General features: G+C 37.2%; 1 protein-coding gene and 1 long non-coding RNA gene across 2 annotated transcripts; both read right to left on the bottom strand.

The window, feature by feature from the left end:
* Nucleotides 1-52,082: 52,082 nt before the first annotated feature.
* nup35 (nucleoporin 35) lies at nucleotides 52,083-59,094 on the bottom strand. Its single transcript, XM_055216078.2, has 9 exons — nucleotides 58,938-59,094; nucleotides 55,410-55,571; nucleotides 55,178-55,305; nucleotides 53,750-53,804; nucleotides 53,532-53,667; nucleotides 53,357-53,426; nucleotides 53,154-53,282; nucleotides 52,905-53,060; nucleotides 52,083-52,775 (listed from the first exon to the last, which is right to left on the bottom strand). Exons 1-9 carry the CDS (start codon nucleotides 58,948-58,950, stop codon nucleotides 52,698-52,700), a joined length of 927 nt encoding a protein of 308 aa, XP_055072053.1. The 5' UTR covers nucleotides 58,951-59,094; the 3' UTR covers nucleotides 52,083-52,697.
* An 8,849-nt stretch (nucleotides 59,095-67,943) lies between these two features.
* LOC141350194 (uncharacterized) lies at nucleotides 67,944-69,285 on the bottom strand. The gene is made up of 2 exons (XR_012358180.1): nucleotides 69,033-69,285; nucleotides 67,944-68,569 (listed from the first exon to the last, which is right to left on the bottom strand). It is a non-coding gene; the product is annotated as an uncharacterized lncRNA (long non-coding RNA).
* Between the last annotated feature and the right edge of the window lie 2,804 nt (nucleotides 69,286-72,089).

The following is a 72,089-nucleotide window of genomic DNA, read 5'->3' as shown; positions in this document are numbered from 1 at the left end:
GTTAGTCAGAATGTAAGTTAACTCTTGTTAGCATTGCATTGTGAGCGAATCTTTCAAATATGCAAGGAGGATCAAATTTCTGGCTGACGTCAGAGGCATTCAAGCCCATCACAACGTACAGATTAGCTGGCCAATGAGAGACACAGCGATTTTCAAATCAATGCGTTTTGTACAAAATCTGTGCGTTTCAGGAAGAGAGTGAAATCTGAAGCTACAAAAATGTATGGTATGTGAAAAATAATGTGTTTTTTAAACCATAACCCACGCAGGCACATTGTAAATAGGTGCTCTTTAACATATTTCTCTCCTGTTAAACTCAAAAGACCAGATACTTTAGTTATGAGAGAAGACATTTTAAGAAAAGGTTAATATTGCATGAAATCATGTTGTAATAGCTGTAGTCTTGTCGTAAAATGGATAAGTAAACTAAACAGGATAAAATGGTTGTGTTAAATACTGTTAACCTGAAGTATATTATTTTGTAACCTTATATATGCATTTGTTTGCAGATACATCAAGCTATCACATGTCTTAACAAAACAAGGAAAAAACTGTGCATTGTCAGATACAAGCTAATCATAATTTCAGGAAATCTCTCTGTTACACCTTTTGCGCATCATTGCACATTTGTGACTATGAAGATATGGTTTCACACAACAACAGTCACAATTATTTTGTATTGAAAAATGCATCATCACGACAGTAATTATTGGGAAGAGGAGGCATAGCAAGGCTCTCAGAGGCACTCAGAGAGCACATTTATATGGAGATAAAGCATCACCCATGACATTCCTGAAAACAAACTTTCGCATTACTGCTATACAGACTCCAACCATCACCTTGAACTGTGATCAACAGTGAGTGGCAACACTGTCTCAGGCGCAGCACCTGTAATTTCATGTCCATATTAAGAGTCTGCCTCCAGATGATGTGAAAACACGCCAGTGGACATTTTAAACCATAACCGAATAACAATCTGCTTTTTAGGGTTTGATATTTTTCATTTTCTATACGGATGCAATTTAAAAGCAGGTTTAAAAACATGCACTGCAAGACACTGTCAGACCTATACTTAAAATAAACATTCAATCAAAAAGAGACTAGAGTTTACATCCTTTTACAGAGGAAGCCATGGAATATGTTTTCTGCAACATGTATTAAATTTGCACCAGTGCATTAAAGAAAAGAAACCTGGCCTATATGTTACCCTCCCTACATTACAAATGGACCTAGCGCATCAAAAAAGCAAAATCATATTAATGTAGGGTAAGCATTGTCTGGCCTTGGCAAAATTACGTTTCCGAGGGCTCAATCTGGTTAGTGGAAAATGAAAAAATTCTCAGCATTGCCATTGCTCATCGTCTTATAGTCAACGAAGACAATTCCTGCCTGTGACCTTTAGCGGTGCATATGGCATATGCATGCATGCACAAATCTTTCTTCTTATGAAAAAACCTTCAGCTTATTATTTAAAAGCAAACATAACAAAATCAAATTGATTGTGTGTTTTTACATAAGGTGCTGTGGGGTACATTAAGTATTAATGTTGAACAGACTTCCCCACAACCCCCGTGGGTGACATCGGCTTAATGTGTTATGCGCTGCTTCACTGTTTGAGAAGCACTCATATGTTGCATGCAGATACCAAGGATTAATTTTTTCTAGTAAAACGTAATGCTAAAATTGTATCTCAAAATGCATTCGTTCACTGTGTGCTACCTTGAGTGGGTGTGCAGGGAGCAGAGGGAGGACATGCTGCAAATAACTTTGGTAAGCTGCACCTCCCATACCTGGACTGGCGCTATCCATTGTTATGTCTGTATATATACATTGATAGCTGCCCCCAGGGTTGGAGGAGTGGGCAGCTGCTGAGTCCTGTCCACCAACAGCATGTCAAACCTCCATCTGATACCTTCCCACTGAGTAATTGAAATGCTCAGCCACCAGCACTCTTATTGGATTCTTCTCTGTCAAACATCTCACTCACTTTTCTGCAAGAAAGCCAGTGCCAAGGTCTGTTTTCTTGATTTGTTTTCTTGCTGCTCTCCTTCACCTTCTTTTGCTTTCAGAGCCTTCAGGTTGGACATGATGAGCTCGGTGTATGTGTGTGTGAATGCATATACAGTATGCATTGGTTCAGTACAGATTTCCCAATACGCATTCCCGCTCCATGCCTTGTTAGAATAGTGCTGTCTGGAGTCCTCAAGCCTTTTGCTGCTTTGACAGTCTTTTGATTTATTGGACTGTCTGTTGCTTGGGTTTTATCACTGCCTTTTGGTTGACATTAGCAAGCAGGCTTGTTTCAGGAAAGTGCCCGATCTGATCTTCAGGTTTGACTTTCTTTATATCTTTCTGCACTGGAGGTGGTTGGTTGAAACGCAGAAATATTGGAAAGACAGTCAAACATTTTTCAGTCTGTTGGAGTAGTTACGCTACAAGACCAGAAGTATATGGACATGCAAACATCAAACTCACATGAAGGTTTATTTTAACACACCGGTGAAAAAAGGGGAGTTGGTAGGTTTTTAGTTGCTGAAGACATTCCATAGATGTTGGAAAATGACAGTGGGGATTTGCTTTCACTTAGACACAAAGGGCCTTATTTATCATTTTTGAAACGAGAACAAGAATTTATGAAAGGGTTCACTTATGATTCATGAAACATATACACTGTTGTACACATGATTGTACATTGGAAAAAATCGTCATTTACTGTAAATATCATGCCAATTTAAATATGTACAATTTAGAAGTCTTGCCCCTAAAGTTGTCTAAAACGTAAAGACACGTAACCTGACACATATCTTTTGCTATTTGGCAAATTGAACAGTGGAATAAAAAGTCTGAAAATATGTTAAAAAAAGGAAATTGATCTTGACAAGAACTTGAACATATTAAATATATGCATTTAATTTAAAATATTTGTAATGCCCACATGAAAAGTACTGTAGTATAGAAGTCATATCAAGTAAACTGCAGTACAATTCTTAGATATAAGTGTTTTTTAACATATATAAAGAAAAACAGGCTGAAACAGATAGGGTGGCCATTTGTGCCAGTTCCGCCGGACACGTCCCGAACATGTTTTCGGGTTCGTTCTCCAGAAGTCGCGTTGCTCGACCGCATACGTCATCGAGGTTCTCACATTTCAGCTAAAATACATTCGAAAATTAAGATTTATTTCTTTTAATCGTTGTAGTTTCATTCTTACCTTGAAATGTAACGGTTGCTTTTCTGAAATTAAACCCGAAATATTAAACCTTGATGACGTATGCTGTCGACCAGCGCGACTTCCGGAGGGCGAACCCGAGGGCATGTTGGGGACATGTCCGGTGGAACTGGCACGAATGGCCACCCTCGAAACAGATCATCTTCTCTCTCTCTCTGTCTCTCTCTCTCTCTCTCTCTCTCTCTCTCTCTCTCTCTCTCTCTCTCTCTCTCTCTGACTTTGGTGCTGTACCATGGGTGAAGCATAGTGATATTACACAGTGCCTGAAAATAGTCCCCAGCTATTGAAAGTTATCAAGGGGACTATTTTCGGGTGCTGCGTTATATCATTGGGCCTGATGCACCCATGGTACGGCAGCAAATTACTTGATTATTACGCCGGAATGAGAGTAATGTTCCTAGTCATATCGGCCTAGAAAATTGCAACTTTTAATTTTCCGTCGGTCTTTGTACTAGGGATGGGTGATATCTTGTCGTTTGCGATATACCACCAAAATTTATCCTCGCGATGAAAATCTGTCGCCTCACGATAACAACGATAAATCTATTTGATGGGGTAGTTTGTGCGCGCCTAATTCACTGTTCAGGTGCGGAGTGAAAACAAACATGGAGGAAGGCGGACGTGAGGCTGAGGAGGTGCTTCTTGTTATTACAATGAATTTACCAGAATGAATTTACGGGTCAATTCAAAAATGTGCTGTTCACACATGCAGTGACGTTCCGTCTTTATACCAGTAAGACATCATTCACACACATCAAAATACCAGTAAACTCAGAGAAAAAGCGGAAGTTACCTGTGTCGCATGGCCGGTGAGCTCAGTGTTGTATTTGTACACATTGGCGGGTTATGACTTAATGTCCACGGTCCATATTTTGTCTGTGGCAAATGATGACGGTCGCAAAGTTGCTCGTGACCAAACAACATTGTGTTAGGCGGCGTCAAACGGAACCTGCGTGTGCACATAAGGGCTTCACAGAGGAGCGAGATAAAGTTAGTTTTAGGTTTGATATTCGCTGCATATCCGCTTCGGCTGCTTTAGGGGCCGTCTGCAAATCACAGAAGGTGTGCTAAGGACGTCGGCAATTTGGCAAATAGATGGTAAGCTGTTTGAAACAACTTTGGTGAAGAAATGTTAACTTCAGGTGTGCTCGACTTTTAAGCAGCTCATGTGTGGAAACGTCTATAAACAGTGCGGGGTAAATGCGTCATCTCTAAAAAAAAACTTTCTGATTGGGCCGAAGCTGGCAGCGCTGTCTGACATCATCTGTTCTAAATGCCGGTAATCCTATATTTTTCGTTCACAAATAGCACTTACTGGTAAATTACTGGTAATCTTACAACCTGTCTTACTGGTAAATTGGGAGTACTGACTTACCGGAAAGGTTCTGTTCACACATGACCTGTTAACTGCAAATTACCAGTAAATTACCAGTAAAGACTGTATGTGGGACTATTGACTGTTTCACACTTTTTATTTGCAGTTGTACTCTGTTGAATTTTGAAACACATCTAAAGACATTGTTACTTTTCCTGTTTGCACTATTTTTGCACCATGAGAGTATAAATAAATACAGAATCTGTGTTTACATTTTAAACTTGTAATTGATTTGAATTATTATTGTGTAATCGTTGTTGTGTGATGTTTTTCAGCACAGTCACTGTAACACAACTTAAACATAACCTAATCTGGTATTTTACAGAAGTAAATAATTTACCGTCATTTTTATCGTCACCGCAACAAACAACTGAAATTACCGTGATAATTTTTTTTAGGCCATATCGCCCATCCCTACTTAGTACACGGTGTAACTACAGAAGAGTCAAGTTTTAAATACGAAAAATATCCAAACTCTTTGGTTATTTTTGGGGGCGATGCTAATGGTCTAATCAGATTCAATGGATTGTGCTAAGCTATGCTAGTAGATCGGCTGAATGGATTCCAAAACGGTTAAACTCAATTGTTTAAATCTAGGGGAGCTGGAAAATAAGGCTATTAAAAAAAAACGTGGAGTGTCCCTTTAAGGCTATAATGGCTATTAAAGCTGTTAAATATGCTGTCAATTGAGGTAAATGAGGCCTGGTATCATGTCTTTGTCAAGCTGTTGTAGTGCACACACAGTCCAGAGACATGATAGTACAGAGCGCTTCATCCGCGAATTCACAGTGAAAACAAAACTTATCAGGCCCATTTAGAGTCTACACAGAAGGACGTATTAAAGCACTGTGTAGTAGGGTGGCCATTCGTGCCAGCTCCGCCGGACACATCCCGAACATGTTTTCGGGTTCGTTCTCCGGAAGTCTCGTTGCTCGACCGCATACGTCATCGAGGTTCTCACATTTCAGATTTATTTCTTTTAAGACACAATCATTGTAGTTTCATTCTTACCTTGAAATGTAACGGTTGCTTTTCTGAAATTAAACCCAAAATATTAAACCTTGATGACGTATGCGGTCAACCAACCAACCATGCGACTTCCAGAGAAAGAACCCGAAAACATGTTCGGGACGTGTATACGGCGGAGCTGGCACGAATGGCCACCCTACTGTGTAGGAGATCAAACATTGCAACATTATAAACAACAGAAACTGCTGCCATTGTGCCAACATAAATTAAGCATCACTTTAAATATTGTTAATTGTAAATCATAACTGTAGCTCTCAGGTCAAATGCAGCTTTTGGTACCTATTGGTTATTTTTTAAAAGGGGGAGGGGCAACGCAATATTGCCGGCACTGACTTCCTGTTTACATGACATCAACACACTGAATAACAGTGTGTGTTCCAAGCGAGGGGCAACCTTCCGATATCTCTGATGAAGCAAATACAGAAGTGATTTAAACTGTAATTCATCAACTGGCCACTAGAGGCTGGAGTGAATTCCCATAGACCTCCATATTAAAATGACCAACTTTACAGTAGAAAATAATGTGTTTACAGCCTGGTACAAAATGTGTTTTTGGTCTATTTAGCTGATTTTGCCTTTCATGACATCTGTGACAGACTCAAGCTAGGTGGGCATGGTTTCAGCAACCAGCCACCTCAGCTTCATCCATCTTGTCCCTCCTCTTTACTCATTTTTGGTTATCCGCGAGTGATGCGCGTTGACCCCCGGCCAAGATAGCGACAGCAGGCAACGCCTATTTTAAGCTTCAAAAATGCTCTTCACAAACTAATGGGTGACATCACAGACACTACGTCCATTTTTTTTATAGTCTATGGTTCCAAGGCACTTGAGTGGGACTGTAAAAGTAAAATATACACCATAAACCATCTATAACCACTACATTCAGCTTAACTTGTATTTTAAAAAAGTTTTGAAAAATATAATGCCTTTTCAAACATGGCTGGTTCATCAGGTCTCTGGAGAGTTCAGCATTCACGGAGGTGTTTTCTCACATTTCCTCAGAGTGAGAGGTAAACAGATTTTACACTTCTGTATGAAATAGACAGCAGAGTTCTCAACTCCCCCCACTCCACCCAGATTACTGCCATACCGAAACATCCTCGGCTGTTATGTTGGGTTTATTTGATCACCGTGGAAGATTATCATCTTTTCATTTCCTCTGCGAATGCAATTTTTGAATGCCGGCAACTCGTGATTGCCACAACACAAAGTAAAAGGTTAGCACTGAACTGGTTAAGAGAGAAAGATGAGAGTATTTGGCAAAGGAATTTTCCATGTAATGTAAATTTCTTGTTTCTGTGTTTCTTAATGTGGCGCACAGCTAGGCACAAAGGCTTAGAGACACATGAGAAATCCAGTTATCGTGAAGGCAACAGACTCAATAAATCATTACTTATTGATCTCAAAAGAAGCCGTTTGTCTGTGGTTATCACAGAGGCCAGCTCATTGATTTGTGTTGACTCTCGAATAAAACCTTTACTATAAATATGCTGTGAACTTGACATTAACAGTTAAGCTATATGAGAATGTGCTAAAATGTGACTTCAAGTAAGATACTGTCGAGACATAAAAATGCATGATCACACCAGGCACAAGCTAAAGCCCCACGACTATCCTTCAGTCAATAAACCTTCAGCCAACTTCTAATAGAATCAAGATTTCAAATGGAAAATGTTTCATGTTCAATACAAGTTAGGATTTTTCCACTGATTAGTGTTGATTACCACAGAAAAACATTGACTCATACAAAAATTAAAATATTGACAAAGGAATTAACAATACATGTAAACCAGGCCAGTTCCACAGAGTTTAACCATAAAATACATATTTAGTTGTTATTATATATTCATAGAACTAATACCCTATTCTTAACCTAAAAAAATCTTGACAAACTATATATTGTTGGAAAGCTCTAAGAATGTAGTTTTAATATTTTATCACCATTTTTGGGAAAACACTGCCCCACGGCCCAGCCCTGCCACTATGTGTTCCTAGAGGTGGGGTACTGTAATGTTCACTCTAAAAACAAATGGTGCTAAATAGCACTAAAAGTGGTTCACTGGCTCGTAATCACAGGGGAATCATTATATAAACTATATAGCACCTGTGTAGTACCTGTGTAGAACCATATTGTGCTATATAGAACCATATATGGTGCTATAGTGGTGCTATATCACCCCCGTACGGTTCTTCATAGGTGCTTTATAGGTGCTTTATAGCATTAAAAATGGTTCCCCTATGATTACGAGCTTTTAGTGCTATTTAGCACCATTTTTTTAGAGTGTGCCCATTCATCTTACTACCAGGGGGCACCCTCTCCCAATCAGGACTATAGACACACTATTCTCTCGCTCTACATCCACTTCCTGTTTGATATATAGCCATGCCATTTTCATGTACTGCTTGCAAAGTATTGTCAGTTTACTTGCGTACTGAGCATTCATTGTCATAGTTTATTCCCATTGTTACATGTTAATGTTTCATATTCTACATTATGACCACTGTGACTGTTCACTGGATAACTGCTTCTTTGATTACCCTTTTGTCTTGTTGTTTGGTTGGATTGTTTTTTGGTTTGTTGGATTTATTTGTCTGCCCACGACAACGATTCATTGCCCTGATTTGGATTGTTCGCCTTGTGTTATAAAAAAACTTCTGCATTTGGAATCCACTCCACGTGTCGCTCATTAGACTAAGAATGTAGTGTTCATATTTTCAAACCTTTTAGCAGTAGTAATAATGTGGACACAGTAATTAATTTATTTGTGACAAGAGTATGCAGCAAACCAATGACACCTAGTTGCCTTTTTTGGTAAAACCATTAAAAGTGTGACACAAACCTCACTTTGTGATTGTGATTTTAACTTAAAATTCGAACTCTCAGTGGTTTATTGCATGTTACGCCCAAAACACACCCATTATTCATTTCGAGAATAGGAACAACCGTTTTAGACTGTGCGCTTGGCACGCAAACCATTTTTCCCGTCGTTATATTAACAAAAGTGGATTCGGACACGGCCTTTTAGACTGTGCGCCATGAGCTTTAGACTTGATTTTACTTGAATTTACTGACTTATCCCTTGGATATGATGTCAAGGCTTTACATAACATGTGACCTGCGACGCTGTAACACACGGTAAATGTACCTTTTCCATGTTAATAAGAGTTTTTGTCCTAACCAGCCACGATCCTGCAGCGAACTCCAGTGGATTCTATTTAAGACCGGTTCTGCGATCTCGCGGCTGACAGCTTCGCCTATACAGAGAACTCATTATGAAAGTTCTGCATATTATGAATATTAATCATTAAACATGGACCAGAAAAAACTGATTAGACATTTAAACACAGAAATATATGAATAACAAGCTGCGCCATGCGCTTTAGACTTGATTTTACATGAATTTACTGACTTATCCCCCGGGCATGGTGTCAAGGCTTTGCATAACATGTGACCTGCGACGCTGTAAAACACGGTAAATGTACCTTTTCCATGTTAATCAGAGTTTTTTTCCTAACCAGCCACAATCCTGCCGCAAACGCCAGTAGATTCTATTTTAGAAACGGTTCTGCGATCTCGCGACTGACAGCTCCGCCTATACAGAGATCTCATTATGAAAGTTCTGCATTTTATGAATATTAATCATCAAACATGGACGAGAAAAGACTGATTAGACATTTAAGCCAAAAAAAAATGAAGGTATGCCTCTTTGTATGTGTGTGGGCTCTTTAGCTGTAGTGCAAGAGGGGCACAAACAGAAAGAAAATGAAAAGATTGATAAAATATGGTATGGCATTTGCAGGGAAATGTTTACTTTACTATATAATGTCTCTTAACAAGACTAAACAATAGAGGATTGTGGGACATGGAGGTGGATAGTGAGATAATCATCCTTCAACTCAATCCATCAGAACCCCAAGGTTTATGACTATATTACGACCCATGATGACATCAGAAAAGTAGTGTAGGGTTAGGGTGGTGTCCCTGTCCCTCCTGCCCCAGACACTCCACTTGTGATGAAATGCCTGCTTGAAGGACATCAGATGCCGGACGAGGACTGAAAGAATCACATTTTATGAGCTCCTGTTTACTTCTTTAATGTGACCATGTAAAAGATGCCAGACAAATGAACTTAGATCCCGTTTTCATCTGGGTGATCCACTTACAAATGAACAATACTGAATACCAATTTAATAAGGGTTAGGTTAAGGGTTAAAAAATCCCACCTCTTAATATACTACATTAACTACAGTAATATAAGTATGAGTTTTTATGTGTAATTTGTTCATTAGATGTAATTCCACCATTAGCATAGCACTAGCAGAAAATACGTAACACAACATGACATGTATAAATTATTATAGTAAAATGAGTTTTTGGAGAGTTGGATGTCTATGATCACTTAAACAACATTTGTAAACATTCAAAGGCTTATGGGACTACATAGCATTTGTAAACATTAATCTGCTGTGACGCATCCCAAATAACTGTGAAGGGCCTCCTACTCATCTGTCAATCAACCACTTCACAAAAACAAGGATTTTTATCTTAGCCATGCAGCTTTAAATAAAAAATAAGCCTTCAATGAACTCTTACATAGTCTGTGAAAATCTTACATGGAGTCAAAATTGTTTTTTTCCATCGTTCGCTGGTTTGGTAATCTTAATGTGAAATATAAAAATATACTGACAGCAGCTTTGTCAGAAACAGTAAGAAGAGAAGCAAACTCAGAACTCTGTCTGATCTGTTTGACAGAAATGTGAAGCTTGTTCAAAGTTTAGTTGAAACAGTTGCTTCACTAAAATGAGACAAGCATCACGTTTGTGCTCAAATTAAAACCTCAGCAAATTTTGAGCAAAAAAACTGTATGCTGATTCATGCTATATTGCTTGATCCATTTGGCTCTTTTGAACTTTATCAGCATGCATTATCAGACGGATATAGTAAATGTAGATGCTTCCCTTTAAATCAGACCGTAAGCGGTCACACAGGACATTAATTTGAGACACGTTACAACCAGGTGTAAATAGCAACCCGTCTCAGCTGACCAAATGTAACTGGATCACGTAAGACGAATCAACAGAGCTTCAGAGAGGGTGAGAAGTAGGCTACCTGTGGGATCTACTTTTACTATTCCTAAAAGCAGGAGCTGTTTTCTCAATTCTAAATGCCATGCATAAGACAAAAGGGATTTTGAGACTTGAAGCAATAACTTTGCCATGACATTTTAGAAAGTAGTTGCTTAACAATAAGAGCAAAATCCATTTATAATATTTCCATTCCAGCAATGTTCATATTATACATGTAAATGTTATGGTAAGTATACAGGGAAAAGAACACGCAAATGCTTCACCTTGTGAATAATGGTACACCGTCTGCATAGGTATACTGTAATCTAGTGGGAATGGCAAGCTAAGTGACTTTGTCCCCATGGTTCCAAACATGCCGAGTTGTTTCCTGGGTAGTTCATTCACAGCTGCTGAAAAGATGATGAGCTCACAGTATGAGCTAAACAGCAGACTCACTTCAACTGCCATCATTCCAATTACATCATAAATCACTCATAAGTGGGGAACAAAAGCATTCCAGTATTTCAAGCATAAAGCATTGATGTTAAAATAGCATTACACTGCTCAAATAGGACTTTTCACCTTGAAAAAAAGTCATTTTTCTGAGCAAAATAATATTCCCTGCAGTCTAAGATTAACATCTGTATTTACAAGAGCTGCACGATACTGGAGAAAAATGTGACATGCAATAACTTGCTAAATCATGCAAATCTGATATGTGATACGAAAATGCTTTAAATTTGTAAAATCTATTTAAATTATATTTAAGCTGTAAAAAAGATGGACTAATCGTCTCCACAGACTTCCATTGTTGAAGCCAAAATATCTCAAAAATGGCCGCTGGCATCTTGTGCCAGTGACATCATTTGAAGTCAAATTCTGTAAATAAGTGATCATGCAGCCTGGTCTCACTGTTAATACGTAGTAAACTAAAACGTATTTTTTGTACGTTCAAACAGATGCTAAAACGTACAATGTAGACGTATTTACATCATTTAAAGGTAGCATTATTACGTTTTGACAGCTAAAAAACGTAAAACTTTTATGTACCTTTCATTCCATAAAGATTGCTTTAAAATTTCCTTTTAACCATTTTAGCGATATGTCACCACCTTAACCCTACCCCAAACCTTACCCTAAACCCAAACCTTACCCTAAACCCAAACTCTTTTTATACAAAATGTTTAAATACGTAATGTATTGTTTTTATATTATGCAACGTAACGGACAGATATGTTTAGGAACATATTAGTAACAATATAGTCTTCAAAAGATATTTTAACGTGTTACAGTCATACGCAAAACAGTTTATTAAAATCATTTAACGTTACTGTTTATAAAATCTTAAGAGACAGACAAGTGTAATCACAACAACTTATTTATTGCGAATATTAAAATCAGTACCAAAAGTAGTTAAAATGACAATGTGCTGCAGCCAAGGTCCTCTCTGGAGTATATGAAGTAAAGTAAAGAGAAGTATTAAAGTTATTAATCCAAGAGTTTGATCAGCGAGCGTTGATCTGGCTTCCCTCTGTCACGACACACTTTTTAATTTCAAACGTACACCAACGGAAATGGAAATGACGCAAATATGTCACGTGGCACTCAAAGAGCCAATGAGCTTTTGATATCACGGCCGTAAAGCAATGTGTCGTAAAGCTTCTTGAGGCGGGATATTTGAATTCACATTAACGAACGCGCAATCTGACGTTACGGTTGCTGATGAGAACGTGGATAAAGATCGCTGGATAAAGGGCTGAATTTGGATCTGTTCCTCGCAATTGTATGAAATTTAAAGATGTCGATTACAGCAAATGAATAAAAGTAAAATCTTTTGTGAATGTATGTTGTATTTTGTTGTAATTAACGTTATTGCTTAGTAGTAAGACTGCAGGAGAAATCACGTTTTTGTGTGTCATGGCAAACAAACTAAAAATAAATACAGAAATGCTATTGATTTTAAAGTTTTAAAATGTTAAATATTGTGAAATTCTCTGAATATCATAATCATTTCATTAGGTAAATGGGTAAACTGTCTTAAAAAAAATAAGTCAGAAAATATGACTGAAAACATGTTATTGTTATGAGTAAGAAACGGCAATGCCCGTGATTTTAACATTTATGATTAGGAATAACTTACGTACAAATTTGTACGTTTGTGAAGCTGTAAATACGTAAATAATTTACGTATTAGTCCTAACGTCGATATTGTATGTTTCAGTGTGTTTTAAACGTAAGTAAATGTACGTATTGTACAACGACACTGAAACGTAAAAATACACACGTATTCTCATGAGATCACGTTGGATTATGAGGTGTAGCCGCGGTATTAAGGCCACGCCTATTTTTGATAAAAAGGTTATTTTGACCCATACAAAGGATTGTTGGCTATTGCTACAAATATACACGTGCAACTTTATTTTGTGGTCCAGGCTCACATTTGTGGCTAAATGGTTCTATAAAGAACCTTTAACATTTGATGAACCTTTCTGTTTCATAAAAAGTTCTTAATGGTGAAAAAATCTTTTAAAGAACAGCTATCGTCTGATTCACGGTTTTACATTTCCTTTGGTGTGTAAGTGTGTATTAGTACATGTTAACAATATGCAAAAGGTAAATACCCCAAGGTAAGCAATGACGCAAGTTATTGTTTCCAATGTAAAACGCGTTTCCTAGACAAACACACGGATTGTAGGCGACATTTTACTTCCTGGGATTGGTGATGTAGACAAGACCGACATTATCATAATTCCTCCTGCTTCGGACTTAGCCTGTAAGTTAACTCCTGTTAGCATTGCATTGTGAGCAAATCTTTCAAACATGGTAAGGAGCGTCACATTTCCTGCTGCCGTCAGAGGTACTCAGGCCAATCACAACTTATAGATAAGATGGCCAATCAGGGACACAGAGCTTTTCAGATCGATGAGTTTTACACAAAAATCAATGTGTTTGAGGAAGACAGTATATCTGGAGCTACAAAAATGTACGGTATGTGGAAAATAATGTGTTTTTTAACCATAAACTACGCAAACACATTGTATTATACCAAATACACAAAATAACATTGTTTTTTGGCAATAAAATAGGTGCACTTTAATTATAAAAAGGTATGAAAGAAATGGTTCTTTCATGGCAAGTACCTTTATTTTTAAGAGTGTATGACAGTGTAGCGGCTTGTTGAACATCTTTAATATGTCAGGAACTGCACAACGTGTGCACACATACACACACCAATATCCCAACCAGCATTTGCTTGCCAGCCTCTCTGCCACCTGCATCGACCTAAAGACGTAACCTTTTGCAGTATAAAATCATTCTGCTATTGCAAACTATTGCGATATTTGAATCATTTTTATATATCGAACAGTCCTAACAGATGTGACTTTCAAATCATTCTGTTCATACAGCAGCACATTGCAACAAATCTTATACTGTCTGCATGAAATTTTAAAGAAGTTGCTTTGGTTATAGTTATTGATTTAATTAATAAAATTTAATGATTACTTTATAACACAAAGAAATATTTCACTCTGAAACAAGACTGCCAAACCTAAAATATTCAGTGCACTATTTAGCGGATGCCAAGAAGTTCTGTGAAAGAAGCTTAAAATGAAGACTGAGAAGTCAGTGGTCTGTTGAGCTCATCATAAACTTGGTCAGTTTTCAACCTCTCAAGACCCAGAATGCCAAAGAACAGCTAGAGAGTTTAAGAGGCTTACCTCCGACTTTAACCTCACACACACAAAACTAGATGCATGATTGTATACGCTTCAGACCGGCATACAAATGTGTGATTTACATCCCCCATTTGTCAGTTTGAGTTTTAAGGACAAAGTGATTATAACCACTAGAGCACAACCCAGAGCGGAAGTGCCAACTGAGAGGAAAAAGTAATTAGCAGAGGTGTGCAGGTAAACAGGATTGAGAGTCTATATGACTCACTCTTTTTTTTCTAGGAAACACACAGTTCATATACAATTACAAACGGAGGAGTCATCCGCCAACCGCTGGGTTTAAAGGATTAATGGCGATTAAAGGGTTAACTTATTCACCCTCTCTCAAAAACCCTATTTGTCTCACAATAAAGAACTAAAGCATGCTGCAAATCACTTTACCACTGTAAGATAGTCAATGAATGTTAACCTTAAAATGCATTAGCAATTCACATTATTCATCAGATTGTGCATATGTGGATATGTTACTGAATATTCTTTCTCACACAGAACTGTTTAGTTACAGTAGTAGTAGGCTACATATGTAAATTTTTGTAAATTGCTTTTTATTGTATTTGTTTCATTAAAGTTAAATGCATGAAAATGCCTTAATCCATTTTTGTGTTTATGAAGAATGACTTGGAGTAGCACAGTGGCCCAGTGGATAGCACTGTTGCCTCACTGCAAGGTGTCTGGTTTGAGTCCCGGCTGGGTCAGGTGGCCTTTCTGTGTGGAGTTTGCATGTTCTCCCTGTGTCGGGGTGGGTTTACTCTGGCTTCTCCGATTTCCTCCCACAGGCCAAAAACATGCAAGTTAGGTGAATTGGAGATACAGCAGGGAAAATAAGTATTTGACACATCAGCATTTTTATCACTAGGGGGATTTCTAAGTGGGCTATTAACAAAAAATTTCCACCAGATGTAGCCATCAAGCCAAATACAAAGTTCATACAAAGAAATCAGAATATTTAAGTATACAAGTTGAGTCATAATAAACAAAGTGAAATGACATGAATAAGGATTGAACACACTTTATTTAATCCTTTGTAGAAAAGCCTTTGTTGGTGATTACAGCTTCTAGACGCCTCTTGTATGGAGAGACCAGTCGTCTGCATTGCTCAGGAATGATTCTGACCCATTCTTCCACACACTCCATGATTTTTTTCAACAACTTGATTTTCTTTCTTTGAAACCACTTCATTGTTTTCTTGGACTTGTGTTTGGGATCATTGTCTTGCTGAAATGTCCACCCTCTTTTCATATTCAGCTGTCTGGTAGATGGCAGCAGATTTTTTTTTAGAATTTCCCGGTACATTTCTCCATTCATCCTGCCTTCAATAGTATGAAGTCTGCCAATATCCCTTGCTGAAAAGCAGCCCCAAACCATGATGCTTCCACCCCCAAACTTAACTGTTGGTATGGTGTTCTTGGTGTGGTGGGCAGTGCCATTTGTTCTCCAAACATGGACACACTGTTCATTTTTGCTTTCATCTGACCATACTATAGTCTCCCAATAATCCACAGGCTTCTCCAAATGCTCTTTCGCAAACTGTAACTGAGCCACAACATGCTTTTTATTCAGCAATGGAGTCTTGTGTGGTGAGCGTGCATGGATGCCATGGCAGTTCAGTGCATTGCTTTGTTTTCTTTGAAACAACAGTACCTGTTGATGCAAGGTCTTCCTGAAGTTCTGCCCGAGTGGTTCTCGGCTCTTGGAGAACTGTCCTGATTATTCTTTGGACTCCTCGGACAGGGATCTTATGTGAAGAACCTGATCCTGGCCGGTTTATGCTCTTTCCATTTCCGGATAATGGGCCCCACAGTGCTCATAGGAACATTCAGCATTCTGGAAATGCGCCTATAACCATTCCCATCAAAATGCTTTTTAACGATAAGATTACGAAGATCTTAAGAGAGTTCTTTGCTTTTTCCCATCATGAATCAGCTTTCCAGTGTGCCTCCTGGGTAATGAGAAGCCTTTATAGGCCATAAATTAGGACTAAAGCAGCTGATATCAATTAGTACTGATAGGGGTCAGGATTTCTCTCTCAATACTGACAGATTTTAGGTGATCTCCTGGCTTTCTATGCCATTTTGCACCTTGTTCTCTTCATGTGTTCAATACTTATCCCCTGTGTCATTTTACTTTATTTATTATGACTCAACTTGTATACTTAAATGTTTTGATTGATTTCTTTGTATAAATTCAATATTTGGCTTGATGGCTACATCTGGTGGAAATTTTGTGTCAAACACCCACTTGGAAATCCCCTTACTGATAAAAATGCTGATGTGTCAAATACTTATTTTCCCCGCTGTCTCAAATTACCCCTTCCCTGACCTGTGCATGGATCAACCATGAATATAGCTACAGATAGAAGAAAGAAAGATGAAGAATGACTTCAATTATAGGCAAATCCCTTAACCTTCTTAAAAACAAGAAATCACCACTAGATCTAAACTAATGATGAGTGGTGAAGAAAATAGCAATAACAAAGCATCGTGCTACTTTAGCTCATATGGTGGAGCACTTTATTAGCAGCGCAAAGGTCATGAATTCGATACCCAGAGAGCGCACATACTGTAGCTCGAATGCACTGTAAGTCGCTTTGAATAAATGCGTACTGTATACTGTAGCATATTATGCAAAGAGGATGGATTTATTTGATGTGTGGTGAGAATCGGCTCTTCTCTGCTAATCTGTCCTGGATTGCCGTGTGGATATCCGGATTCTGTAACTACAAGGGCATTTTAAACACTCTCAGACTTTCTACTCTGTTTCCATCTGTTGCTATAGAGACAAACACTTGAAAATGGCTTTGCCAAAAAAACTCTGTGAACTCCCGAATGTCTGACAATGAAACCAAGGAAGGTGTATATTTGAGCTTTATACAAGGGATTGTACTGTGAAAGTGTGGTCATTGACCTTGCGTGATGAAAGCCCACTTCTCAAGCAGCCGGACTACAAAATGACATGCTTTTAAAACCAGCGCTGCTCACGCATCCCAGCTAGAAAGCCCGACCTCACAGATGGCACACACCAAATGCATCTTAATTAAAAGTGAGAAAATAAGGTAATAGATCCACTTAAAGGACAAACAAAATGACCTTTTCGAGACTCGATCTCACACCTCTGTTTCCATTATGCGTAGTGACACGAAAATAAATTATGCATTAAGCCGTCATTACACTCGATGCAATTTTGCAATACCTCTCGAGTTCGTGTTGCACGTTAAAGTAGAACAGTCATCGCTGGAGGATCTCTGCAAACAAATTATGCAAAGTTGAAATGCCACGGGATGCCTTAACCTACGTTTACCCCAAGGCTCTGAGCTGCAGACTGCATACTGAGCAAAAAACAAGCAAACAACTCAAATAAAATAGACATTTCTAGGCACTTCTTTGTGTATGCATGCACCCACACACACACACAAACACAGACATAATGTGTGAGCGGATGTTAATCTCTACAGAAGCGAACTAAGAAATAAAAGCACTGCTTTGCCTTCAAGCATTCAATTGAAGGTGGCAATACAAAAGCTTAAGATAAATTGCCTTTGACACTTTAATTGCGTTTATTATAGTATTTCCTTTTAAGATGCGCATTACGACAAAAATGACTTATAATTGTCTCTTATATTATAATCTACCTTGTGCATTATATGGTGATAAGGACATTAAGTTGTATCGTTTCTATAGCAGAATAAATCTGATAGTTGTCACTTTAATGCCGTACAACTACTCCCTAAGTAATACTAAATTCAACGAACGTATAGTATAATAAAAAGAGCAATTCTTTCACTTTTACATTATTCAACAGTAAATGGAGGGGTATTTTTTATTTTTACTCTTCTTGGATTAAGCATAATGCTTATCTAATACAAGCAGTTACAGTGCAACGTTCTTAACAGGCAAATAATGAGAAAGTGATGCAATGTGTCTATTATAATATTTTCCAGTAAGTTTATAATTTATTTTTATTCAACTGTATCATTATTATTACTATCACCACCAAACATGTTGGTATGTAATTGAATAATTTTATTTAATCGCACATGTATTTAATCCTCTCCAATAAGGATACATCTTAAATCTGTAAGCCTGCATTTCTAAACATCGTAATTGGTGATTTCAGAGGGCGGTAATGTAAAAGTTTTGCTTTAATGGCCCACATCTCTTTCGATTAGGAAAAGTCAAAGCAAATACTCAGCATAAGAGCACTTTGAATTTGGATCTCAATTCTCCATGGCAACATTTACCTCATATTCTCACGACTTACAGAGCTATAAAGAGAACCAATAAAGCCTCCACACTTGTCATTGTTATTTTTCTGTGTTCACGTTTTATCTCTTAATGGTTCACTGATGCCTCTCAGCAGATTTAGCACAAGGGCACACGACGTTCGGGAAAAGTTCAGCTCGAACATGTTTAAAGGGAAACGTTTAGGAAAGTGTCCAGGTGGGATTTGAGCTTGATTCTCGCAATAGTTACACCTAAAACATTCGCTTCAGCATATGAGAGCGCTTCGAAATGATAAACGTTAAACATGAGTCATTACACCAGCCACCGACAAGGGCAAATCCACTATATTTCAGAATTATTTTGGCTTTGAGAGTTCAGGGAAATCGGTGTTTGTTTGCCATACATCACGCGACTCCTGAATTCGTTTATTTTTTCCTGTTTAGACACACTTTCTGTCTTTGTACTCAGCAGGGACAGATAAGGGCTAAATACATTGGGTCAGTCAGAAGTATCTCGTCTTGCCTCACGCGCAGTGACCCGGCCTGTGGAGATGCCATCCGCTTATCAGGCAAGAGAAAGCGGGTGTCTTTCTCGTTCTTTTTCTCCGTCTCTCTCAATCTCCACCTGCCGGGGCCTGACAGAATACAGATGCAGTCTCGGAAGATAACGGTCCGACTTCACGTGTCAGCAAATGGGCATCCATTTCACTTTTGCAGCTCGCTGGTGTTTGTCCACATAAATATTCCAACAGCTCACATAGGTGAAGAACGTAAAGAGAGAGAGAGAGATGAATGTAAAGAATGAGTGAGAGAGAATGATGGGAGAAAAGTAGAACCACAGGAGACAGAGAACTGATGGTTAACAGTGCACTAAAGCATTGTTGAGTCTCTCTCTCTCACAAATGACAGATTTGTAAGTGCACAGTCTGATGGCACAATCCCCCTGACAGTTCTTTCCCAAGCTGGAAGAGCAGGGATGGAAATCCCATTTTGGCAAGACCATAAGGAGGGGGTAGGTAAGGATTGAGCCTGAATGGCCTTCAAAAATATTATGGAGATCACTAAACTTTTGCCTTTTATGTATTGTGGATAAAGAAGTTTGAATACGGTGAGTCAGAACGTTCTCTAAATAGAAAGGATTTTAATTAACCTTTTTAATTTACATGTACAGTCACTTTCTTAGACTCACGGCAGGGAGCATATGCTGACAATTTGCAGAAAAAGACTGAATAAAAACTAAAACATACATGTACGATAGATAAAAAAAAACACACAATTAAAACAATTTGCAAAAGAAACTCTACATTTAACATTGATTTGAACTTACAATAAAAAAAACATTGACAATGATGATGTCAAACAGATTACGATTTTCTTCAATAATTTAAAGAGCACCAATGGTCCGATTCACGATTTTACATTTCCGTTGGTGTGTGTAAGTGTGTATTGGCACAAGTTAACAATATGCAAAGGTACAAACCCCAAAGTAAACAATGGCGTGATTTATCGTCGCCAACGTAAATCACTTTTCTTGGACTACAACAAACACATGGATTGTAGGCAACCGTTTACTCTGGGATTGGTGATGTAGACAAGACCGACATTATCATAATTCCTCCTGCTTTGGACTCACAGCCTGTAAGTTAACTCCTGTTAGCATTGCATTGTGTGCAAATTTTTCAAACATTATAAGGAGCGTCAAATGTCTGGTTGACGTCAGAGGCATTCAGGCCAATCACAATGTACAGATTAGCTGACCAATCAGGGGCACGGTGCTTTTCAAATCCTTACTTTCAGGAAGAGAGTGAAATCTGGAGCTACATTAATGTGGGGAATGTTGAAAATAATGTGTTTTTTAACCATTAACTATGCAAACCATACTATACCAAATACACAAAATAACATTGTTTTTAGCAATGAAATAGGTGCTCTTTAACTAGCCACAGGCACATCTGATCATTTTCCCATTAATTTATTGATTCTGTCGGTAAACATGAATGACAAACAAAAGATGTATCACCATTTGCATCAGATCTGTTCAATTAACTAAGGAATGGGCTTAAAAATCAAAACTTGCATCGATGAGGAGACAAGGTTGCTGCAGCAACAACAATTACATCGGCGTCGCATGAGGGATGCTTATGATTTATGTCATCAACTTAAGCAGCTGTACACGACCGGCATACATTCTTTGCAATCCCATCCTATTGTTTCAATATAACAACATCCAGCTAAGTATTTCACAACCATTTTAAGATAATTAAGTGGTCAGCCTGTCAGTAAACCATTAAAAACAATCACACAAGCATCAGTTCTCTAATGCTCATCCTTAGGGCAGACGAACATCGATTCTGTCACTTCTAATGGTCTGCACTTCTGCGGAGGCCAGAATCCTGACTTCTGCTGAAATGGATCTTGGCAATGCATTTGGGAGGCCGAAAGTTTTCTCTTCGCAGAAACCGATTGTGTTTGTGATGTTTAAAATAAGGCAATCTTCGTTGGATCACAGAGTCTGACCTGAATTTCCCTCCCCGGTTTGGCTTCTTTTGGAAACTCAGCTCGACTTCAAACTGTCAAAACGCACCAGCACTTGAAGAGTCGGAGATTGTGTTGTATTATTTCTAAATCCGTATCCAGGAGAGAGCAGATGATCCACATTTTAGCAGGAAATGCCCGATGTGTTGGAAATGCAAGGCATTCAGACACAAATAGGGCAGAACCGTAAACATGACGAACATTGAAATGTCATCTTAATCTCTTTAAGCTTCAGTACTCTAAACAAACAGTCGGCCCTCAAAGGGAATTTATCTTGAATTTCCGTGTGATGTTAGAGGAGGAGGTTCATTTTTTATGAGATGAAACCGTGGGAGTGCAGACAACCTCAATGAAATGGAAAAGAGCCCAAACTGCATCTGGAGGTTTGAGCACAAACGGTGAAACTAACAGTCGAGTGAGGCTTTATTTTCCAATAAAGTCTGAGAAACTTTGACAAATGTTTTTAATACAGTTATTATGATTTGGGGTGACTATCGCTGTAAACATACAGTAAGTGTCATTTATGTTGGCAACGTGCCCCTGCCATTTTTAGCCGTGCCCACAACTTCATGAATCAGCTCACAGCTGGACTGTATCTAATACTAAGGAAGTGATTCCCTTTCGTAGCAGTTTTCTTTATATTTACGTGTTATAATAAATGCAACATAGCTGGAATTTTAACAGTACAATTTTACAGCAATCAAAGCTTTCATTATAATGCAAGAACCTTTGTACTCACAGTAAAGGAATAGACCAATACAAGCATACGTGCAAAACATATTATAAAATTGTTCTTATTTCTCACTCATGCATTAAAGGACCTTTTCACCAATTTATAACTGTCTGACAGCTCAAAACCTAATTGCTTCAGATTCCCTGTCGTCAAATTAAGTACTGTACCATACAGTAGTTGCGTATTGGACATAAGTTAAATGCATTATTAGACAGGCGCGCAGGAGATGGGTTTTTCATGGCTAAGGACTTGGCACCTAGTTCAGTCTGGCAATGAATAAGTTTCTCGTTTCAATCAAGGAAACAATAAATTCGAACAAGGCTGACTACCCTGACAGGCTGACAGACAACCAGCAACATCTAATTGGTGGCAGAGGTCTTTTATTCAGAGTGAGCAGGTATAAATCACTCTCTCACAATGAAAGTAAAGGCTTCAGAAAGACTGTAAGAAGAAAAAAACATCTCAGGTGAAATCCAACAGGCACTCACAGTTTTTATTTTCACAATGTGCCCATTGAGAGAGGACTGTGCACTTTTTGTCCTGAGAGGCACGTAAAAGCACCAGATGATTGTCCTGGCCGTTTCACCGCGTACCAGGCTATTCACTCCAACCATCCCGCAGTTAGTCATGGGTGGAGTAAAAAAAAATTGATAAGTGTACAAAGAGTGTATGGGACTTACTGTATGATTGCTTTTTGTCTCCCTTTCAACTGAAGTGCAGGTTAGAGCGTTCTGGCTCAAGTGTGGGATGTGAAGACCCCTAACATCAGCAAACACAGATATGGCCAAAGTGCAGAGTTTGCTGACTCAGGACCAGTGAGTGACATCTCTTAAAAGCATTGAGGGGAAGGCAGACATGCTTTTAAAACCATCACCACTGTGAAGGACAGAAGAGGGCAGGACTCTCACCGAAGCTCTGATTCACACTGTTGACTGTGGGTTTTTTGGGGGTACGGTGACACATCTCCAGGGGCCATTTTGCTTTGTGACGCACCTGCTCCATATATGGCAAAACTATTGACGCAGCATTGAGTGAATAGGAGCTATCTATCTTCCTGGGGGTCATGTTGAAATCAAACTGCAAAATGGAAGAAGTAGGCTGACTGCCGAATACTTCACCCTAAAAATGATAATTCTGTCATAATTTACTCACAAAAAAACTTTATTTGTTCTGATATACACAAAGGAAGATATTTTAAGGAATGTGTAAACCTATCAGAGGCCCCATTGACTTCCAGTAGGAGAGAAGAATACTATGGGAATCAATGCATACCTGTCAAGTTTTTGATTTGAAAATAAGGTAAATTTTCCGGCGCCACCACGAGCAGTCCTACTAACCCAAACAAGCTCCAGTATTGCTTACATTTTAAGACTGTTCTATAGCCTAAATGACAACACAAAATGGTATATATCAGGGGTGTCAAACTCATTGTAGGCTGAGGGCCGGATGGTAAATAACGCCACGATGTGAGGGCTGGATAATTTTTAAAACCTTAGTGTGCTGATAATTGTGTTAAAATTAATTAATTTATTAGCAAGAAAACTAGTGAAACACACAGCTCTGTGAAAACTACATTTCATAAGTCACACTCATACTGTACATACTTTACACACAAATTTACATCTGTACAAAACCCACTGGCCTTAGTTTGAAAAGCCTTAATTTAACTTCTTTTGCATTATACCTTAATGCCAAAATTATTTATAAACCATTCACTTTTCTTTGTAATGAGAACAGTCATTTAGAAAATGAAAATGCTAGATGGGGCAGTGGCCCAAACCAAAAAGGGCACTAAGGGGGGTGGTACTATTAGTATGGTTTTAATAAAGTATTATAAATATATGTGTTACTATATTACTAGCATCAACAAGTGATTACAAGTGATTATAATGGGAAATATAATAACAAGAATTAAAGTGTGACAATAAATATTCAATATGATTTACCTGTATGAATCAATGGGGCCTCTGATTGATTTAGTTACAAACATCCACAGTGTGCACAGCCACCCTTCATACTGTTTATAACACACCCATCATAATTATTAACATCAATTAAAGGCGGGGTCCACGATGTTTGAAAAACGCTTTGGAAAAGAAGACGGGCCGACTACCAAAACACACTTATAGCCAATCAGCAGTAAGGAGCGTGTCTACTAACCGACATCCTTGCCAGGTTGCGCATGTGTGGGGCGGGTCTATCAACAGAAGGTCCAGATTCTATTGGGGTAGGGGCGTGTTTGTTTAGGTGATTTCAAATATCAACATTGGCTTTCAAACACCATGTACTCCGCCTTTAAACATCAAAACCTCTTATAAGCCATATTCTTATAGACTACACACAGAAAAAAGAAAGCATTTATAAATATTTTTATTGCTATTTTAAACATTAATGAAAAAACTCATGCGCTCAAAAGTCACATCTGTGATTGGCTGTAATGATCAACACTGCAAAAACAGTAAATTAAAGGAAACCTTTGATGTGACATAAGCAGATCTAATTGTAATGCTGCTATCAACATTTTTGCTTTATTTAATTGCATTGAAAGCATATCATTTTTAAAAACTAGCCTATGAACATATTGTTAACACTTTACAATAAGATTGTATTAGTAAAAAATGCATTGACAACTAACATGAACAAACAATTAAACAATATAGTTTTTTGACATGTATTAATTATTGTTAATGACAGTAGTTATTCATGTTAATTCATGGCGCATTAATTAATGTTTACAGTTATGCATACAAAGCTTGATTTTATAAATGCATTAGTAAATGCCGAAATTTACATGAACTAAGATTAAAGGAGCATTTTACCCGTAGAAACATTAATCTTTATTGGAAGTGCATCATATTTGTAGTGGAAATGTAACATACATTTCGAATTTTGTGCCTATTTGTCTGAGAAAAGGGGTGTTTGTAGTCTCACCCCCTCAACAAAGATATTGGACTTCCAGGTTTCAATGAAGCAAAATTATGATTTTACATCATTGAAAGAAGGAAGTAAAACACTGAAATCTGTATTTCTCCTGTCTCAGCGGCAACTGAGAAAATGATGCACGAGCATTCAAAAACATGACTGGGGTTCTAACTATACAAAGCTTAATGCAAATGGGTGAAGTGTCACTTTAATAAATGCTGTAGAAGTATTGATCATTGTTAGTTCATTTTAGCGAATGCATTGTTAACATATACAACCTTACTGTAAAGTGTTATCAACATGTTTATATAAAATTATTCTAGGAATACATTTTTGCATCATATTTGACCTCAGAGTCAAAACACAAAAGGATTCCAATGCCAGGGGTGAATCTAGATATGAATATTATGAAATGAACTTTGAACTATTGACTTTGACTTTGTACACACAGTATCCGCAACCGTGCAAAATGAAGCATGTGATTAAAGCATTTTGTCCATGAAACAAAATGTGCATGCAAAATCCACTTGGCTCAAAAATCAGAGGGGGCACGTGCCCCCATAGTATTAATGGGCATGACGCCTCTAGTTGTAGTATTTAAAGTTGGAAGAATTGGTGGTCCTTGACAGAAACACTTATACAGGCAAAACATTACCATAAAGTGATGTCTGCAGCTGGCTTAACACGGACATAGTCATTGCTTAGGATGTAATGAAGTTATAATTAATATAAGTAATGTGTGTTTGTCTGTGAAACCCATGCTAAAGTTGCATGATCTAATTGTGAGATTAAGAGCATCGTAATACTATGATTTTAATTTATGACATGATCTTACTCAGTCAATATTGAAGATATCAAGGTTATTTTTTTTACAAAATATTATTTACATTATGTTGGATAATTTTATGTAGAAAACAGTAAATGCAAAAATGACTTTAGCTGGGTATTCACAGGCACAATATAAGTAAGTACGATGTATGATGATATCTTATTTTATAATTTTCTTGTTTGATTTCTTACATATTTCTATTCCGTTTTTCTTTATGTCTCTACAGTCTGTTCTTAAATTTCTATAAAACTTTATTTTCTATAAAGCTGCTTTACAACAATGTAAAGTTGTTAAAAGCATTAAACTGAATAATTTATTGAGTTATTAGACTCTATGTAAGAGGTACACTGCTGTGGTAACACTAAATACTGACAAAGATAAAATCATTCATTGTAAACAGAGTGCTGAGCAATAATCTGATGGATGTCCTATATAACTACAGCAAACTGAAACATGCAGCATGTTAACGATTATCAGCAATTCTACCTACTGTTTCTTTGTGTAATTACCAGATGGCGAGACTAATTAATTCTCATCCCTTGAGAGAAACATTATGTTTTTACAATCTTAAAAACCAATGTAAAATCATGGAATGTCGAAGAGATTTCTGCCTCTGAATATCAAATTAAGGATTCTGAGAGCTGTGGGTTTATCTCAGTCCCCTGAGCAAAGGCCAGATAATTTATAATGTCTGTAATTTCTGAACACAATGATGTTCTTGTAAAGCCTAAGCAATCGCTGTGTAAATTTTGAGACTCCCCCATCAATATGCAAGACCAAATAAACCTGTACTGCGAACCTATAGAATGAGGTTTTCCGGCTATTTCCATAACTTTAAAACTATGTAGTCATTCGGATGACATTTTACAGTTTTCTCATTGCAGTTAGTGCGTTTATGCAAAATAATGCTTGTTAGGAAAAAACAGCCTACCAAATTATACAAATTTCGTACTTCTAGTTACATTCACTGTGTTAGCAGTTCACTTTCAACACCCATATGCATGCTGCAGCCCATGATCAACTTTCTAATGTTTTAACAGTATAACATTATTGTGGTTTCCAGTTTTTTTACATAAAATCGTAATGTAAAGAACATTTTGTGAAAATATAACATTGATATATTTAATATTGACTGAGTTAGGTCATGTCAAGGATTGAAATCAATGTGAAATCAATGACTGAAATTATACCTTGATGAACCTAATCTCATAATAAGATTATGAGCCCTTGGCATTGATTTCACAGACATGGTCTCATTTATCAAACTATCAAACCTTCTTTAATAAAAAACCCTTCTAGCTACTTTTTCTTTAACATATGCATACAGACTCTTTAAAGAATATCGATGGAGTTTACATATGAAGAGTTTCGTTGCAAAATGAGACAAATCCATTTTTTAACATTTTTGTCAAAACATGTTTATTATTATGTTATCATGTTATTATTTTGTTTTATGGTGCTACTCAGCTGTATTTTTTTAAAGGAATATTCAATTTTCTTAAAAGAAAAATCCAGATAATTTACTCACCACCATGTCATCCAAGATTTGGATGTCTTTCTTTGTTCAGTCGAGAAGAAATTATGTTATGGTTCAGCTCTTTAAAACGAGGGATTTACACGCAGATCAACATTCACGACGAGAAATGTCAGCAAACTGGACTAAAGCAGTTATCAGGGAATGATAAATGAGACGCAGAAACAATGCCGTAAGGGGCATGCCGTAGTGAGGACACGCATGTCATGGCAACATGAAGTTATGGTTCAGTTCTTTAAAATTAGGGATTTACATGCAGGTCAACATTTACGACGTGAAATGTCAGCAAACTGGACTGAAACAGATATCAGGTTAGGGGCCATTCACATGTCGCGCCTAAAACGCGTGGAAAACGTTAGGCGTGTAGGTTATTGTCACATATCTGGCAGTGCGCTTGTGACATGTTTCTAACTCAATGCGGTGCGGACGCGCCTGGAAAAAACAAGCGTGCTTTATTATGAAGGTGTATACCGTGCACCTACATTTGAAATGACGAGCGCGAGCACGCAAAAGACGCGATATGTGAACCAACAACTCGTCACTATCCATGCTGAAGCAGAGATCATTCACCAGCATATAAGAATAGCGTCACATGTGCTTATGAGCTTAAACAAAAATGCCCGCATGTCATCACATCAAGATATATTGTTCAGCTCCTCAAAACGGGGGTTTTAAATGCACATTAACAATCACAATGAGAAATGTCTGCAAACTGGAATGAAGCAGAGATCAGGGAGCTTTTCAAATATCAACTCTGAAGCTGAGATTATCCACCAGCATAGAACGGCACGTCACATGCTCGTTTATAGTCTTATCATAGACAAAAATGCATGCGAATGGGTTTTGGAGAAAGAAATAATGAATAATAAGCAAACTTCAGACACTCCGGAGAAGAAACTACCAAGTGTAGGACTTTAAACACATCGGGCCCTATTTTAACGATCTGAAACGCAAGTGCGAAGCGCAAAGCGCAAGTGACTTTGTGGGCGGATCTTGGGCGCTGTTGCTATTTTCCCTGCGAGAGAAATAACTCTTGCGCCAGGCGCAAATCAATAAGGGGTTGGTCTGAAGTAAGTTCATTATTCATAGGTGTGGTTTGGGCGTAACGTCAAACAAACCAATCAGAACGCTATCCAACATTCCCTTTAAACGCAAGGGCGCAAGTTCCATGGCGGTTGCTATTATTATGACGGATTTACCAGGCGCACGCCAGGAGCGGTTCACAGCCGAGGAGACCCACGTTATTGTAAGAGCAGTCAAAGACAGAGAAGTTGTTTTGTATGGGGATGGGAGAAACCCGCCCAAATCAGCGTCGGTTAAACAGGCGTGAGAGGAATTAACTACAATTTTCTCATCAGCAGGCATCCCCATCGTTGCGCCAAGCGCTACAATGATATCAGGAGACGGGGGAATCCCAAGCTTGCCAGCATAAATCGGGCACGCCGTGTAACGGGAGGTGGATCTGCCTCTACACATGACCTGACACCAGCAGAGGAGATCGCTGCGTCCACCCTCACCGCTGAAAGGGTTTGGGGGCTTTGAAATCGGACCCAAGAAACGCAAGCAAGGTCCAACCCCAAAGTACACTTACAAATCAAGTTCATATACATTAAGGTTTCTTATGAAAACATTTGAATTATTATTTACATAAAATAAACGTAATACAGCCACACAACAAACTTATGAAAATATTTTAATCGTTATTTGCATTAGAATTTTTTAACGCAGCCACACAATAAATAAAAACTATCACCACAATGCTCACCACTATGATTTCCCTTATCTCATGTGTTAATATTTTTTATTGTAACAATTTATGATTTGCAAAAATAACTGTTGCATCTGTGTAGATTAGATAAGCAAAGTGTGTGCGCGTTGTGCACGCTATACATTATGGTCAAGCATGCGCCCTTAAAATAGCATAATGAACCACTGCAAAATAGCATCAGGGATGGTTTGCACCGGAACACGCCTCCTTTTTTGCGCTGAAGTTCATTCCCTAGTTTGCCGACGTGCATCTGTGGAGGGAAAAACCCCGCTGTGTGCCGGTGCAAAATACGAATGATGCATGCGTCACTGACAAAGTCAATTGCGCTGGGTGCAAGATAGGGCCCATCAAGTGTATTGTAGTCAGTCACAATATAGACACAATTGCGCAATTTCCAAGAGTTTATACATTATGGAACGGTTTCCCGGACAGGGTTTAGATTAATCCAGGACTAGGCCTTAGTTAAATATTAGGACATTTAAGTAGTGTTTACAAACACAGCTTACAAAAAACAATACTAGGGTGCATCTTGTGACAAAACAATGGCACTGATATATGTTAAGATAAGTTAGAGTAAGGTGTTTTCAAATTAATTAGTCTGGGACTAAAATAAGCCCTGTCCAGGAAACCATCCCCAATAGTTTTGATCTTCGAAGCTAATAGGGTATAGGGATGGTCACTTCCGAATTAAACTCGCCCTAACATGTGATTTCCAAAACTTTCCACCCTGTTTCCTATCTCCCAATGTTGGATCAAACACACTCCACCTTAAAGGAAAACTGAAAACGAGAGAAAGAAATGAGTGAAAGGAAAAAAGGGAATGTTGCCAATCTGTTATTCTCTAGTTACCTGTTAAGCCTTTTCTGTTGTTGCCGTATGCTCTTCTGTGACTATATCTTACATCTACCATTTCCTTTCATCCACATGCCCACAGAGTCTGTTCCCAATGTGATTGTTCTGACTTTCAAATAGTTCTGTCTGCCAGCTGGGATCAATATGTCTAATCCCTCCCGTGGACGCATCCTGCACTCACTAAAGCAGGTATTACTGGCACAGTGTGATCATTTTTTTCTGGTAGGGTCTCTGATGCAGGCTTTCTTAGAACAGCGATAAACAAGGTTTTTATTAGTAGGGTGTATTTGCGGGCCACAGGTGTTTGAAATAGCAATTTTCTTACATCGTGGGAAACCCGCAGCATCCCTGGAATCAAATCAGCTTTCCGAGGAGCAATTAATTTTTTATCAAGGTGTCACGTAAGATAGGCTTATTTTTAAAAAGTGCTGCTATAAAAAGGACAAGTAAAGAATGCATATATGAACTTATAAATGAACCGCAAATAGCTTGTGTTTTGCTCCCATTTGCTGTTCCCAAGAGCGCCAATAAGATACACTGTTTGCAATAAAGTATGTACTTAAACATCGACTTGGAGTTTGTTAACAAAGTGTACAACAAATTAGGGAGGATAAATATGGTATTTTGGAAAGCAAATACTGTGTTAACAGCACCTTTGAGAAATAAAGCTGCTTGAATATCTAAGGATCCAGACCATATGGTTCATTCGGAAGACACTTCTGACATATTATAGCTATCTTGTTTGTGAGACAAGATAAATGCCATTATAACTCCCCAGATGCACTCTGCGCCCACACCTCCTTAAGGCGGGGTGAAGACAGCCTTGCTCTGGATTCCTAATAGTGTGTCCTTTACTTGTTTTCACCCAGCATCATTTACTGCTGGCTGCCATTATTAGCCATTGGTAAAAATCTATTCTTGATCAAAGTGCCCCCTCCCTGGAATCCTTCTGGGTAAATCTCACACTTACCCATGCACCCTGCGGGAAAGCAATCACTCAGCATCAACCCACCTTCACAGATGCCGGGACTCTCATAGGACGCACTTCCTTAACTAAGGTCATACAGAGCTACTCATCTTTGCGTCTCTGGCATGGAAACGGTAGGAAGAAAAGAAGGCTAAAAATGCTAACAAGCTCCTTGGAGAGTTTCAGCGGTCTGCAGCATTCAAAATGACAGCGGGTCAAGTGAAACGTATCTCTGTTACAATTATGAAAGACAGGGAACTGCAAATACACATTCAATGGTCTCTAGCTGCCACTTTCGACGGGCCAGCTCTGAAGCAGATGAGACCCCAAGGGTGCCCTTGCGGTACAAAAGCCACGTGACCTCTGTTACCGAGATGGCCAGCGTGTACAAAGCACCGATTACCAATGACCTCTAACACTGGAAGGAAGAGCAATTCCTCCAAAAGCGCATATGTGGAAACATGGCCGCCTCAGGGTCTTGGGCCTGAAAACCTTTGCATCCATCTGTTCTTCTCAACATTATCAGGAAAGAAACAGGGTGAGACAAGGTGGTTGAGGGGAAAATCGCTCCTCAAGCCAAGCATGCATCCTTGTGATGACAGACTGCTGGAGGCTGAGCATCATAGCAAACAATGCTGTTAGATTTATAACAAGAGACCCAGAGCACTGGCTGAAGGCCATCGCATGCTGAGAGCTGGGAAATGTACACAAGATGGATGACAGAGACCAACCGGTAAATACTGAGTGAACAATGGGCCATTGTGGAAGCGAGTCACAGAGGACACGTTTGCGTTTAGTTTTGCACTCGTATTTGTATCATCTAGTTATTTTTTATGTTTTCGTGGCATATGAGCCCACAACTCGTGCTTCTTCCTTGATCTTATCAAAAGCACTTGCATTTATGAACAACAGAGGCGATAAACATGAGCCATACATCTAACCAAATCACAGCTCAAGCATAACACACATTCAAAGTAGTTTCTGATGTCTCGTCTTCAGACATTTATTCATATTCAATGCAGAGAAACCGAGACATTCTCAAAGTGTAAAGTTTAAAGGGGCCATGGCATGAGAATCTGACTTTTTCCATGTTTAAGTGCTTTGATTGGGTCCCCAGTGCTTCTATCAACCTAGAAAATGTGAAAAAGATCAACCCAGTAAGTTAGTTTTGGTAAACCATTCTCTACAAGCACATGAAAAAAATGTTTGTTGAAATTTGGCTCTTCTTATGATGTCATAAGGAGCTCTTATTATAATAATACCACCTTTTAATCTGCACTATCCAACCACAGCACTGCCATTTAGTGCAGAGAAAAGCACAATTGAGTTTTAATTGCAACAAACCACCATCATTGTGATCACAGTGTTTGGATTTCATCAGCTCATTTGCATTTTAAAGGACACACCCAAAACGGCACATTTTTGCACACGCCTACAAAGTGGTAAGTTTAACGTGCTATAATTAATTATTTATATGGTATTTTAAGCTAAAACTTCACATATGTGCTCTGGGGACACCAAAGATTTATTTGACATCTTAAAAAAGTCTTGTGCCATGGCCCCTTTAACTGTCCCTACAATCCTGTTGTAAAAAAGCAGCTGTTTATTTACTTTTGAGCACCCTCTCATCCATGTTCCTCCAAAATAGGACAGAGAGGATATATCAGATTTTATACTTCTAGATAACACCGTTCTTTATCTTTTATGTCTGTGAAGAAGCTTAGGCCCTTAGTGAGGATGACTATGGCTGAACGAACATATGACTGATTGGCTACAGATAGTGTTCTGGCAGGTGCACACACTTTGGGTGAGGTCTACGAGTCTACATTCCCCCCACTTGTCATTCAGGTGATCAGACAAGGGAAGAGATAATGTCATGTCTAAAGTCAGCCCATAAATCAGCAGAAAACTTCTTCTTAAGCTCATCTGCTGAAGATTAGTGTCTGCTGTTTGACTACTTGTCATAAACAATTACCCAGATGAAGAAAGTATTGTGAAAAAAAACTGTAAGTGAAAACATCTCTAAAAACCATGGAGAGTTCAAACAGTCCTACTGTCTGCATATTGAAGCAGGCATGGGGAGGCTCCAAACATTTGCAGATTTGTCTGCCTACAGCCAAATCAGTCAGATATACAAAAATGAGACACAAAGTCCCACATACTGCAAAACATACAATTTTTCTTATCATTTATGCTGAATGTTGTTTTTATTTCGAACATCATGGTAAAAAATTATTAACTCTTCACCCTCCACACTAAAAAAAGATTAAATCAATTTATTCAATTTTTAAGGTAAGTGGTCGCAATCAATTTATTTAAGCTACATTTGAACAAAAAAAATTAGAAAACTTTTGTTTAAATGTAGCTTAAATAAATTGATTGCAACCACTTACCTTAAAAAATTTAGAAAATTGAATGAATCATTTTTTTTCAGTGCATAGACAATTTATCTTGTCAATTAAGAGAAAACATTTGCATAAAAAACATGTTCCTGGTTAATTTTTTTGTTAATCTGCAATACCATGATTATTCACTAATTTATGAAAAAACTGAAGCTAAAACATTATTTACTAATTTTAAACTCTTTGTATGTTTTTATAATCATTTTGAATCTGATCTCTAATTAAATTTCTTCACAAAAATGCAATTATTTCAGCTTTTTGCTAAAAAAATTTGAATTTTAAAAGATTTTTTTGTTTTGTTTGTTTATAATCAGAAAACAAATATAGATAGAATTAAACGTTTTTTCCATGTTTTGTTTGTTTATTATTTGTTTGAAAGCAGAGGGTCTGTTCTTTCATTTGATATATTTTTAGAAAAAAAATCATGGAAGGCATTTTGTGAAACTTTGTGAAAATCACAAAAAAATGCTGGAGAGCAACTTTTCAAAAAATGCCTGCCGGGGAATGAGTTAAAAGGTTTTATCATATTGCCCATGATATACACTTACCTAAAGGATAGGAACACCATACTAATACTGTGTTTGGCCCCCTTTCGCCTTCAGAACTGCTTTAATTCTACGTGGCATTGATTCAACAAGGTGCTGAAAGCATTCTTTAGAAATATTGGCCCATATTGATAAGATAGCATCTTGCAGTTGATGGAGATTTGTGGGATGCACATCCAAGGCACATCCACATCCCAAAGATGCTCTATTAGGTTGAGATCCGGTGACTGCGGTGGCCATTTTAGTACAGTGAACTCATTGTCATGTTCAAGAAACCAATTTCAAATGATTCGAGTTTTGTGACATGGTGCATTATCCTGCTGGAAGTAGCCATCAGAGGATTGCCACTAAGGGGCTTAAAGTGTGCCAAGAAAACATCCCCCACACCATTACACCACCACCACCAGCCTGCACAGTGGTAACAAGGCATGATAGATCCATGTTCTCATTCTGTTCATGCCCAATTCTGACTCTCCCGTCTGAATGTCTCAACAGAAAACGAGACTCATCAGACTCATCCAATCTTCAACTGTCCAATTTTGGTGAGCTCGTGCTAATTGTAGCCTCTTTTTCCTATTTGTAGTGGAGATGAGTGGTACCCGGTGGGGTCTTCTGCTGTTGTATCCCATCTGCCTCAAGGTTGTGCGTGTTGTAGCTTCACAAATGCTTTGCTGCATACCTCGGTTGTAACGAGTGGTTATTTTAGTTAAAGTTGCTCTTCTATCAGCTTGAATCAGTCGGCCCATTCTCCTCTGACCTCTAGCATCAACAAGGCATTTTCGCCAACAGGACTGCCACATACTGGATGTTTTTTCCTTTTCACACCATTCTTTGTAAACCCTAGAAATCGCTGTGCATGAAAATCCCAGTAACTGAGCAGATTGTGAAATACTCAGACAGACCCGTCTGGCACCAACAACCATGCCACGCTTAAAATTGCTTAAATCACCTTACTTTCCCATTCTGACATTCAGTTTGGAGTTCAGGAGATTGTCTTGACCAAAATGTCCCCCCTTAATCCATTGAAGCAACTGCCATGTGATTGGTTGATTAGATAATTGCATTCATGAGAAATTGAACAGGTGTTCCTAATAATCCTTTAGGTGAGTGTATAAAGGTCAGATATACTATATTGAACAAGGCTTTCACTTTATTTATGGAAAGTAAGTTAATCAAGTAAGGGATAATATATAGGCAGCAGGTTGTTATCGCAGAAAAATAAGCCCTGATGTGATCTGGGGATTTTGTATCACACTGAAAGGGCTTATTTTGCAATAACAACCAGCTGTCTATACATTATCCCACTTATTACACAGCTATTGACCTCATAAGTAAGGTAAGGGGTATTAAATATTCATTTGAAATATTTTTTAAACATATTTAATTTTTAATGAATGCAGACCTTTCACAAGAAAACTCCATTTACTTTTGGTTTTAAGATAAGACAAGACGTTCAAATGTCATGAACACACTATTTGGTTTAATCACTTGTAACTATAATGTCATATATGTTATTAAAATACATATTTATATATTTTTTCTGTGTACTAATTAGCAGCATGTCACCTTCTCATGGTGAAATTATATAGTAAATATCTAGACCAGACATTAGTAGACAAATAAGGTACTATACTATTTTTACTGAACAAGACTTGGCAGCAGCACATCCAAACTTAAGTTGTTCCTGGCTGAAGTTTATTTTCAACCAGGGTCCCTGTCTGATCATTTTAGTCTGACAGTTTGTGCTGTATTTCAGTGCAGAATCTTTAGGGAAAAGCATGGTATTGATGCAAAAGGCTGTGTCAACAATACTGAACCCCAGAAACCCACTACAATTGAAGGTGCTTACTTTTACAGTACATGCCAAGAGACAACCCAGTCATTATGCATATTTATGAATCTTGAAGGTGCAATGTTTAACTTTTAGAAGGATCTCTTGACAGAAATGCAATATAATATAATATACATAACTATATTATCAGTGGTGTATAAAGACCTTACAAAATGAACTGTATTGTTTTTATTACCTTAGAATGAGTCGTTTTTATACTGTACACACATCACTGGTCCCCTTACATGTTACGTGTCGCCACGTTTAATAACCCTTAAAGGACAAACTGTTCTATAGAGCGTGTTTTGTTACTACATTGTCTAAGACGATGGCATGTTTGTCCTGTGGCGGCTACTATAGCTTCACTATGAGTTTTGAAAGGGAGGGGTGAGCTGTGGACTGAGCCGTTGGTTGCAATTCACAATCTAACTGCTAGAAAATCTAAACAGTGTACCTTTAAAGGTACATTAACAATAACTCTATTTCTCAGTGTTTAAATGAAGAGTTGAAGCAAAAATGAATATAAATATAATTTTTTGGGTGAACTATCCCTTTAACGCTGAATGAAAAGTACATTAACTCAGAAAGAGATTAATAGGGCTGAACGTACTGGAAAGCCATTCGATTGCTTTCCTTTACAGATCCATTGATATTGTCTCTCTTTGTTTAGTTTTTACTCTTCTAACACACACACATTTCATGTCTGAAAAAGTGCAGGACTCTGCAAGTGCTGTCCCACTTATTGTTACAGGCCCGGGGCCCAAGACGCTAGATGGACACTGCTCATCTTTATTTCTCTTTGTTTATCTTTCTCAATAATCTCTCATTTTTATTGCAATGTCACATTTTCGTTCTCTTCCAAACTCCAATTCTCTCCTTCTCACACATTTGTATTTTTCTGTCCTTGCTCTGTTTACCCTTGTCCGATGTTTTTCACAGGATAAAGATAAACGGGATGCAGCAGTCTCATGCAGTCAAACCTATGACAGGAACGGGAGGCTGGTGAGATGGAGATAAATGGGGAATCGCAGGAGGGGCGAGCGTTGACATTTGAAGCTTTTGACATTAAGAAGGGATCAGCTTTTCTGACTCAAGTTATTTGATACTTTTGCTCATTAATACGCCTGTGAATATGGAGCTTTAATGTGTGGGGTGTAAATGACTCAGAACTTCCGAGCTTCATCATCCCGGCACATCTTCATGTCATTAGACGTTTGAAAACCATTTTTAACTATTAATGCATCAGAGAGACAGAACATGAAATAGACACAAAGAGTACAAAATAAACAGATAAACATTATTCAGTGAGAGCAAAATAAAGGTAATTTCATTCCCTTAGTATAGGAAAAAAATAGCCTACGCTGGATGCTAAAAATGTTATGTCTTTTCACGTTAATAATATTTTACAAAAGAATAAACAATATAATATGAAGTATTCTATATATTAAATAAACATCTTTTTGTATATGTATATACTGTAAAGCTGCTTTGCAACAAGGCAGACTTGTACAATTTGCTATAAAATAAGCCTAATAAATTATTTTTATTATTTACAAAATGTTTTTAAGCCAAACTGAAATTGTTTATGCTTTTTTGCTGTTTGTTTACACGACAACGGCCTTATACTCTTACACTTATTTTCAAACCAGCATTGACTCAAAAAGGACAAACACAGCCTTTGGGTTAAATTAACCCAGAAAGGGTTTATACAGTATTTGACCCAGCAATGGGTTACAACAACCCAGCATTTAGGGTTTGTCCCTTGACCCAGCACTGAGTTGAAAATAAGCCAGCATTTAGGCTACGTTAACACAACAACAATTTAGTCAAAAACTGAAAAGTTTTAAAGACACAAAACAACATTATTAAAAAGATCTCCATTTACACGGATCAGTGAAAATGGTTAAAAACAGTGTATTATGCATGCCAGGCCAGTAGACGGCGATGTTCCTCCTTCAGAAATATGTATTGAAAAATATGTGGTTGTGTAGTTTGTTTAGTGTGTTGTGATTCGACAGCAGCTTAGCTTAGCCCCTGAGCCGTTTAAGCTTAGCTGGCGACTGACATATTCCTGTGGGCGGAGTTAAGTCAAAAACTGTTTTATTGATGTCATTCAATCGGTAAGTAGAGGGCTGTAGGCCAAACCGGCCGTTCGCTGTAGGCCATTGGCTTTTAAATGGGAAAATATAACGCCTGGCATTGAACTTTATAATTTTTCAGGTATTATTTACACTCTAACAGCAACATTACACTAAAGTTTGAAAAATGGGATCAGGAAAACGGACCTTTAACTCTTTCCTCACTAGCGTTTTTTAAAAAGTTGCCAGCGCCAGCATTTTTCATGATTTTCACAAAAGTTTAAGAAAAGCTTCTTAAAATATATAAACATACAATATATCAAATGAAAGAACAGACCCTCTGCTTTCAAACAATAACCATTTCATCTTACCTTCATTAGTTCTCTTTTTATCACCTCTCAAATATGGGAAAATTTCTTCAAATACATCAAATTTATAGCAAAAAGCCGAGATAATTCAATTTTTGTGAAGGACTTTTGATAGAGATCAGATGCAGATCGATCCTCAAAACTTGCACGGACATACAGTTGTTTGCCCTAGGGCAATACTGCTGGGTTTTATAAGTTGCGGAAGAGCTAATAGAAGAGATAATAGCGGTATTGTGGAAAGCCAGAAATACTCGTCATTGGCAGGGAAGTGTTTTCTCTTAATTGACGAGTTAATTCGTCAATGGCGGGAAAAGAGTTAATAAACTCAGTATTATGAGTAGCACAAACACAGTCTTGTAGGCCACCATTGTTTTTATGGTTGTGAGGAACTCGCGCATGCCTGTAGACTAAACACGCATGCACATGACGTCACAGTTTTTACAGATTTGTGTTTATGTTGTTTACACCGGCATAGTTTTTAACCAGTTTTCAAAAGTTTGTATTTTTAGGACCCAAAAACGCTGTTGTCATGTAACCAAGCAGCCAAAATGCTGTTTCCCTTTTTGGTTAAACAGACTCTTATTCCACATGGAGAGGGTCACTTTATCTTTGTAAATCTCGCAAAAATTTGGATTGGCATAATCAACATGATCTCATGGAAAGTCGTAGTCTGGCAAAATGTTATTAATTTATTTGTGTCCATGGCACGAAACTCAGCAGCTTTTTTCCTGCCTTGAGCATGAATCTATTTTTCGTGACACTCGCATAAGTTTCTCGTGTTTGTGGCACGACTTTCTTTTTCGTGTCATTTTATTTATTGTTTTCTCTATTTTTTCTATTTTTAAATAACTGTCACTTGGGGTTGGGTATAGATTTGGGGTTTGGGTTAGGATATTATTTTATGTATTGGTTTCTATATGTTTTTCTTCCATTTTTAAAACTATTCTTGCCTTGAGTAGGGGTCAGAGTTGGGGTTAGGATGTCTAAAAATGTAACAGAAAGTGATTCTAACCCGAACCCCAGGCGACAATGATAAGAAAATAGGGGGGGGAAATGAGAAAACAATACATAAAATGACAAAGTCGTGCCATGGACATAAGAAACTATTTGTAAAAATTTGTGTGAGTGTCACGAAAAAAAAACACATTTGCTCAAAGCACAAAAAAAGCTACAATTTCGTGCCATGGCCATGAATAAATTAATACAATTTTGCGTGATTATAACATAACTTTCCGTGAGATCAGTCTGTCATAATAGGGTATTTCTACAATAAATACTGCAATACTAGATCAAGATCTTCTGTGTGACGCTGCATCTACGTAAATAAATAAATAAATAAATAAGTCAGGATAAATAAACAATATTGGCCTAATCTGTGAATGCAACAAAGAAACAGCAGTGCCTTTTTAAACTATAGGTTCATGTCAGTTAACTACAGTGACATCACTGGGGGTGGGGGGGCAATTTAGTGAACAAAGGTGCCAATGCTAAGGGCCAAGTTTGGCACCATATGCCCCCTCAAAATAACAAAGCTCTCTGTACCCGCGGCTGTCAACATCCGAGTGTAATCCTGTCTGACAAGAGCCCAGATTCGACATGACGCTTCATTCACATTCCAGTCCCATCATATCACTGTGCCTGCATACACCTGAACGCAATCTCTCTGCACGGCCTCCGTTTCAGGAGCGCCGGACAGCAGCCAGTGCATGTCCTGATAAAGCCTGCCGATGTTTGCGCATGGCTTACCTGCATGCAGTGCACAAGCAATATTTTTTCCTTTTTTAAGGGCATCATCCTGTATCATTCAGTGCACACTGAGTCGGGCTGACAGGGGCACAGAGGTTTTGAGAACTGTGATTCTACCTCTCTCACCTTCTATGTTCTGCCCAGCCCACATCTGTCTGTTCAGTTCACTCTATAAACCCCCACGGCACCTCAAACACACTGATTTTAATAAAAGCGTTGGAGAAGTTACATAAAAACATCCACTAAAGATTATGAATTGTCTTCCGAAACTGTATACTGTACTTCTTTCTGGATACTACTGTTGCTGTAGTTCAATAGTGGTTTACATTAGCAAAGCAAAGGCCATGGGTTCGATCCTCAGGGAACACACATACTGAAAAGTATAGCCTGAATACACTGCTTTGAATAAAAGTGTCTGCCAAATGCATAAATGTAATTTTCTAACAGCTTTAAATAAATACACCTCATAAATAAACTTGAAATCCAAAGCGTCAACAAAAAAATGACACAGCAAACATGATTGCAACATGACTAAAGAAAAATAAATATATAATTAAATATAGCTTACTTCATGTACTGCCATTATTAAACAGTAACAATGATTTAAAAATGCTGTAAAAATGTGTTGTTCATTTTTAGTTTATGTAAGACATTAACTTTGTTTGTGAATTCAGCTTTTACAGTACTACATTGAAGCTACAGCATGTGTGATTTCTGGGAATTAAACACACAATTTTCAGCTCCTAATGCTCTACCAATTGAGCTACAGGAACACCTTTTAGTAAAGTGTTACCCAATTATGATACTATTGCTGAATACAAAATTAATAATGGCAACTGTGCAAACTGTCTCTAAATGATAACAAAAGTACAACTGCTAGAACATATGTGACTGAATGCAAGCAACTAGAGCAAATCAATATGCAACCGTCTTAATGTGTCATGACGTAAGGAACACTGTTTCCGGGTCCAAGCCTCCACTCAGTTCAATAGAGGATATTATTTAAACAGCCGTTTATGAGCACTATTTATTCATAGCACACATTTTCGTGAAAATTTTACAAACGCAGTGTACACTGCAGTCTCCAGGCTGCAATATATATAAATAATTCTTAAAAATCCATGTCCATGTCTGGTCATCTTGGATTTTGTTATGGAGATAAAAATTTGGATTGGGTGTTTTTGGTAGTTTTGCATTATGATCCGAGTGTATATTTGCGTGATTTTTCAGTTATTTCCTAATGGCATTTCAGATCGTTTGGACCCGGAAGCGGTGCATGACGTAAGACTTAAAGGGACACTCCACTTTTTTTGAAAATATGCTCATTTTGCAGCTCCCCTAGAGTCAAACATGTGATCCCTACCATTTTGGAATCCATTCAGCCAATCCCCGGGTCTGGCGCTAGCACTTCCCGAAAATAGTCCCCTGCCATTGAAAGTAACCAAGGGGAGTATTTTCGGGCAGTGCGTAATATCACTACGCCTGCTGCAGCCATATTACAGCAACAAAGTCACTGATTATATGCCAGAATGAGAGTATAGTTCCTAGCCAAATCTGCCTAGAAAATCACAACTTTTCATTTTCTGTCGGTCTTAGTACACGATGTAACTACAGAAGAGTCGAGTTTTAAATAGGAAAAATATCAAAACTATTTGGTTATTTTTTAGCGCGATGCTAATGGTCTAATCAGATTCAATGGATTGTGCTAAGCTATGCTAAAAGTGCTAGCGCCAGATCCTGAGATCAGCTAAATGGATCTCAAAACGGTAAGAATCAAATGTTTAACTCTAGAGGAGCTGAAAAATTAGCATGTTTTCAAAAAAAAATGGAATGTCCCTTTAAAGAAACACTAAAGAGGTTTTGCTTTTTGCTCTCTCTACAGGTTGGAAGCGGAATTGTCCATTATCACTGTCGTAAATATTTAGCCTACTGCAGCAAAGCTGGCTCTGATTGGATTGTAGGTCTGCCATAAAGCAAGTTTTTGTAGTTTTCACTCGAACTACAGCACCGCGACCTGACGGTTGGAAACTTCTTTAGTGCGGTTTTGGCCTATAGAGGGCTGCAAAGCAAATGTGAAAGTGCCGTTCACCCTGTTTTGAGTGGATGAACGACTGAAACTTTTTTGGAAACGTTATTTTAAGGTTAAAAACTCTTTGGTGTTGCTTTAACAAGTCGATACCTCTGGGAATTAAATGACATTCAAAAAATGTTTTCAATTTTTTCATCACTCTGCTATGAGCTCAGTCAAATTATCTATGATTAGTTATTAAAAATCTGTTTGATAAATGGTTAAAGCCTACACGGCTTCCGCTCACAAAAAGATAAAGGCTGCATCTGAAAGCTGCATCAACAAGACATCAACGTGGCAAACATATTTTTGCCAACAACTGTAATCAGCACAGTGTTCTTGTTATGGCGGCTCATAAGGGGTGTGCATTTTAAACTTCAAAGATGCAAAGTGTTTAGTAGGATCTCTTGACAGAAAGCAATGTTTTTATTACCTTAGAATGATGCGTTTTTATCTACATACATCGCGGGTCTGCTTACATCACGGGTGTCCAAACTCAGTCCTGGAGGGCCGGTGTCCTGGAGAGTTTAGCTAAAACTTCCCTCAACACACCTGCCTGAACGTTTCTAGTATGCCTACCAGTGGCGGCCGGGGACTTCTTTTTTCGAGGGCGCTCGATGCCAAGTTCATCACAACATGTATGTAGCCCGTCATGTGTGTGGTTCATAATTTCAAAATATGTGTTCGCCACGTCGAGTGGTCCTGTGTGCATCACGTGTCTTGTCAAAATAAGTGCTTGCTGCAGACACGTCTAAAGGGTTTATGAGAAAAGAGACGCTCACGTTTGCCAGATACTCGCATAATCAGAGTTTACTGTTAAGGGAGTGTCTTTTGTGAACGTAAGCGTGTCTTTTATCATAAACGGTTTTGATGCGTGTCCAGCAGGCACTTATTTTGACAAAACACGTGATGCACATGGTTCACATGATGTAACAAACACCGTTACCGTTTTGAAATCCAATCAGCGAACAGAGGGGAGTGGCTAAGAACGATGGCGTTGAGGTCGTGCGCCAGACTGAGTGACATACGTCACGACCAAACGTTTGCGATTGGTTAGGGCAGATTCGTGTGACTCTGGGCAGATCCAATAGGACCCTCCTTAACGTAAGTAATGCTTTGCAATGGAGCGTGGCCAGACTCTCTGTACAAATGAAATGAAATGAATGTATGAGAGTCTGGTTGGACCAGGCTAATATTAAATTACCCACGCTGACACATGAAGAACATGCAAACTCCACACAGAAAGGCCTCCTGACAATTCACTTATATGATAAAAAAAAAATTAGTAGAGTTAGTAACTGAAGTCTGTTTACATACAGATATCACATTTCTTTAAATGAGATAAAGTAATTTTACAAGCACGCTTTCATTTGTTTCTCATCTTTTTTATACCTCATTCACTCATTTATCTCTATATACTCTGAGAGCGTGATGAGAGAGTCACTATTATTGCCATCAACAATCATGTGTAAGCCACTTGAAGAATAATTAGATCCCGTCTGAATAAAATCTAGACTGAGAACGATTCACATGAAGAGCCCTCTGATCTCCTTTAGAGTCGGATGAAACTGAGACACGTAATGTGGCAGAAAAGCCCTCGCATGTATTTACTGACGTACACGCGAAACGCCCAGGGCTGAATGCATTAAGTAAAACCACAGCAGAGTCATATTGATCCTTCACACAGGCTGCCGCTCTTAAGGGAATTGATAAGAATCATTTTAAAAGAGAAGTAAACCTTGATGATTGTAATCGGGAGATATTATCATTGATTTTTCGGGCCCTTATTTCATTGTGCGTAAAATAAAGAAGCATTTTATTTCACGGTGGCTCTCCTTTTTTGCCTCTCAGGCTGTGAGTTAATTCACATCCTCCTCATTAAGTACTTCATAATGTTTGGCCTTTTCAATAGAGGTGCTATTGATATGCACCCTGCCCTGCATGCCTACACATCCAAATTATTATTCAATAACATGTTACTTTTTTGCAATGCTGCGTTTCCAGAATTTAATTAAAACTGTAAATTAATACGTCTAATAAGAGCTGCTGAAATCCTATTGCACAGCCAAGGTCTCCTTTAATTCCTTCTTGATCCCTTTTAATATAAGATTACACAGTGACTAGGAGGGCCTGCATCCTGATGTGTTTTAAATTAGACTGCATGTGTCTTTTAAAGCTGAATGTTTACTTGGCATATAATGGATTACGAATATCTAACGTAGATCAGCAAAAGTTCTGAGATGTTATATACACTCCCCTAAAGGATTATTAGGAACACCATACTAATACTGTGTTTGACCACCTTTCGCCTTCAGAACTGGCTTAATTCTAGGTGGCATTGATTTAACAAGGTGCTGAAAGCATTCTTTAAAAATGTTGGCCCATATTGATAAGATAGTGTCTTGCAGTTGATGGAGATTTGTGGGATGCACATCCAGGGCACGAAGCTCCCGTTCAACCACATCCCAAAGATGCTCTATTGGGTTGAGATCTGGTGACTGTGGGGGCCATTTTAATACAGTGAACTCATTGTCATGTTCAAGATACTAATTTGAAATGATTCGAGCTTTGTGACATGGTGCATTATCCTGCTGGAAGTAGCCATCAGAGGATGGGTATATGGTGGTCATAAAGGGATGGACATGGTTAGAAACAATGCTCAGGTAGGCCGTGGCATTTAAATGATACCCAATTGGCACTAAGGGCCTTAAAGTGTGCCAAGAAACATCCCCCACACCATTATACCACCAGCCTGCACAAGGCATGATGGATCCATGTTCTCATTCTGTTTATGCCAAATTCTGACTCTACCATCTGAATGTCTCAACAGAAATCGAGACTCATCAGACCAGGCAACATTTTTCCAGTCTTCAACTGTCCAATTTTGGTGAGCTTGTGCAAATTGTAGCATCTTTTTCTTATTTGTAGTGGAGATGAGTGGTACCTGGTGGGGTCTTCTGCTGTTGTAGCCCATCCGCCTCAAGGTTGTGTGTGTTGTGGCTTCCCAAATGCTTTGCTGCATACCTCGGTTGTAACGAGTGGTTATTTCAGTCAAAGTTGCTCTTCTATCAGCTTGAATCAGTCGGCCCATTCTCCTCTGACCTCTAGCATCAACAAGGCATTTTCTCCCACAGGACTGCTGCATACTGGATGTTTTTCCCTTTTCACACCATTCTTTGTAAACCCTAGAAATGGTTGTGCGTGAAAATCCCAGTAACTGAGCAGATTGTGAAATGCTCAGACCGGCCCGTCTGGCTCCAACAACCATGCCATGCTCAAAATTGCTTAAATCACATTTCTTTCCCATTCTGACATTCAGTTTGGAGTTCAGGAGATTGTCTTGACCAGGACCACACCCCTAAATGCATACGCACAACCGGCGCAACGTCATAGAATGTCTCTGAACAGGTACACGCCCACTTTTGGGGGAAATCGCACTAGACGTTCCATTGGCTTCCATTCAAAATAGCGGAACAAAGCAACCTTCGTACACAGCCGGCAGGCGTAAATAACTTATGAAATCACTCAGATTAAACATGTTGAGTAATTATCTGTCCACCCTGCCTGCCATAGAGCGCGAAAGATACATTAACATATTTAATTTGGTCAATATAAAAACATGTCTCTTTCATTCTCCCAGCATCAAATTTGTGTAACAACGCTCCCTATTGGCCAGAGGTGTCTTACCCGGACATTAAACTCGTACCTCATCGAGTCAACAGGGAAGCAAGTGAATGATTTTACTTCGTATTTGAAAGTTACTTCGTATTTATTTATTATGTCTTTATATTTAGAGTAATGAGTGCACTTTTCCGTCCAGCCATACAACTAACTGGCTTAGCGATATTTCCAGCAATCACTGGATGGCGTTGTTACACAAACTTGACGCTGTGAGAATGAAAGGGACATGTTTTTATATTGACCAAATTAAATGTGTTAATGTATCTTTCGCGCTCTATGGCAGGCAAGATGGACAGATAAATACTCGACATGTTTAATCTGAGTGATTTCATAAGTTATTTACGCCTGCCGGCTGTGTAAAAACGATGCTTTGTTCCGCTATTTTGAATGGAATCCAATGGAAGCGCTGCTTTTTTATCCCCCGAAAAGGGGCGGTGACAAAATTTACAGTCAAGTTCCCGGATGTGCCGGTAGTCCGTATTGGAGCAACTGCCATGTGATTGGTTGATTAGATAATTGCATTAATGAGAAAATTAACACGTATGCCTAATAATGCTTTAGGTGAGTGCATATATAACACAGGAAAAACAGATATACATTCTCAAAGGCTCTGTTTGGTATTTTTTATAATTCCTATTAAAATAAAATAAAGTCAAAAATATTCCCTTTTCTTTACTATTAACTTTTTCCCCGCCACTGACAAGTTATCTCGTTAATTAAGAGAAATGCTTTCCTGCCAATGTTTTTACGGCAATGTTCTTTTATCCACTAGGTGGCGCTCTTATGCAACTTATAAAACACTGAAGCATCCACTGACTCAAAAACAGTAAACTCTGTGTATGCTTTCATCTTTGCTCTGCATCTGATTTCTAACAAAAGTCTTTTAGAAAAGTGCAATTATCTCAGCTTTTTGCTCATATGCGCACATATTAGAAAAGTGATAAAGACAGCAAAATAAAGATAGGATTAAACTTTGTTTAAGCAGAGGGTCAGTTCTTTCATTTGATATACATTTAAAGAAAACATTTTTTAAAGGCATTAAACTTTTGTGAAAATCATAAAAATGCTGGCGCTGGCTGGAAGATTTAAGTCCTTATAATTTGAGTTGCTCCTCTAGCAGTGTGTTGCAAAAGTTGATCTGCATCTCCATGGTTTCATCTTGTCAATTTAATTATGCATCAAATTGCTGTGATTTGTTTATAGTTATCAGTACAGCTTTTGTTTGCAAGTTAGACAGATGTGGAAAATGTGAGGGATGCATGTATCTCATTTGGATCAAGCCTATTAAAAGCTTTTCAAGATTTTTACAAACTCACTTCTGTTATAAAAATCAAGAATGTAGTAAAGGAAAACGGTGCCATCTAGTGGCCGGCATTAAATCTACATCCCTAGTGGGCCCAGAATGAAATGAGGTTACTTGGCTTTAAAGAAATAAGGCTACTTGGCTTTTGCAATGTAATGCATGTGAGAGAGAAAACATGCTTTTATGTTTATTGCAGCTAAAATATAAACCTTTGTATGGATGAGTGCTAGCATTTATTTAGTGCACTTCTGATGCCAGTATTCGTTTATATATAGACATACTTTATAAAAGAGGAGAAACATTCACACAGAGAAATTAACGTGTAGTATTGCATAGTAATTTTGATGTCTAAGGAGGATAAGAAAACCAACAGTAAACATTTCCTAATTTATGCATGAGCTACAAAAATAAAAAGCCTGTTTCAAGGTTAGTTACAGCACACCTCTGGTTGAAAAACAGCAGTAATCAGGATGGATTATATCTCAAGCTGGCCTGGGGGTAGCGTGCATCACTGTACATATCACCTGAGCAGTGTGCTGGCAAGCTCTTGACAGCAAGGGTCAAACTCACCTCAAGAGACCCAGCTCAGAGTCACCTTGAGCAAGCACTCCAAGCCATGTGTCTGATCCGAAGATCCAGCTGGCTAACCCGCCTGACCTCTGCTGCCTCATCAGAGCAAGGTTCATAGATACACCTGAAACAAGTCATGGGTTCATCTGGAAGGTCAGTGAGAAATAGCAGAGCAGAAAAATGTTACTGCATGTCAACTGGCCTTAAAGAAATAATGAATTAAGAGTTGCATTGCTAAAGTTTGGGGTTTAAAGTTGTAGCTCTCACTAGAGGGGCTAAAAATACAATAGATATCATTGTAAACCTGCAGCAAAGACATTAGAAAAATATAACATTTGCTATAATATCAGGGTTGTTTTGATGTCTGTAAACCTATTTAATAGTAAGCTCTTAACTTGAATTTATTTATGAATGGTGTATCGTTCACCCAAAACTTACATTTCTGTCATGTACTTACCCTCAAGTTGTTACAAACCTGTATAAATGTTTTTGTTCTGCTAAACACTGAATGGATCAGCTGAGTGACATTGACTTCCATAGTATTTTTATTTTCTACTATGGAAGTCAATGGTGCTCCTGCTTTCTGCTGGATTACAAATATTTTCTTTGTGTTCAGCAGAACAAAGAAATTTGAACAGGTTAAGACCAACATGAGGGTGAGTAGATGATGACAGAATTTTAATTTTGGTGTGAAATATCCCTTTAAGTGACTGCAAAATTTAGCAGGGAGCCAAACGATTATATATTGGATTCTATTAAACATGGCAGATTGCCAAAAATCTGACTGTAGCACACATAAGGCAAGTCCAAAGAGAATCAATAATTCAATATGTTTATTTAATATGCCGAGCTGTGAAAGGGTTTCTGAGGAATGAAGGCAAAGCACGCCAATTTGTTCTTATTAACGCATTTCATCCCATATGAAACAAAGTTGTTCTTATTTAAGTTGAAAATAATATAGTGATGTTGTTGTTTACAAAGTTGGACATACTGTGATGGTTAAATGACTAGTATGATTTTACTATATGTATAACTATAACGCTTTTTGGCTTTGGCTCTATCATTTTTATGTTTAAGTTATATTAATCATCTTTTACACAATCAACACACACATCTCTGTTACAAATGAACATAAAAAGTTTTTTTTTTTGTGGGACCTGTTATATTAGGCTACAATAATACAGAAAGTGCAAATGTTACAACTTACCCTATAAGTGGGGTTCATTGTAACAAACAGAGGGTTTGTTGTAACACCTGCTAGAATTTTCTTTTTTTTAATAATTCAATTAAAATTCTGCCTATTTACTAAAGTTAGATATGGTTTATAAATCTGCCTATAATAGATAGATATCCACACATTCATTCATCCATGATATCATCTCTAACCTACTTGTATTGTGCATAATGCATATAAATAGATTTTGTGAAAGGGCTATACAATTAAGACAAAAAAATCATAATTGTGAATTATTTCCCCTGATATTGTATTAACAGTTTAATTTTGATTAATAGTATTTACTTGTTTTCATTTCATTATCATTGTACACCATGAAGGTTTTTTATTATAACCCCGCAGTGTAAAAATGTTTTCAATGTCAGCTATCAGTTACTAGTTGCTCACATGTTTCATGTTTTAGGTAACAAGACAGTGATTAAAATAATATACGGTTGGATTTGGTGACTTACACACCCAACTCAGAAATAAGAAAAAAACATAAGATGAAGAAATTTACTTTCATGCCTCCAAACCACTCTTTGTTCAATATCTCAACCAAAACACATCAAAACTTTTTACAAATTCCCCTGAGATCATCATCTGACAGTAAGCCCTGTATAAATATATAAAGTAGCCGTGTCACAAATTAACCCTGCATTAGTTTGTGACCTGCTCACCCCTACTACCCATCTAAAGGCATTTGAAAAATAAAATGTGTTTGCAGAGATTAAATCAATGTACCGGTATGTCATTTTCAAATGGACTTGCATGGTCAACATCTGGACAATTTATGCAGGAAAACTGTTGCATTTCCCAAATTATTGCTGTTTTAGTAATTTATAGGTGATAACTATAGACAGTAGTGTTGGTAAAAGTTACTTTTAAAAGTAATGCATTAAGTTACTCCCAAAAAAGTAACTAATTGCGTTACTTAGTTAATTTTTATGAAAAATAATGCTTACGTTACTTTTTAGGTACTTTTGCGTTACTTTTTCTTGGCTGAGGCTTGAACTCTTCAGGCCTTGCAGGTGTTTTTTATGACTAACAAGTTCAGCATTCAGAAATTGAATATTTCATTACAAAAATGTCGAGCTCTGGCCTGCCATCTCAGTTTCTGTCTCAAACTGTTCCCACACAGGCGTGTAGTACGCATTATGTGCGAGTGCATAATGTGACTATGTTTAGTTTAATTCAGTACATAATTTTTTTTAAACAAATTAATTAAACTAAAAAGTAACTTGCATTACTTTTAAAAAAAAGTAAATCAAATATTAATGTGTACATTTAAAAAGCAATGCGTTACTTTACTGGTTACTTCAGAAAAGTAATATTATTACGTAATGCACGTTACTTTTTGTAATACGTTACCCCCAACACAGTAACTAGCATTTGATTTTACTGATATAACAGGAAGACAGTATTGTTTACATCATCATATTTTAGATGCTTTACGTAAACTCACATTCAGCCTTCAAGCTATTTAAGTTGTGACATAGACGGTTTCATTGCACATATACGTGCTTTGCCGTGGAACCAATGGAAACTTTCGGTCTGTGTTTATTCGGTCTGGCTAGTGGCCATACTAAACTGATCTCTGAAACAAATATATCTTGTCAAAAAAAAAAAATTGGTTTCCTAAAGACGAGGGGGGATGAGCATGCATCATCATTGTATGGAGAAGTTTGGCTGTCAGGAATTAGCTTATATTATATACATTAATTTTACACAGCAATGTTAGCTCAGTGTAGTAGTTGATACGGTTAGATATGAATAAAGATAATACTTTTTTAAGCTTTTTATCAAATATTAACTACTCTAAAAGGGCTGATTCTATGTGGAAGTCTACCAGAAGGTGCGTTTTCTTCACAAAAGCCTTTGTTTATGGTGTTCCTGCTGAAAGTTAAAACCGTCTATAATGATCAAGAAATATTTATTTGACTGTTTCGGAAAATGCCTGCAATAAAAAATCCCCAGATGCTCATTTATATGATGCTACACAAAACAACCTCTTCAACTAGAACTCAGATCATCAAATAAAGTCCCGAATCCTTGATGCTGTAAGTGCAATTTGCCAGTTCATTATAAATTAGCGGAGGATGACAGAATTTCACACCTGTACACATGTATTATTCAGTACAGAGTACAAAGCATTGTGGAAAGATATTAAACACACATTTGTTTCTGAGATCTTTTGATATATGAGCAACATAAACGGTATGCATCACACACAAACTGACACAAGATGCGTTGTGGTATAGTTATAGCCAAGGCAACCAAATGAAACACTTTTGATTGCAAATTTCTACATTGTTAAAACAGTTATTTGTGTAACTTCTTGTTTATATATGGCTCACTGGTAGAGCACTGCAGTGGCAGCACAAAAGGTCATGGGTTTGAACCCCGACACGTGCTGATAAAAGTGTATAACTTGTAATGCACTGTAAGTGTGACAACTATGAATGAACTAAATGTATGTGGGTGATTCTCACGAAACCATTGAAACACCACGGCACTAATGATTTTAGCTTTAAAATGTGTAATATAGTAACATTAAAAAGCATCAGAATTAACACTATACTGTGTTCTACCTTGCACAATGTGTGATTTCAACATAAGAATTTATAATTGGAAATTTTATCTCATTTTCTGCTGAAATTCTCATTACCGCAATGTGTCCGGCTGTGTTTGAACATGCGTTATGTTGTCATTTAATCAAATTAACACAAAAATATTAGGAAAAAAATAAATGGATGTTTTGCTAGACTACTTTAGATGACAGAAAAAATATTTACTGAATATTCATGTATAATAATAATGAAGAAAAATTAGGAAAATTATGTGTCCATGCCTGATGTTCTCATCCTCCGCAACACTTTTTGAGAACAGTTTAAGCACACATACAGAATTTTAATAAAGTTTGATTTTGAGTGACCAAGCACATGGACCAGTTACTTCAAGATGGTTACCAGGTAAGATAATTTTTTTACAGTTAATTTGAAATATTGTCTTGTCAGAATGCTTACACGACATTTTGATTATCATTACTGCAACAGATGCTTATTAAATGTTAATTTAATTAATAGAAGCATAATACTTTGATTTTTAAATGCATGTGCAGAATCTCCAAATTATGTTCTTTCAGGTTTGTCATGTCATTTTGAAAATATGTCAGTGTTGATGGTTTCTGACTGTTGCGGTAATGAGATTTTTTAGGACTAATTTTTTAAATTATGTTACAAAAAGTGTTAAATGATAAGTAAAAGTTTTTAAATTAATGTTCCCATTTACTCCAGACTTTGTTTTTCAATGTCTGGTGGGAAAAAAGTAAATTTAAGCAATTTTTACATTTTCATGCTTGACATTTTTAAAACCAAGTTTTCGTGAGAATCACCCCTGTATAGCTTAAATGTAACTGGTCATTTAACATTTATGCATACAAGTCAATATGCATGAAACACAGTACAAAGAGAGCAAACTACCATTTTTAAGTATACATCGTGTTTATTAAAGAGAGAGAGAGAGTATATTCAAAATTGCAAATTTCTAAAAATGGATTTTCTGTTTTATTAAAACAATTGATAAAGTTAGTGAAAACCCACAACAACCTAAAAACAGAGGTATGTAAACCAATGAAAAGACTACTGAATCCTTGATTAAGGTCTTCATCTGCAAAAGCTGAAAGTGTTCAGATATTTACTCTTTCATTCTTTTATATAAACCAATAATGCAAAACAACATATTTAACGCCATAGCGTCTTGATTTGGATCCCTTTCTAGCTCAAACTTTGTCAAACAGATTGCATGTTTTGATGTGACAGAAATGCTTAATACTCAGTGGTACATCATTCAATTAAATAGTATCATTTTGAGGCATATTCAGGACAGTCTAAAGAAAGGGACATCTAACCAAACACAACAGCTGAAATCCATGTGAAACACCTAAGAGTATACCATAATACAGCACACAAAGTCCATTAGTAGTAGAGATAAAGTGCTTTTGCATTCACTCCAAAACCCAATGTCAGTTTCAGAGTATCAACGCATGTGAGGCTGTTGATGGTTTCAGAGCTTTTCCTCAGGACCCGTAAACAAACAATTACCAGCCAAACATATACTCCATCGCTTTTGATACGAAACTATCATCCTTTTTTGGAGTCTGTTGATCCGACACAACCTAAAAAAATAAGAAAAAACAAGCATTTTATTATTATTATTATTACTATTTTATATATATATATGCAAATGAACTATTTTGGGATGAACCCATTTTCATTATCTGTCACAGTAAAATAAAAATCTATACCTGGTAGTCACTACTGGAGGCTTTGTAAGCGACACTGAGGGGTCTCATGACGGATCGAGGAGTTGATAAAGGCTGACTGGGGGTTCCGTGACATTTTATCGGGGGTGTGAAGACCGAACTGGAAGTGCTGACTTTGTCTGAGCCCTCCATTACACTCTGCCAAATCAATCAAACAAACATTCACAATTATTGCAAGAGCGTTTTCATCCATTATACTGGTCTTCACAAGGAAAATCGTGTCGTTCGCACCTTATCAATACACGGTTTGACGCCAATCATTATGGCTTCTCCAAATATCTTCCCATCTTTACTGAGAGCTTTCCGTGCTTGTAGTTTAGACTGATACTGAATGTGCATCCAATTGCCTGAGTTAGACATCTGCAAGTGATCGCAATTATTAATCCAATGCGCTGTATATAAATTAATCTCAAGTAAGAAGGAGCTTTACGTACTACGTGTTTTATTATGTTTCCATACTGTGCAAACTGTAAAAGGATGTATGAAGCAGATGCTGGTGGGAACCTGTGTACAAAGAATCAGAATTTTATGTTTCATATTAAAAAGCTAAAATGGATTTCTTAATGTTACACAAAAAAAGAATAAAAAGTAAAGACAAAAGCTACACACCCAAACACTGTGACCCAGGTGTCATCTAGCAGATCTTCAGAGGACAGAGTATCTCCTTGTGTGAAGAAGGGGTCTACTTGAGCTGGTGAAAGTGTTGTCTTCCTCTGTTGTCCCGCAGGACTAAACAGAGTGGAAGCTAGAGAATAAAACAGAAGTGAAGCACCTACTTGATAAGGCATTTCATTTAGGAGTTAATCAAGACAAGTGTGTATATTTACCTGATCCTGGTGTCCCTGGCAGACCAGAAAACGGTGTGTATACTCCAGCAAATGGCTGTGAAAACAGAACAGAAAAAGAAATGTAATTCTCCTTTGATATACTTGTATATGAGTAGCTCAGAGGCAAAAGCCATTAAACGCCACCTCTGTCAAAAAGTGAGGTAATCCCGGCCTCAGGCCATTCAGAAATAGGCTACTGGTCAATTATACATCTGGTAAAAAATTATTATTTACAAAAAAAACATGTCAGACGAATTTAGAGGGTTTTGCATCTGAGCTCTACATATATTACTGGAAAAAATTCACATTTAAAAAATATTAAGATATTATAAAAATTACACAGACATACTTAATATTTAACACTATTACATGGCTCTCTAAAATGCTTGATTCTGATTGGCCAGTCGTGACATTTCAAGGTTCATTCTTTTCAGATAACTACTGCTTAAAACTAATAACACGCAGTAACCTGAATGCTAAAAATTATTTTGATGGACACAGTTAATATTACACAAAAATAAATATAAATGTTTTTAATAAGATTTCCGGCATTATATTTACAAATGATTGTATGAGTGTAATCATGATGTTTGAACGTCTGGTCTTGTCTTAAAACCGGAAGTAAACTTGTTTTCCTAACGAAAGGTCTGTTTTCATTAAAAACAATAACGAAATCAATATTTATTTCAAATCAATATATCAATGCTCCTAACCTTACTTATGAGGCAACTAGCTGTGTAATAAGCTGGATAATGTACAGGTAACAGGTTGTTATAGCGAAACAAGCCCCTTCAGTGTGATACAAGACCCTCGCGTGTCGGGTCTTGATCACACTGTCGGGGCCTATCTCTGTGTTAACAACCTGCTGCCTACACATTATACCTAACTTTATCGTAAGAATAAATAATAAACACTAGGGCTGGTACAATAAATCGTGTGATTATTCTTGCTACGCTTCTCAATGAATTATTGTGAAATGCTGCTACATCCAAAAGCCAGAAGGTGCTTTTGTGCAGAAACTCAATATGCGGCGCAAAAGAAGTCAAATTTAAACACGCAGCTCCAGGAAAAACCTTTAAGCATATTTATATCTCTGTTCTTCAAATCTTTTAAGGTATTTTTATGATAATAAGAAATATTTATGATGATGATGTTTGATGAGTGTTGTTTTTTCAAATGCATGTTATAAACGACTCAAACTCAGTGATTTTAGATTGATAAGGACTTCCTACTGATCAAAGAGCCATAAGCGCTGTGCATAATGTCGCCCGTATGATCCAGAATCGATTCAGACATTTATTATTGGTATGAATCGTGACTAATCATCCCAGCTCTGATAAACACACATCCTATTATTTAACTTATCTTCATCTGTGCATAAATGCAAGTCTCAGTTTTTAACCTTAAAATTAGGTTAAAAGTTCTCACTTGTTTGCGAGCAGCAAGAGGTGACATTCCCACACCAGAGCTGTTCAGGTCATCATAAATGCTTCTGACTGGAGGAGCTCCACTCTTGTCCTTAGGTGTTGGCATAACCGGCTGTGGAGGAGACCCACCTGATGGAGAAGTGGATTAAATATCTCATCCAGGAAATTAAAATATGCTTTTGACAGTCACAGCTTTATAAAAAACATTAAAAGACAAAAGAGAGTATTGTTACCTGCCATCAAAGGAGACTTTGTTTCTGCTCCACCTCCTGTTAATCCAAAAGACCTGGGTTGAGGTGTTACTGGAGCAGGCAGATCTCCCATCAGAAAGCCTGGTAAAAACTGAGCCCCAGGCTTAGGGGAGGTTGGAGAGCCGAGGGCCATTGGTTCAATACCTGTCATCATGGGACATATTTTTTTTCAACTTCAGATATTTAAAGGGTACCTTGAGTATGAAGACTTTAGGGTGGTTTCCAGGACAGGGCTTATTCTAGTGCCAGACTAAAATGCATGTTTAAGCTTCTTTAATTTAGAAACATCTTGCATTGACATATCTTAAAGGATTACTCCACTTTCATAAAAAAAGAAATCACGATAATTTACTTATTCCCGTGTCATCCAAAATGTTGATGTCTTTCTTTGTTTCGGGTGAGAATAATTTTTTTTAGGAAAACATTCCAGGATTTTTCTCAATTCAATCGATTTTATTGGACCTCAACAGTTTCAATGCAGTTTAAAATTGCAGTTTCAACACAGCTTCAAATGGCTCAAAACAATCCCTCACGAGGCATAAGGGTCTTATCTAGCAAAACCTGGAATGTTTTTCTAAAAAAAAGATAATTTTTTCTCGACTTAACAAATAAAGACATAGTGTGGAGTAAAGGATTACTCCATAAAGTGAAGTAATCCTTTAACCCAGTGGTTCCCAAACTTTTTCAGCCTGCGGCCCCCCTTGTGTACGGTGCATTCCTTCGCGGCCCCCCAAAGAAAATTTGTGACAAAAAACTGTTCTAAAACTTAAACTTAAATAAAATTTTCATAAAAAAGCATTTTGGTTAGTAGCCTTATTTTTTTTAGATTTAATTACACAGAATTCACGATAAATTAATGTATTTCATAAAACTGGGGCCCCCCTGGCACCATCTCGCGGCCCCCAGTTTGAAAACCACTGCTTTAACGTATATTAGTCCCATTGTTTTGTCTCAAGATGCACACCAATATTGTTTTTGTAAGGTATGTTTGTAAAATACTTAAGTTTTCTAACATAGCCAAGGCCTAGTCCTGGATTAATCGAAACCCTGCCCAGGAAACTGCCCCTTTATATATATATAAACTAAAATTAATATTTTAATAGCCTTAAAAAATGGCAACATATAATACTCATTTTAGGCTGTGGAGGCCACCATAGTGCGTTCCAGTTTGATGATGTGTGTAAAGATTGTTGCAAAATATTACTACTACAGTTACCATAGTATAGGGCTGCACACTTAATCAAAAAATCAGTCGGGAATACAATTACAGATGAAACAATTATATAATCGTCAAAAGCCTCAATTACAGCTGTCCATTTGTGCTTAATTTTGTGCTTTTCAGAAGCATCTCTATCTCTATAGCGCTGTTTTCACGGTCCTTAAAACGTCATTCAACCGGGAAGTAGAGGGCTGTAGTCCAAACCGGCCGTTCGCTGTAGGCTAACTAGGGGTGTAACAATACACCAATGGCACGGATCGGTTTATGGTTTTGGAGCCACGGTTCGGTCCGATTCGGTTCGGTTTGCTGTGGGTGTATGGTTCCTGTCATTTTACCAGAAATGCTAAGGAACGTTAGATTAACTTAACTTAATCATAACAACAAAAATAACTTGACTTTTTATTTATTAACTGTAAATAGCTGTTTATCAGGTGATGAATATCATTCCTTAGCTAAAATGCTGAAAATGTTTCTGTTGAAGTTAACTAATGCATGAAATAAATGTCCTATGAATCTGTAAATCCTAGTATAATGTGGGTTTATTATCAGTAATGAACTAATCAATGTAATCATCACACACACACACACACACACACACACACACACACACACACACACACACACACACACACACACACACACACACCAGAGGTCGCATTAGACTTTTTCACTTTGAAAAATTCGCCATCACTTATTATCCGTCATTTCATGCTTTAATGATAATAATTGTTTTTGTTTACACGTTCAGTATTAATCATGAACTTAAGTTACAGTTTTACTTTTGTTCTGGAGAATGATCTCACGCTCTTCCATTACACTTCGGTTAACCCGATCTGACACACACGCACGTAAGCACACACACACACACGCGCGCGCGCGAACTTAAGCACACAAAGTTACGACAGATTGTGTGTGATTTGTCTTTGACACGAATTTCATTCCTGTACTCCACTGGAAAACCAAAATGTTCCCATACAAGAGACATAAATCAAATGTGTCCAGGGGATCTGCAATCTCAGGTGGAGCAGCCATCCTGTGACCTGCGCTCACTCCCAAGTCAAATGACATGACATGCCCTTGGAAAACAGTAACTTTGGAATATACTATTTAGAACAGCATTTAAAAAGCTCTTTTAGTCGTAATACAATTTAATCAAGTGTATGCAAATATATTTTTCTAATTAATATATTAGTTAGTCAGAGATAAGTGACATTAACCAATGGGCAGCAGGAGGCGTGAGAGTACCGCGACACGCCAGAGGAGTTTCGCGATTCGTATCGTGGGTGGTGTATTGCGATCGGTCGGTTCGGTTTGTGATATCGTTACACCCCTAACACTAACTAAAGTTTGAAAAATGGGATCAGGAAAAACGGGACCTTTAAACTTTTCAGAAAGCAGGTTGGAAAGAATGAGAAAGCGGCATAAAATATGGAATAATTGATGACGTGCCGTTGAATTATTTGAAAATAATGCACACCTGCAATTTACGTGTAATTTTAAAGACCAGAGTGAATTATTTCACCACGGATACCACAGACATTGCTCTGGTTGTTATTTTAAGACATTTGACAGGACAAGTGTGCGTTTATCGAAAAATAATGCATACCCGTGGAACATTTCTCAACCAATCAGAATAAAGCATTCAACACACTGTGATATAACTCTTTGTAATTGTCTGTTTGTAACTGTATGCTTGTGACTGTGTTCTGACCTGCAGCATAAGAAAAGTTATGATAGCAGAAATGTTATGTACGTCTCATGTACATTAAATTATATGAGAATGAAATTTATATCATGTTACACGGAGCTCTGATATTTAACTTATCCGTTGTACTGAGGATGTTTTATTTATGCCCTTTTTGAGCACTTAAACCGAGTCCGATCTTATCCTGGCTGCTTTCAGCGATGTTTAAGAAACTCTTGATGTTTTTCAACATTAAGGTGTTCCATTTCATCTCTGTTTTAGAAACAAATCAACTGTTGGCATCTTTGAGCCTACATTCAAAATAAGCTTAATACTTAAGCTTACGTAACTTACTAATAAAATATACTTAAGTAGTACTGGAATTGGTCACTTGTAATAAAGCCATTTTTGCAGTACGGCATATCTACATTTACTCAAGTGTGGCTTTTAGCTTTACACCACTGCACACATGGCACTTTCTTGCCTTGAGTTAACAGTTAGTCACATTAGCATAGACACATTCACGCACGTCCCTGAAACTCACCGCATATATCAACATACACACACACGACTAATATTAAACAACAACATTTGAAGTTAAACTTACTCTGGATGTCCATAACGGGCTACTTCCAAGAAAAGACTAGTTTGGCTTTGAGAAATTAAAAAGAGTGCAAAAAATTTGAACCGGCCGGAAGTTGCGCGAGCTCTCGTGACAAGTGCTCGTACACTTCCGTTTCAAAAGAGCGACGAGTGGATCTGCAGCGACATCTGGAGGATACTAACTAAATCACGTGAAGAATGTTTTTGTTTTTAATAAGCAAGAAGAAGAATGTTTCAAGAACAACACTGATTTAAAAGAAAATACTTTAGAAAATTATTTACATTAGGTTCCTGTCATTCCTATCAATTTATTTCGAGAATTAAATCTGGGAAATAAATACAGTGATATTTACACAGTAAATGTGTGTATGTACCTGTCACTTACACTAACTTATCTGTAGATGGCCCTGTTGTTTCACAGACGACTTTTCATCCCTGTGTAGGACACGATACATGATTATTTCCTTTAGTCTCATAAATTCAGTCTGCATAATCAATGACAATGCTTTAGTTACACACCCAATATTAACACAGTAATTAAAAAATATTTTTTTAACTAAAGGTGATAAAGAGCAATCGCTGGATACTGATCATTGCGTAGTTATTAAATGTGTGATGATCAATAATTATATATCAATAAAATATGTAATTGAAATTTACTTGTCATTAATTTTTCCTTGTGCTGAACAGCAACTCAATAATATAATTTTCATTTTGAGGTAAGCTACCTCTTTAATGCTTAATGATTTCCATCAATAGTAACTCGGCATCTCCACACAGAGTGAGAGAGGGGTTTTTTATAAAATGATTGAGCTCATATCCCCTGGAGCAACACTGAAAATGTGACGGCAGTCATCTGCATCCAAATAAAGAGAGAAATGCCAGCTCTGTCTGAACCCATTAACTAAATTGTCCTATTTGATGCATTTTAAATGCATTTCCCTCTTTATTTTGATTTATTTAAACAAATTGACGTGTTTGAGGACTCCTTCTCATAATAAATCACAAAACGTTTATTTATTTATTTGTAAAGCGTCTTAAAACACAGGAATATGCTGAAACCAATTTAAGAGTTATTCATATAATAAAGCATTTGGTTGCTCACAGCACTGTAAAACGTCATTTTGTAACACTCATCTATTTTACATCTGTTCAGAGCACATCATCACTTTCATTCATTATGACAAGGTACGATCATATTCAATGGTTCTACTCATGCATGCCACATTGAAGAAAAATGGTTTAGTGTTAAAGAGTCCATTATTAAGGGGCTGTAACTAAAGCTAGTGTGTAGATAAAGCTGTCTGATAATAAGAATGCAAACAGCATGCTCCCTGTGTGTGCTTTTTTTCTGCCAATGGCAGGGTTGCCTTTATTACTCAACCTTTTCATGTCATGCTATGGGACTGTCACATTACAATGAGCAATTTTTTGACCTCACTGAAATATGAAACTGGCTGGTTGCTGCGTGGTACACATTGACAAAGCTGATAATATATTTATTGCAACAGTGAAAAGAAAGAAAAAAAATATATAATACACTATAAAATGCTGGGTGATTTTCAACCAAGCGTTGGGTCATAAAGGAACAAACCACACCGTTGATGGTCAAAACCACCCAGTAATTTAGGTTGTAAAAAGGTGAAAAGGTTAAATAAGAACCCAATGGGTTGGGTATGTGTCCCTTTTTGACCCAATGCTGATTAAAAAATAACCCAGCATTTGTTTAGAGTGTATATGCATCTGTGTAAATTACTTTTCTACATTGTAAATATAAATTGTATCTATGCACTGTAAAAAGTTGGATCAACTTAAAAAAATACTTCAATTGGTATAAGGGTCATTCTACGAAAATGTCAATTTTTCTGTCCCTAGCCTTTACAGAAATATTACACGTTAAAACACTTTAGGGTTAAAATTTTTTATATTTCAAAATAAAACAATATGTTATTTGACCAATTACACCTTCTTGAGCCATCAATGTAGCAATATTTGATTTTTATTAATTAATTAGAATTCCAAGAAGTGCTCGTCCCCACAGTCATGTACAGAGGGAAAATGCTTTATTTTGAGATCAAAAACAGTGTTCTTCCATTTAAAATACAATAATGTATCCATAACTATCAAATATATGATGTAAATTACATTAAAAAACAAAATGCTAAATAAATATTATAAAATATATAATGAAAGTAGTGGTCCCCTGGAGTTGTGTCACTGGTGTTACAGTTTAACAAAAAAGCTCTTATTTTTAAATAAAAATCACACTGATGACATCACTTGACTTCCTTCTTTCACTTTTCTGGAAATCTATGAAGAGAAGCCCATGATAAGTCCACTATCTCTTTTCAGTTATCAGAAATCTTCTCATTTATCTCATGATTTCATATGAAGCTTTTAGTTTAAAGCAGGGGTGGGGAGCCCTGGGTCCTGGAGGGCTATCGTCCTGCACAGTTTGGTTTTAACCCTAATCAAACACACCTGCATTTAAATTCCATGTAATCCTGAAGGCTTTGATTGGATTTTTCAGGTGTGTTTGAATAGGGTTAGAACTAAACTGTGCAGGACAGTGGGCCTCCAGGACCAGGGTTCCCCACCCCTGGTTTAAAGCAAAACTAAAGAGTTTTTGCTCTTTGCTCCCCCTACAGGTTAGAAGCGTAATTGTCCATTACCACTGTTGTAAATACTGCAGCATAGCTGGCTCTGATTGGATTGTAGGTCTGCCGTAAAGCAAGTTTTTGTAGTTTTCACTTGAACTACAGGACCGCGACCCGACGGTTTGAAACTTCTTTAGTGCGGTTTTGGCCGATAGAGGGCTGCAAAGCGAATGTGAAAGTGCCGTTCACCCTGTTTCGAGTGGACGAATGACTGAAACTTTTTTGGAAACGTTATTTTAAGGTAAAAAAAAAATTGTGAGTATACAATGATTGACAACATGTCGTTTGATACTTTGCAGCAGCAATTTTGTAAAATGCAGTTTTCATGAAAATTGTCACTGGGGTTACTGTCACTGGTTTTACCTTCCTTATGGGTGACACCATTGAAGATCAGTAACACCAGTGACTGGTGATTTATGATGTCACTTGTGTTAACATTAAATAAAATCTTTCACATGTGACATGATGATACTTTTAAATTCATTGAATTCTGCTACACTTAAGAATTAAGCTCTAAAGCTGAAAAAAATTAAAAAGAATATTTCATAAACACCTTTAATATTGTTAAAGAAGTAAGGTAACACCAGTGACAAAAAAAATGGTGTATGCAGTCTTTAAGTACATGCACACAAAAAAAAAATCATTAAGCTGTCATTTATGTGTTCTCATAAAGTCAAAGAGTAATCTAATAATGCGGTCTAAGTTTAAATGTTAGAAAAAGAAATCAATTTTAAGACATCTTGCCATACCAAAGTGGACGTTTCTGTAGAATGACCCAAAACCTAAAAAAGCTTATAATTTAATTCTTATAATATAAGTCTTTGGAGTTTAGTTATATGTTTAAGTGAAAAATACTTTAAAGCAACACTATGTAGTTTCCTTGTAAAAGTGACTTACAGCTCCCCCATGTGGTTGAAAAGAGCAACAGTGCCTGGTATCAGACACTCTTCTGCAGGCAGGGGGAGGGGCGTGGCTGTGTTTCCTACCCTCCACCGCCACTTTCAGAGTGTGCTTGTAGCAGCTAGGAGGCTGCTCAGGTTGCAGCAACAGTACAATATGTCCAGTTAAAAGTTGTTCTATCACTGAAATAATTTTAGAGACATTATTTAAAGGTAAAAAAAACTACATAGTGTTGCTTTAAGTGAAAAATTTAAGTTGAAAAAGTTTTAGGTGTTAACAATTGAAATCATTTTTAAGTTGATCCAACTTTTCACTTTTCTACAGTGTACTGTACCAAAGTCCCAAAAGCTTTAACTGTAACAAATTAAAACTATGAATTAAACATTTTAAAACAAAGTTATGACATAAATGAAGAATCATAGCCTATTTAAGAGCACTACTTGCCATTTAAAGCAAAAGAAGCATTCATATGCTAATATTTCACTCAAATTGTTGCACAGTTCTGGGCAGTTTGCCATTTAAGACTTTTGAAATAAAGCATTCTCATTACATGGATTCACCTTTATGCTAACTCATCCAGTGATAACTCAAATTGCATGAAAAACACAATATTACTTCTGACAGTGAAACGGATAAAGCACACATATCAAGGTCAGTTTGTCAGCAAAGTGAAATATTGCACCCGAATGTGCTGCTAGTTTATGGAAGCTCTGCTGATGGGGAGATATTCGAGTCTCCTTCGAAAGGAAACCAGCAATGATTTTCCCCAAAGGTCACGTGAAAACAACTGAAATGTGAAGTGCTTAAGTAATTTTATAAAACGAATGGCTATTTATAGTCCTTACTGTCATTACTGTCAATAGTCATGGTTTATTCATGCTATCACAGAAGCTACTCTTCACCAAGCTACTAATAATATCACTCTGTGGCACCCATGCAGTAGCTTAATACTGTTTATGTCAGAAACTATATTTGATATTTAAAATGATTATATGTAAAAAATATAATTTCATAATATGAACATTGCTTACATAAGGCACCTGTGCAATATTATGATATAGTAATGGGTTTATGTTATGCCTATAAGAACGCTCTTTAGACGTGACCTAATTGACAATATAGCCAAGTCTTTCTTAGTTTCATCTGCTTTATCCAAGAATGCTGTATACATCTGTATTCATATTTAGTTTGAATGTCTGTCTTTTCACGCAGAGACAAAGATGTCTATAATGAGAAGAACTGATAATAGACCCAGTAGGCAAGAGCAAACTACATGTTTTGTGTTCTTCTCTAAATGTGCAGAGATAGTGGCAAACCAAAGCATATTTTCTTCAGGAAAAAGAATTGCTCAAACACGCTTTAGTAGCGCAGTATTTCATTATGCTGGACCCAGCTGCTGCGGCTTTGTAATTATGTGGATGTAGGAGGCTTGTGATGAAGGGACACCTAGGGTTGTCCTTCTGCATGAGGCATTTAAACATGTATTATTCAGCAGCTTGGCACTGAACATTTTCAGGACCCTGACAGGGCCGAGCTGCACGGCTTTGCCTCAAACAAACCCATCATTTATTGCAGGAAAAATACATTTAACAGGAGGAAGCAAATATTGATTGTCGCTCAATACATGTCAGGTTAAGTATAAAAACTGGTTATGCATTCTGCATGGTCTTTTTCTGTTAGTAACAACTAGCAGTTCCTATCTGAAGTGTGGGACTCAGGTGCAGATATTGAAAATAACTTCGCAGTCCTCAGACAAGATTTTTCCATTTGATGAAATTAAATATTTAAAACAGGGGCTTTTAGAGAGATAGAGACAGGATATCTAGAGAGAGTCATAACATTTTTCTCCAAAAAGACTTTTTGAGAGCAAGTAATCACTTTAGATGCAAATAATGTGTTGGTTTTCCCCTGTTTGCATGTTTTGAAAACATCTACTGCTTGTTGCTAAAGCAAGCATAATAGCATGCTACTATTTTTCATGATAAAGTTTAGAGATTTTACCCAAGCCCTAATCATAAATATTAAACTTTGTGCACCATTTGTATTACAGACATGAATTAAAACTCAAATCATCTAGCTTGTTAGTCTGTGGTTTCTGATTGTTTTTAACCCTTTAACCCAAATCCTTGAGCTTACATTACATCTTATATTAAAATGTATCTAGGCCAGTGCCCTAACCACAATAGACATGGAGGGGAACACGACCCCCAATAATCAAAAACCTTTTTTAACTCTTTCCCCACCATATCTCGTCAATAAAGAGAAAACATTTGCGTAAAAAAGTGTTCCTGATGAATTTTTATGTTAATCTGCATTACCGCTAGATCCACTAGATGGCGCACTTACCCAATTTATAAAAAACGGAAACAAAAAACGTTATTTACTCATTTTGAACTCTGTGTATGTTTTGATAATCATTCTGAATCTGATCTCTAACAAGTTTTTTGCTAAAAAATTTTTTAGAAGACAACTTTCCTGGAAGGCATTTTTGTGAAAATCAGAAAAAAAGCTGGTGGGAAACTTTTCAAAAAAATGACTGGCGGGGAATGAGTTAATATACATACGCATACCTCTGAATGTTTCAAGATGTGGTTACGGCCTTGATCTAGATCAAGATTATCACACGCTTGGCTCTTTCAATATAGGCTTAACAAATAACCACCTAGCAACCACCTAGAACCACCTAGCAACCACATAGAAACCACCCAGAACACTCTGCACTGTAAAATATGCAGCCTTAAAGTATTAGGCCATTTTCTTAAAATAAATCCAGATAATTTACTCACCATCATGTCATCCAAAATGTTGATGTCTTTCTTTGTTCAGTCGAGGAAAAAAAATTTTTTTTCAGGAAAACATTCCAGGATTTTTCTCATTTTAATGGACTTTAATGAACCCCAACACATAACAGTTTAAAATTGCAGTTTCAACAGAATTTCAAAGGACTCTAAACGATCCCAATAAGGTATAAGGTTCTTATCTAGCGAAACCATTGTCATTTTTGAAAATAAAAATAAAAAATATGCACTTTTAAACTACTTCTTCTCCTCTATCTCCGGTCCGGTGACGCGCCAGTGCGACCATACGTAACTGCGTAATGACATGGAAAGGTCACGTGTTACATATATGAAATGCACATTTGCGGACCATTGTAAATAATAAATTGACACAAAGACATTAATTAGTATCATTCCACATACAACAACGTCGGAACGGTACTCTTTCTCCACACTTGTAAACAATGGGGCGGAGTTTCGCATACGTCATCCATGACCTCTTGACGTGATGATGATTATGTGAGGTCGCGCTGGCGCATCACAGGACTGGAGATAGACAAGAAGTTGTGGTTTAAAAGTGCATATTTTTTATTTTTCTTGTCAAAAATGACAATGGTTTCGCTAGATAAGACCCTTATGCCTCGTGTGGGATCGTTTAGAGTCCTTTGAAACTGCAATTTTAAACTGCATTACAACTGTTACGTGTTGGGGTCCATTAAAGTCCATTAAAATGAGAAAAATCCTGGAATGTTTTTTTCAAAAAACATAATTTCTTCACGACTGAACAAAGAAAGACATCAACATTTTGGATGACATGGTGGTGAGTAAATTATCTGGGGTTTTTTTTAAGAAAATGGACCAATACTTTAAGTTAAAACAACTTTTAAAAGTCAGTTCAAACTATTATTTAAAGTTTTTACTTTTTGACTTTATTTTTGACAAGTTAAAGTTGTTTAACTTAATTTAAGTTAAAGTAAAGTTAACATATATGTTGGTTTCATGTCATTTTTTACAGTGCAAAAACTACAGAGCAACATGCTAAAACCATTTACCTGTACATCATCTTAGTACACCACACTGTGGAATTTAGTTTCAAATGGCTGAGATATTTTAGATTTACAGTAAAAGCAGTGGCTGATTCGGTTGAATAAAAGAGATTTGAAATAAAGTAGATTCTTAAGTTCGGTCACTGATTGTGTTGTGTGTGTAGGTGGACAGGTGAACACTTTAGTTTCTCTGAAGAGGGTCCATCCTGCTCCCCTGAATACTTCACTCCCACCTTCCTGGCCTCGGGCAATAAGGTCTTTCCGCTTGAAGAGAAGTAATCAACTTTCATCAATCAACCCATGTTTCTCGGAAACAACATAAGCAGTCAAATATCACATGGTAATTGTGGTAATTTAATGGAGCACTTTAATGCACTGACAAACTGTGGATGTCAAGAGGCTCCACTCAAGAGAAACTACATCAGAGAAGATTCTTCCTCCAAAAGTGCTTAAATAAAAAAGGTCAATACTGTGACATTTTGTACAAGGGTAAATTTTAAATGGCAGACCTTAATTTTATATGTAAGATCAGGTTATTAAGAATGAATTCTTTTTGTGTTTTATGTTTCCAATGCAATAATACTTTTTTAGATTTATGTGACATCCCCAAAAACCCAAAAGGTTGACTCGAACCTTGAAGAGAATATTTGAATTTTTTTTTAGAAAAGATAAACCTTGCCCTTGTACAAGCTTGTGCTCCTCTATAGCACAGCTCTATAGCATTAGCTGCACAAAAGGTCATGGATTTGAACCAAGAAAACACACATACAAATAAGAAATGCACTGTAGGTCACTTTGGATTAAAGCCTCTGCCAAACGTGTACATTTATTCCAATATGAATTCCAATATTTGCAAATATTAAAGTTTCTTATTACAAACTAAATCCAAATTTAATATAATAACATTTGATTATTATTTTATCTTACATACAATAGTGTACCAGACCAAAATGTTAAAGAGCACCTATTTCATTGCTAAAAAACAAAGTTATGTGCGTGTGGTTTATGGTTAAAAAACACATTATTTTCCACATACCATACATAGGCAAGGCAAGGCAAGTATATTTGTATTCACCTTATTCCGCCACGCCCCTTTTTAATTCTTCGCTCTTCCGCATTTTGTCAACCGACTTCCGCTGCTAATATGGCACAGTGCATTCGGTGGTTAGTTTGGTGGTTAGAAGATCGTTTGTAGTTCACTATAACTTTAGCGAAATGACAAATATCACTACTGCTGTAAATGTTTTAAATTAGGAGCACGGTTAAAACTTCATACGACGCTCAGATAGTCTTTTATTGTCCCATCAATCGTCTTGTGGGTAGACGATATGAAGCGGCCGCGGCAAGTAACCTGGCATATTTAATTACCTCATCCTGTCAGGAGTTGATGGAGCAGCATCGAAAATTATTAAAAGTATGTCTACCAATATTTACACAGTGATTTCGTCTTTTTTTTATAGCAAATGTGCACCTTAGCCAGTCCAATAACTATTTCGTTTTTATGTGGTACCATGATAGAATTCATTTGCAAACTTGCCAACACGTATTCCTTCAAATCAGGAGACTTAAATCCTTTTAAGTGGAATCTACAAAGCTCACATATGATTTAAGAAATTCCTTACAGATAATATCTGATCACACTGTAAAGGTTTATATAACTGCATGGCAGGTTACATCTGATCACATAGTAAATGTTTAATATAACTGCATGACATGTAACAGCTGATCACATTGTAAAGGTTTAATATAAATGCACAACATCTGATCACATTGTAAAGGTTTAATATAATTGCACAACATCTGATCACATTGTAAAGGTTTAATATAATTGCACAACATCTGATCACATTGTAAAGGTTTAATATAAATGCACAACATCTGATCACATTGTAAAGGTTTAATATAAATGCACAACATCTGATCACATTGTAAAGGTTTAATATAATTACTGGTGCGCATCTTGTGACAAAACAATGGCACTCATATATGTTGAGGTATGTCAGTAAAAGGTGTTTTTAAATTATTGTAGCTCAAATATGCATTTTAGCTTGGGACCAGGATAAGCCCTGTCCGGGAAACTGCACCATTGTTTTCCCATATCAGATGTAGGTTGCTTCAGGTTGAGTTGTGATGTTAAAGTGTAGTTGTGGTCAGAGACGGATGGATCCTCCCATTATGTTTCTGCATCACAGTTTAGGAACATGTTGATTGTATCATCCTCACAGTTGTCCACTGCATCACTACACATCAATGCATCTGTGAAAACAATATAACCAAAAACATTTTTATGTTAGTATTTAAAATAAACTTGCATCAGGAGAATTAATATATAAATGGCACCCATACTTAAACAGAACAGTGTGTAAGAGAGAGATGCATTAAAAAGAGACAGTAACATTATACACACAACCTTTAACTTCAGTGTTAAATAATATGTTGTTTAATAGGTCATTATCAATATCTGAATGAGAAATGAACTGACATTCTAGCATCTGAAATCTCAGTAACTTGTAGGAATCACGTGGGCCACTGTAAGAATGCAATGTACTATAATATCTCGTTGTACTATCGTAAATATAAAAATATAGGTGGACAATTAAAACCATTCAAATAGTTTCATTTTATAAACTAACGTTACTGATCTTAAGTGTATTTGTAGAACGGACTTCACAAATCTAACTTTAGGCGAACGAGCACAAAGTTAGCTAAGATAGCTTACCTGAAACTGGCCTCCTTTTCAACACCCGGCGTAGTTTAAAGTTACCGGAACATCGTAGTCGAACCTTGGGATAAGGGTGTTCCTCAGTTGGCTTAAAATTGGTAAGAAAGAAACATAAAGGCGCTCGGGTGAGCTTTTTAAGCTTTAACGCGTCGCCTTCAGTCACTGCCTCAGCTGCTCATCGTCTATGCGGCCGGAAGAACGTTGACAAAATGAGCGAAATGGCGCCGCCCTTGTTGTCGTGAAAAATAAGGTGAATAGCACATTTCATACACAGAGGTCATTCAAAGTGCTTTACATAGAAATGAGAAAACAGTATATAAAAGAGAAAAAAGAAAATGTAAAAATAATAGATGCATGATAAAATCACAATAAAAACAAAGATACATGAGAATTTAGAATAACAATTAAATAAAATAAATGTGATTTTAACAAAAACAGTTTAAAATGTTAAAAAGAATAAAACAGAAGTAAAAGTGACTTCAGTTAAAAGTGCAGTCAGTGTGAAGCAGCACAGTGCTCATTCAGTAAATGCAGAGTTAAACAGGTGTGTTTTTAATCTAGATTTAAAAGTGTTTACTGTTGAAGCACATCTGATCTCTTCTGGAAGCTGATTCCAGCTACAGGTGGCATAATAACTCAATGCTGACGCATCTTGTTTTGAGTAAACCCTTGATTTTTCTGAATTATGTTCAATCATTTTATAAATCATAATATTGTCTGAGTACAAGTTCAGTTGTTAATGAAAGTGTTTTAGAGTAATCTCTCTGTTTATGTGTTCGGGTAAATTATGCTGCAGTCAACATTGAAAACTCTCTGAAAGTGCAAGTATGTAAATGTCTACATACAAACTTTCAATGTCTACTTCAGAAGCAAAGTTATATAAAGAGTTATTCACTTCCACTGGCATGATTATATCTTTTTGGGGGAAGTTAATTACTTTAATTGCTTATTCACAGACAGCTCCAAATTGTTTTAAATCACTTTTTTAAATATGCTGTGCTTGTATTGCAATATTATTCAGTAAATTCTAAATACAATTTTAGAAACAAATTGTCAAAATGTGGTCCCTATATGTACCCTTTCAGAAAGCACACCTTTGCACTTAAAGAGTATATCAGAGGAGCATATCGGTACCATAGAGTTCATAATTAGTACCTAAAATGTACGTATATTGGAACCAAATGGATACAAATCTGTACCTAAATGGTACATATTAGGACCTTTTAAAGGGTACTGCCCCAGTGACAGCTAGGAACCATTTTTGACCATTTTTTTTTCTAACAGGGTACATAATCAAACTTGGTATAGGTTATTACTGACTCTTTTTCACTAAATTTAAAATAATACAGTTATACATTGTCAGGAATTCAAAACTGAGTAAAATTTGTATTTTAACAACTACTTTAACGTATAGTAATTGTCTATTTCTTATTCATAAAGGTCAGTGATTTTCAAAGAGAATGTCTGTACGGTATGTGTCATTTCACTAGAGACCACATACAGATGACTTAACACTGATTAAGTCATAAGTAATGTGTATGCTGGAAACGCCACAGTGGTTTCTTTAGGCTGCTAGCCCAGATTTCAAAGCTCAGCTGCGCAGTCAGAGGTGCGGTAATGAGACCTCCTCCTGTAATATGTCTGTTAATGAGGGTAGGATTGGCAAGCTGGGTGAGTGGGCTGATTTTTCGTCTGTCTCCTGCGGTGACCACTCTTGTGATGGGAATACAGTACAGCTTCACACCGCCACATTACACTGTTAAGATAATAGGCAGCGGCCGGCTGTTTGTCGTAATGGCTCTATTTATGAAATACGAAGCTGTTGAAATCTATTTATTGGCTAACGGCTTATTAGCAAAAAGGATTTTGTGAAGTGTCGTCAAGCCGAGTGGTTGGCTCTTTGTTGATAAAGAAAGGCTTGGAGATCTAAAAGTTGTGCTTGAACTTTCTGTTTTGGGTATCACTTAAACGGACTCCCCACACACAAACATCAAGAAATGTTTGGTGTTCCTGTAGCTCAATTTGTAGTGCATTGTGTTAGCGTCACAAAATGGGGTCAATCCCTATGGAAAAAACACAATGAATGCATAGTTGCCAAATGCATGAATGTAACTTAAATAATTACCCATTCTACACCACTCGCATACTGTACCAATGACCAAAAGACTCAATGTGCACCCATAAAAGCACTGCAGAACTTTAAAAACAGCCCCTCTGCACTGAGCTCACATTATACCAACAACCCGAGCGAATCAGACAATGTGTCCTCATTACTTTTCCCCAAACTTCATGGAAGACGGAATTCACACATCAGCCATGAAAAGCCAGCTTCTTGCTGTAGAACAGAATAAAATACAGCAAAGAGTTTCAATTTTAAAACCAATTGAATGAACTACAATCCAAGCCACCAGCCAATATGAGCACATATGTGACTGCATACTTAATAGGGTTTTAGGTGATCCGTTCTGTGCTGCTATAAGGCACTTTGCTGTAATGCGCTGCCTCTTGTGGCTTATTGCTTTATTAAAATAAAGCTTTAATTTATTGCCACACAACCAGAGCTGAAAGCAAATTATTCCTGTAATGTCACCATTGAACACGCCATGTTCAGTTATAGACACAGTCCCCTGGAGGAACCCAGGGTTAAGTGCCTTGCTCAAGGGCGGAAAGCTTATAGATTTCCCATGCAGGCTAAAATCTGCAATCATTTTGGTCCCCAGTCTATAGCTTAGCTGTAATCTTAAGACTTTTACATAACTGATAATGTTATCTTTTTATTTTTTAAATTTACGCATTTGGCAGATGCTTATATTTAAAGTGACTAAGGGTGTTTTCACATCTGTAGTTCGGTTCATTTGGTCCGGACCAAAAGCAAAAAATTATACATTGTAACTTTTTTAGCAGTTTTGGTTCCTTTTCACACCACACTGAGTGCTCTGATCCGCACCAGTTGAAACAAACCAAAATTCTGTCATGTGATAAGAGGCACATGTATTTGAACGTATTTCCTAACTTGCTTCTCGATTGGTCAGAACCAACGTGCGCGAAATTCCG

Source organism: Misgurnus anguillicaudatus, chromosome 17 (genome assembly GCF_027580225.2).
Source record: "Misgurnus anguillicaudatus chromosome 17, ASM2758022v2, whole genome shotgun sequence".
Taxonomy (NCBI): Eukaryota; Metazoa; Chordata; class Actinopteri; order Cypriniformes; family Cobitidae; genus Misgurnus; species Misgurnus anguillicaudatus.
Note: the sequence above shows the minus strand (reverse complement) of the source record. Positions and strands in the feature narration are given on the sequence as shown.

Excerpts from the sequence above, each read along its gene's own strand:
- nup35 (XM_055216078.2), bottom strand. Across the intron at positions 55,306-55,409 it reads AAAGTCTCCTTTGATGGCAG|GTGGGTCTCCTCCACAGCCG; the intron begins GTAACAATACTC and ends CTTCTCCATCAG. Across the intron at positions 53,061-53,153 it reads TCAAACCGTGTATTGATAAG|AGTGTAATGGAGGGCTCAGA; the intron begins GTGCGAACGACA and ends TTGATTTGGCAG.